Source organism: Nyctibius grandis, chromosome 1, assembly GCF_013368605.1.
Source record: "Nyctibius grandis isolate bNycGra1 chromosome 1, bNycGra1.pri, whole genome shotgun sequence".
Lineage (NCBI taxonomy): Eukaryota > Metazoa > Chordata > Aves > Nyctibiiformes > Nyctibiidae > Nyctibius > Nyctibius grandis.
The window spans coordinates 9,094,490-9,166,578 of record NC_090658.1 but is presented as its reverse complement, the minus strand read 5'-3'; the positions used below and the strand labels follow the sequence as shown (position 1 = coordinate 9,166,578).

The 72,089-nt window shown below is 40.5% G+C and overlaps 1 protein-coding gene across 2 annotated transcripts; it reads right to left on the bottom strand.

The window, feature by feature from the left end:
• Positions 1–52,089: 52,089 nt before the first annotated feature.
• Positions 52,090–66,775, bottom strand: C1D (C1D nuclear receptor corepressor). 2 transcript variants are annotated; one of them, XM_068407420.1, is made up of 5 exons: positions 66,608–66,775; positions 57,432–57,578; positions 56,027–56,093; positions 55,504–55,559; positions 52,090–52,647 (listed from the first exon to the last, which is right to left on the bottom strand). In XM_068407420.1, exons 2-5 carry the CDS (start codon positions 57,576–57,578, stop codon positions 52,471–52,473), a joined length of 447 nt encoding a protein of 148 aa, XP_068263521.1. In that variant the 5' UTR covers positions 66,608–66,775; the 3' UTR covers positions 52,090–52,470. The 2 variants fall into 2 exon arrangements, with proteins under 2 accessions (XP_068263521.1, XP_068263517.1); XM_068407416.1 differs by lacking the exon at positions 66,608–66,775 and adding an exon at positions 59,426–59,580.
• Between the last annotated feature and the right edge of the window lie 5,314 nt (positions 66,776–72,089).

The following is a 72,089-nucleotide window of genomic DNA, read 5'->3' as shown; positions in this document are numbered from 1 at the left end:
TTTCTAGTTGGATTCCTCAGAACAGCTCAAACTGATTTCATGAAAATCTCTGCATTTGTTTTCTCCATTTGCTTTTGCAGTGAGATTTGACTCAACAGAAGATCCACTCAGAAAAATACCTGGCGACAGTGGTCCACAAATCTTGTGCCCATGAGAAGCCTCTGATATGTTTAAAATCCCAAAGTCGGTGCTTCCTCTTCTTTTGTGCATAGTGTTGCTCTGCATTAGTGAATGTGTATACCACACAGACAAAGGAGTACTTATCACCTGCCTAGTGACCCAGAACAACACAGTCTCTGCAAAGCAAAGGGGAAGAGGGCTAGGGCAGGGGAAAAAGCCAGAAAGCAATCTTTGTCCCTCACTGCTACCCATTTTACAATCATCTATACCCAAATTCGGGTAGATCCGCTTAACCATAAGTCCTCCTATGCTTCCAACAAGTCCAAAGTCTCCAACAGCTACCTAATTCTCCTCAACTCCTTACTGTGTGCTCATAATGCTTGTATTCCTCACTGGAGGAGCAGTTTACTTGGTCATTCCTCAGCACAAGAATGATCACACCAAGTCAGAGCAAATAACCATCTCCAGTAGTGGTCAACAGAGAAAGCCTACCGAAGAATATAAAAATGCGGCCAGTGCACAAACAGTTCCCTACTGCATTCTCCCAGCCTACAGAAATTTTGGCTTACAGAGGTCCCAGATCTTTCCTGCTTCCCACAGTTTGCTGGAGCAGCAGTGATTAATGAAGCCAGCTGGGTAAGCTTCTCCCCAGCACTGCAACTGAACATGACAGATGAACCTGAGGAGACTGTCTGATGCCACACAGCATGGCTGACAGCAGCATGGCAACATCAGCCATGCACCATGCCCAGCTGTCTCCTAGCTCCTCTTACTACCTCTCAGACACATGAAGAAATGCCACTTGAATAGACTAAGGCTAGGGAAACTTGCATTCAAACCCCTGTTCTGCAGCTGGTTTCCTGTGTGAACATCAGCAAGGCAATTTGGGATCCTTTTTTGACAGTGTAAAGAGGCTCCTACGCAGGCTGAGTCAGAGCAGTTTGGCTCCCACTTAAACCTCTCTAGAACAGCATGTTTCTCTCCACTGAATTACAGCTGAAATCCCCTTTGAGTCCTCAACCTGTAAAAGGGGATAATGCACTGTGCTGACCCTCCAGAGCTGCTGGAAAGGAAAGACATTAAAGCCTTCTAGTGTTCAAGTACAGTGGTGAAAGGGTCTGTATATAGGTAGCATGTGTTGCCCTTAAAGAAGACGGTGTCACATGCAGCAGGCAAAGTGGGTGGCATCCTTACTCTGTGAAAACAGCTGGTTCTTTGCCACGCTCCCTCTTTGCCACATCGTGAGCAAATGGGCTCTCCCCCTATACACTTGGGACAAGAAATTTGTTATTGAACTAGCACCCATACCTGATTGCACCTCAAGTGGACTCATGCACAGACTCTTCACACAACGCAAAGCCCCCATTTTGTCATGTTTCCACCCGCGTGTTTGCTCTTTCCTAGCTACATACAAAGTTGCAAAAGATAAGACATTTGCCACACTGGGGTGAGAGTAGGGAGGGAGGGGGCTGAGCGAAGAGGGGAGAAGGTACTTGCTTTAAGCTCATTTCTCCTCATCCCTAGCCCTGATGGAATTGTATTCTGCACACATGCTGAAACATTAGCATCGGCTGATTTGGAAGGAATATTGGAAATGAAGTGATAGCAGAGTAAATGTCAATGCATTCAGTGTGACACAGTGAGCACCAGATCTTAAACAGCTTCATCATTGTGGCATTTACTGTATCCTGAAATAATATTAATCCCACTGTTGTCCTTCTTGATGGAATCATCCATGAATATGGTTTATGGGACTGGCCAAAGTGCTAATAGGTTAAAAGAACAACCTATCCAGTGCTCCACTAAATTAAGGTCGCTTCATGGGATTTAATGAAACAAGTACTGTGTGGGGTTTCAAAGGACGTTCCTGTAATTCATGTCTATTTAGGGCTCCTGCTAACCAGAAACCTAATTTCTTTGAGTAAAATAGGTTTTTGTGAAGCCTGGCCATGTGAAAAAAGCTTTAAAGGGCAATAATCAGAAGACCTCATCTGTAACACTTTGTTATTTCAGATCAGTGTTTTGAAAGTTTGGGGGATGGAGTTATTTTTAAAAAAAAAAAAAAAAAAAAAAAAAAAAGAAAAAGCCAGTCTGCAACCTAATCAGAACAAATGTATTACTGCTATTTGTCTCTCAAAAATGCCTAGATGGTTAAAGTGAGCCCAGGACACCATTAAGTTTCAAACAGCATAAAGGCTTAATAAGAACAGACCCTGCCTCACAGACTAAATAACCAAATTGGCTCCCGCTTGCCCAATGAGGAGCTGATGTTCAAAACTTGTGGGCACATGGCATCACCTAAGGCCACCGCCTCAGAAACAGAACTGTATTTCCTTCCCCAGTTGTATACGTATAATATAAAATACTGGAATTATCAGTACAGATGTCCACTATGGAACAACATAATACTAATTTCCTATTAATTTCTCTAATTTAAGGTCCACCTTCCACCATTTTTTTCTTGTCTCCTTGATTCAGAGAGGCACCTACAGTATCTTCCACAAAATACTTTTGGAAGCCATCTTAAACATGCATGGGGCCTGCACCCAGCAGTTAACATGACTGAGCATCAAAAGACAGAATTTTATCTGAGCAATTTCTAGGCCTTTAGAGAGAAATACTATACACTGCAATTACTGCAGCTTGCATCCATGCTTTCTGTGTTCCGAACTGAGGCTTGTAGAAATTAAATAAGAGCAGCCACAGCCCCTAAGGATCTTAGAGTCTGAACAGTGTTTAGTCATATCTTGACGTTTTACTCTGAAGCAAATACATCATCAGGATTAAATATATGTGACTACCTGTGCATGAATGTTAATCCATGAGAAGGCTTCACTGGGAAGCGAAATGAAGAACAACTGTGCCACTGGAAACTGCAAAGGGAATAAGAGACTGGTGAGCTGTGTTTACCAGAACTAGAATTAGGTCAAGACACCAGAGGTGTTATCTGCTACTGTTAAAAAGTGGACCTATAATGACCACCACAGACCAAAAATTTGATCAAAGACACAAGACAGTCATCTCAGAAAAAAAATAAGCCTTTCCATACTTTGGAATGCTACAATCAGCTTAGGACTCCCCAGAAGTTTAAAACAAGCTGAATATCAATAGCCACACTAAATCTATGTCTCTTAGATTCAGATCTTCCGTCTTTTTATAGATTCTGGAAATAGACTGCTGATATCTGTACTCAAGCCAAGGACTAATCCTGACAGGTATTTGACATTAACATGTGTTGTCAGAAAAAGATAAGCAGGCACACTGCTTACATTTCCTACCTTGGTGACTCCTCTCAAAGGCTTGAAAACATCTACTGCTAGTGCAGGCTCTTTGCAAAGGCAAAATTGGCAACTTTGACTAGGACATCAGACTTCTGCAAGCTGCAAAATAGCCATAGCTCAGCAGTCAAGTGTGCCCATGACGGAACTCCGGGGCCCATGCTGGACTCTACTGATGCTGTCAGAGTCGTTGCAGGGATGGCAGCTATTTCTCGGAAGAAATGCCACCCCTCTGCTTCTCAACCTCCCACCTGCAGCAGCGGGGAGGTGGCTTCTCTTTGACTTTCCAAAGATTTTATTGTGATTCACCCCGCTCCAGCAGTCCTTCAGTCTTGATCAAGCAAAATCCTCACACTGCCAAGAAAACATGTCCCTGCCTTGCCCACGGCATGTAAGGAACACCTACCACAAATTCCTGAAACTTTTAATTCCAGCATTTCAGTGCTTATCAAAAGCAAAAGGCACCTGTAATACCTTGGTAAAAGAAATCGGTGACCCCGTCTGAAAGAAGTCTCTAGATTAGCTACAGATACAGTATGCTCTGCCTGCCACCCATCCCTGTCTGTCCACACACCTGCCTTGGAGGCAGGCTCTGTACTGACCCATCAGGTGTACTCAGCATGGCACATGCAGATTTGAGGCAGCTGCCTGCTTCTTGCAGGAAGGAAACTTTTCTGTGTGTACCAAAGGGACAGTCTGCACACTTATGCTTTATTTGGTTTTCTCACCTTTGGAAGGAATATGGTTTCCCCAGCCTGTCACCTTCACATGGACTCAACTGTAACAGTACACAGGCTTAAGGGGTTAAGGAAAATAAATTCAGAGACAGGACAGACTGCAATGAAGGTTGTAACTTGAAAGAAGGTTGCAAAAAAAAAAAAAATGTAATTCCAAATTATACTTTGCCATAGGTTATCTTCTTAGTAGCTCTAGTATCCACTAGGCAAAATCCTTAAGACATGCCTTAACCTTCGTAGACATGATCCAGACCTTGGAGTCACATCCTATGAGGCAGAGATTGACTGGAAATGAGACCAACATATATCACGGCTGCATGACAGACTGAAACACACACCCACCACAAGAAGAATAAAACCCTCTCTTGAATGTGTCTGCATTGTAAAAGAGAGAGGGGGAAGACTGATTTATTTAAACAGTACTTAACTAACAATAAACACTATCAAACCAAAGCAAACTAATGCTCAGCCATTAAAGTATCCATTCAATGGCCCATCTGTCATATTGTTAAGACCTTTAGAAGTTGTTTAACAAAATGTTAAATAAGATGACATTCAGCAGCACAAAATGCTTGACTGGCTAATGCAACAAAAAGGGGTTGGCCTGCTGATGTTTGATATACTGCTCTGTGCTACAGGCTGAAAGCTCTGGAGCACACGAGGGGGCTCCCAGGCTGTCGCTTTTTTTCTCAGTGAGCAGTGCCAGAAAAGCCCAGAATCACCACAGGCCAGTGTCAGCAGCATCATGTAGCAGAGAGGAAAAACATCCCAATGCAGACAGGAAAAGATGTACTATATAAGGAGAGAAAAAGGAAGCAGAAGCAACAAACTGGCCTATGAAAGGGAAAAGGAAGTAAGCCCCAAATTATCATATTCTTGGTGACCCACGCTGGCTCCAAATCCAGATTTTTTTTCTTCACACCCACCTCATCTCTTTTATTTTACATTTGACAATAAGGTTTGATGGATGTGCTACAAAAATACTTCAGATTGGCCGTGACAAACTATTTAGTCAATATCTAACAACTTCAAAGCTGGATGCAGTCAGTTCAGCAAAGAAGCATGTAAGTTTTGTTTGTTTGCTTTTTTACATGAGAACAGATTGTTCCCATTTCCTTTTGAGAACAGGGACCCTCATACAATATGACTTTTTAGGAACTGACTGCCTTGATGCCAGTGGCTTGTACAGCTTCAAATCTTATCATCAGAATTAAGGCAGTATAACTAGGCAAGGTAGACAATTAGTAGGCTTCCTGCAGTAACTGAAGAATAGATAAAATGTTGCCCTGAAAAAGCCCATTTCCTAAGACAAAAAAAAAAAAAAAAAAACAAACTTTTTTTTAGATCTGCAGAAGGAAGAAAAACATATTGTAAGTTTAGACATGTAAGAGTTTTCACAAGACACTACTGGACAGCTGTATTGTCATAGATGATGCTCCCCAGCCCCAAATGCCACTAACAAAAATAAGAATCTGGGAAAAGCAAATAGCAACATGCAAATGACTGTTAAAAATAATAGTACAATTTTCTTTTACAATTTAAATCCTTCCCCTGGCATTACAAGACCTTTTTTAAGACTCAAGGCTTCACAGTACTGTGAAATGTAACCCTTTATCTACCAGCATCCTTCAGTATACAAGGTTTTTGTTTCCCATATTCCCTGCCAGCACATTTCCCTTACCAGTGCTTAGAAGAGAGAACCCCGGAAGCCAAGCTGGCAGGTTCAAATTTCCCAGCAACTCAGCACTGACAGTAAGTACAGACGTCCTTGGAAAATCTGGCCTCAAGCACCACAGGCAGAGGTAACCGGTACCACAAATGTCTGGGTTTTGTTTCAGCATGGTGACAGCTAATAAAAGTATACTATTAGCAGGCAGTATGGAGCTCATGTGCTAGTGCTAGACTAGTGTCCACATAAAGACACCCCTGCTAGTCACATTAGTAGATCAGCACTGTGTTAACTTTTAGGGTAGAAGGATACAACCTAGAGAGCTTCCTGATGTTTTTACTGTCTTTCAGTGGTCGCCAAACACACATAAGGACGAACTACACTTAAAACTAACCAATATTTCCAGTAACTTATTGATTTAGAAATATTCTCTCTGAAAAAATTCTTTTAATCAAGCGTTATTTAATACATCAAAACTGAGACACAATAAAACCCTAGAAAACAGGAATTCAATACATGTTAGCAAGTCTAGATAAACACCGACTGACAAATGCAGAGAGTTTACCTTGGCTGCTAACAGATATTAAAATTGCAAGCCTTGTTCATGCTGTGATTGATAAACAGATTTCTTATCCACTATGAATACACAGCTAAAAATAAAAACCAAAACAAAACACTGTTCTCCTAACCTGAAGTATATTCTTAGGAAAAAAAAAAAAAAAAGACAAAAGCTCCTTGCCAAGCTGGCTCTAGAACCCAAATCGTCTGCCATAAAGGTGCCACTATCAACACGGTGGTAGTGGCACATTAAGTACAAGCCAGATGCAGACACAGCTTCAGCTTAATAGCAAGAGTGATGGGGAAAACACACAACCCTTTCTCCTCTCAAACGTCCTCCCACAGCCTGTTTCTGCCTCAGCAAGATCTATTCCAGATGAATAAGGGACCTGGGAAAAGCAAGCAAGATCACAACAGTGTTCGGTTGATGACGTTAGTAAATAACCAAGTATATATATTCACTCCTTTCTCACTGAAATTCTCTCAGCTGTCAGTAAAGAATACTTACAGGAACATCCCAGAATGGTCATTTTCCAAACTAAAAGCTCTAAAGGTCAGTCTTCAGCTATACCAAATTCAACATTACCGTGACTGTGTCACCTCTTGGGAAAGGGGGAGGGATTCTTCAGCAAAACATATGGCAACAGCAGTTTATTTTATCACACTGCTGTATTGTTTTGAAGTGGAAGAAGTCTTGTAGGGAGAGACAGTATCTTTTATTAGACCATCTATTATTGTTTCTTCCCCATCCTTTTAAAAGTAGTTTATTTTATGGGTTACGGGTGACTAGAGCAGAGAAAAGAGCTCTGCTGTAGTACTTACAGACAAGAGAAGAGAAATAAAGATAAAAGGAAAAAGAAAGAAATAAAGTAAGACAGGCTGATCTATTCAAAAACTGGCATGAGGGTTTTATTAGCGACATATACTGGCAGAGTGAGGGGAAAGGAAATACAGGAAAATAAAAGACATCCTATACAATGAGTATCTGACTACAGACTGATTCAAAGAGCCAACCCAAAACTCCAACCAGGTCAGCAGAAAGATTCCACAGATGCCAGTCCAGCCTCTCCTATATGCAGTTTTCAGTTACATAAACATTGCTGTGAATATTCAAGTGAGAAAATGCCCAATTTTGGACTTTATAAGCCTCCGAGTGCCAATTATGTAGAGGAAGACCAGCTAGCTGCCTTCTGCATGGCAAATATGTCAGCTTTTGACACAAAGGAGAAAAGAGCATTGCACTGGCCTTTCTGTTTTTTTCCACCATTTGGAAAATATCTTTGCACACTGGCCTGCCCCTCCAGATATGTATGGCAATGAAAGCTTTCTACCTCCAAGCTCACCTGAAGAACACCATGTAAAATATAACAGGAGAGCGCCAGCATGTGGAAGCTGTGTTGCTAGAACACGAGGGAGATCCTGGCTCCCACTGCAGATTCTTTGCTTGCATGATCATTAGTTAACTTCAAAGAAGCGGCTGACAACCTTCTACAGCACATGAAGAAAGCTGAAAAGATCAATTACAAAAATGATTAGTATGCAAACTATACCCAGCTTCCGCAGGTAGCTATTCCTCAATAAGTATATATCAGAGACCAAACGAAAGGATAAATCCTAGCCTGTGTTTACAGCAGAAACAGCAGTCAAAAAGAAACCTGTAAGGATTTTAATTCTATTGGAAACACATTCCTCTTTTTTTCTATCAAATACATTGTGCTGAAACTTAAATGAAGCTTTTAAAACTCGAAACTAAGAAAACTCATTATCCCATAAAAGGACAGATTTGCTTCCTCAGTGAATTCATCATCCAGCTAATCTACCTAATTCCTTCTCTTTAAAGTAATCTTGCTCTCAAAAGTTGTCATTAACAGTACCTGTGCTTTTTGTTCAGGGACAAGGTAACACTTTGCTACAATATGTGTGCTTGTATAGCATTAATATGATGGTTTTGCAGTTGTGGAACCAGGTATGTACCCAGCACCTTTACTGTAAATACTATTTTCAAGGACCTACAAAGTGGATGTCAAAAAAGCATAAAAAAAACAAAACACCAACTTCTCTATAATTGCTGGTTTCCTGAGCCTCCCTCAACCTGTTCAGTGGTTTATTGATAGGATTGTGCCCTTCATAGCAATGGGTGGTTTTTAATCTTTAGAGAGAGACTAAGAGTTTCTCAGGTTTAGCTCCTCTTTAGATATAGGAAGAAATCTGGTTTGTAACTGCATCAGGCAACTATATTCCTTACTAATATGAACTAGTGCAGCTGCACTGACATCTGTAGAGCTGCACCTATTAATAACAGCAAAGGATCTGGGCTATTAAGGGCCATGCTATTAAGGGCCGGTAGGTCTCATCAGTCCTCCCCTAAGTAGGAAAAAAAGAGAGAGAGAGAGACACCGAAATATAAAAGCTGCAAACCAGCTACTATGACTATATCATCAGGTTCATCTTTCAGGCAATTTATGTGTGATTGTTTAACCTGAAGTGGCCTTGGATTAGCATGAGAGACTTACAAAACCTGCAAACCGCATAACGGGTCATTCATCCATGAGTCTGTTTGATTCACGCTTTTTCAGAATTAGCAGAACACATGCTGACTTGGTACACTGCCCCACCATAAAGACATTAAACCAGATGTGCAGCAACTGACCAAGAACGCCTTTTCCCAAGCACGTTCTTTCTGCTGAATTATTTGTTATATTGATAGGACTGCTGAAAAGTTCCTGAATCACACAGCTAACGAAAACGCACAGAGATAGGAGCTTCATCTTTGACTGCAGCAGAATTCCTCGGATCCATGTTGAGCCACAGAGAAGCTGTGCTGCTGTTAAACGGCTGATTAGTTTATTCTGCCAAACATCTGAGAGCATCATTAGTTACACAAATGGCTTGAATTATGATCAAATGAGCTGAGTAACCTTCTGCCATGAAAATCCATGTGAGTCCTGTTTTATCAGATCTCAACATGTGTTACTCAGTGCGAAGCCATGTCTCCTGGCTCTGTCTTGAAGACTCATGCAGGCCAGGGCTTAAGAGTCCCCTCTCATCCTCAGCACCACTTTTCCTACAGAAATTGTTTTACCTGAAGATTATCTCAGTATATATTTCCACCAGATAAGAAGGAATAACATAACATTTTCAGACATCTTTTGCCACTGCACTTTCACACACCCTGTTTGATAGTAGGTATATGGATGTGTTGCTCTCTACTTGTAGAAAAAAAAACCCACACATTTCCCTGTCATTTGAAAGCCTAGTAGTGATGGAAAGGAATTAGATCAGTTTGTCATTTTGCTAAGACAGGACCAGGCTATCTCTCTTAGACCACAGAAAGGGTACTCTGCCCAATACCACCCATAACATTTACCTCCCTCCTTTACTTTTTGCTGCTACTCCAGCAACCCAACCATTTATAGCAAAGAGGCTCTGCCATAGATCAAGATCAGCTCAACCTAATTCCAACAGAAAAAAAACTAAATGCCCAGTATTTCAAAGCATCAGTCCTCCAGTCTGCTCTCTCTTTGGAAGGCTGACATCTGCTGTGCTAAGTCCCAAGGTGGAGTAAATCCTTGTATTCCAGCAAATGAGAGATTCTTGTATAAGGAAAACCATCAGTTCCAAATCATATTTCCTCTACCATCTGTTTAAACTCTTTGCTCAGAAAGTAAAGGTACAACTAGTATCAATCACAAAATGTGAGAATCTCCCATGTATTTACTTTTGATCTGTGAGATACTTTACTGAACAGGAGATAGTCTGTACAGAATCAACACTGAAAAAAACCCCAAACCCTGCTGTTCTCAATCCAGAGACACCAAAACATTTTATCCTGCAATAAAGAGCAGTGCTCCGGTGCACAATTTACCCCAAAATTATTGCATGGAAAGGACCAAGAAATACACAGAGGTATTGAGGAAAGCTTTGTAAGGATAGCCATAAATCACTGTGTTCTTTCTTAGCTTTACAAGTCTCAAAACTATCATCAGTTTCATTCTCATCTCTCAGAATAAATGCTTTCTAAAATCTGAAGGGGAGAAATGCATCACACAAAATCCACCACTGACACCAAGAATGGTTACACTCATTTAGCCACGACAGATAAATCAAGAAGCTCCACAGACATTGCCATGCCAGCACTGTCAGAAAAGTAATAAGCAGTCAGGTTCTGTCCTGAGATCAGCAGAGAGAACCAGGCTTCGCACATGCATGAAACTCTGTCCAAAGATGAGCGGTTCGAGGAGGTAAAGCTCCCTTCCAATCCAAACTATTCTATGATTCTATGATTCCCTGCACACCCTGGGACACATGCACTGAGTGCATTGCTTTATGACTGAGCTGCAACATGCCCGTTTCCAGCATACACACAGCGTACAGGGTGGCTTGGTGGCTTGCTTTGGAGGATGACAGAAAGGACTTGGAAGGATATGTTTGTTTTGCTAATGCAGAGCCATGCTGTCTCACTCAGACACACACACAGAGAAGGGATGGTCAGCACAGTTCCAGCTGTAAGGGTCCTCCCTCTTGTTTTACCATCTCCTCCTCCTTGCTCTGAAGCGGCTCTGCAGCAGTTTAGGAATGTGGGAGAAAGGATAGCATTTCCCCTACATCCAGAAGTACTTGACCAATGGACATCATTTTGTATCGACCAGGTGGTTTTTACACACACGTGTACAAAACCCTGCAAGTGCACTGACAGAATTAGTGACCTGCCTCGTACTTATTTTTTTTCCTTCCTGTTTTCAAGCACTTCATGCAGACAGCACCCAAACCAGAGTACAGCTGAGCAGAACTACAGCAAGCACCTGGTGAAATGCCATATGATATGTTGGATCACGAGATAAACTAAAATCACAGCAAACACTATTAGCTTTAATAACAAAGAGTCCAAGATTTAATCATATTGTACTCATGTGGCTGGAAATTTTCTAACAAGAGCTTCAAGTGAAACAAGCAGTTTCTGTAAAAATAAACTTTCCATTCAAGAAATTCCCATCTATTTATTTTAGGATAATCAGAACAAAACTATCCAGTTTCAAGGCAGATAGATATACTTATTTGAGTTTACCTGACCTACTGCAGTGCCTCATGACATTTCAGTTTTCAACTACTACACCACCGACAGATCAGACATACAATGGTAACATATATTAGTCTGTAAAATATATTAATTAGTATACTAATAATAATTAACATGATACCAAAATACCACTTTTCTTCTGCCAGGCATACTTTTGTTCAAAAATATGCTCACAGACCATGTTTAATTGCAACAGCTTTACATAGTGTACAGGGGAAAAATGTACACCACAAATAAATGGTGTATTTTTAAACTCCAACAACTCCAACAATGATTACTGTATGAAGACAAGAGAGGGAACCTCAGAGTGGGATTTTCATGCCTAACACCTCTAGGCTCCCAGCCTGTAGCAGCAAACTTGCACCAGCCACTAAAATCAGTTGACTCATTTTCTGCCACAATACCTTTTCCTATTGTTGATGAGGAGACACTTCATAAAAATAAACACATGGATTTTCATATTCCAAATCACCATAGATACAAAAATAATGTTTTTCCCCACTGGGAGACAGAACTAACAGGTAGAGTTCGTCAATAGTTCTCTTTTGCACAAACTCGCCCTCTCAGATTTGTAAGAACGCTTTCATTACCCCGCTCATACAGTGCATTACTATTGGGATACGATTGTTCTCATTAATTAGAAAAGATTAGCAATGCTGTAGTCCTATCTCCTCTCCTGACAAAGAAAAAGTGTGATCAATAGAATTATGCTCATGTAGGGGTGGATTAAAAGAGCAACCATACCTTGCAAATTTGCTGCTAATATACTTACTGCTGTTTTGTGTTATTTATGGATTTACTATGACTTCTAAGGCAATAGCTGCAAATCCTTTTTTTTTTTTTTAAACGAAAGGACAATCTGGATCACGCACATATCCAGAATTAGTATTCTTTTTGCAGCAGAACTCCAGCATCTGTTCCATATGCTATTGTATCTTGTATACTGACTAATTTCCAATAGCACTGGATTTTGCAGGGTTTACTACAGTGCTAGTAGAGGGCTCATCAATACGTTCCTCCACTTAGAATTCAAAAACCTACTCAGCATTATGAAATATAAGCTTACGGCTTTTTTTCTCCCATGAAGCCTCTCACTATTGCAGTTCTGTGTACCGTCACTCCTGTCTGCCTTTGCATCCCTGCCCTTACAGAGAGAGCAGACATCAGTTCTTTTTCCACAATGGTCTTAAAGAAGTCTTTGTTCCAAAGCTTCTTAATGGAGACCGAAGATAGGGAGGCATTTTACCATCAATAATCTGTTACTGCTTAAGGGCATATTTTTCCTGCACAGCATTCCTTCGTGTTTTCTTTCTGATACCTCTGAATGACCTGGAGTAGGCGGCCAGTTCTAAGTAGCCTCTGATAAATTATCAGCGCCTGGATAGAGAATACAACGCTGGGAAGAGGTTTGCCAACAGAATCACAAAGCACGTCATTTTTATGATTTCCTTTAAATTTTTTCTGACCTTATAAGAAAGTCTCATTAGATTTCCCAAACAAGTGTTCTTTTCCAAGTATCGCCTTTTAATTTGGCAAATGACCAGAGTACCGCTTGCTTTTTATCTTCCACTTTCTTCAGCCTTTCTGGTTTGCCAGCATAATTTCTTTCACACAAGAAGTCTGAAGGAGTACACCTGAAAGTTTTATATCGAAATCACTTTTCAAGACACAGTAGTTCTACAATATAAGCTGCTCTGCAGACAGGTAAATGTACTCATGCTCTTCGTACCATCTTCTCCTTCAGATATTCCCTGCCCAGCAAAGTTACTTCTCAGTTTCTTTTCTGTCTTGTGTGTAAAAAAGTTGATTTAGGCTTTTTGGGACTTCAGGATGTTATTTTCCTCTAAGACTTTATGTTTTCCACACAACATCCATTATTCCACCACATATCTACACTCATCTGACGCCCACCAGTATGTCCCACATGTGATCTGAAACACTTTGCTCTATGAAGGGTTCATCAGCTAAACTCCTTGTCTTGATCTCACACTCTGTTGCACAAAAATTACAAGTATTTGTGGGCGTATTGAGGAATTCAACCTAATCGCTATCGCACCTACGTCCTGTCTCTCCTGCTTGAAGTCAAATGTTTCACTTACCCTCCTTTTTCTTTCCTTTTTTTTTGTTCCCTAGAAAGGCATGATACTGAAGGCATTTTTCAAAGGAATTTTCATCTCCACCAGGGATTTTGCCGAGCAGTGAATCACAAGCGACATTTACTTTCTCACCCACATAACGCAACCAAAGTGCAGCTTGTTGTTTTGGTCACCAGTTTCAAAATGCTGCTAAAAGTTTTCTGAACCAGCTTGTCCACTGCTGCACCACTGTCAACCTGAGCTTCCCCCACCCCTCCAAGCATGCTGTGTTGTGCCCATACACAAGGAGAACACTGTACCCCATTTGGGTTTTCAATCAGTTTCTCCCACATGCCACTTTTATGTATTTTTTTTCTTACTAGATCTTACTCAAATTTATTTCCATTTGCCTCCCCCAACTGTTTTATGTAGCCTGCCTACTACATGCTTTATGACTTCCTCCTGTTTTCACTGCAGACTTCTTTGTCCTCTCAACAGATAGCCTACGTGAGTGGAGCTTGTATTAAAACCTGACCACTGGTTTTTTGCTAGTTTATTTTGCCCTCAGTAAAAGACAAGCACTACACATTCCATACACTGATTCCTCTCACATGAAAACCTCCTAGTAAGTCTGGGAATATCATTACAACTCCACCTTAGGCTCTACAGATAGAGACACTATCCATAGCCAAAAAAAAAACCTGTTGAAAATGTGCACACACATACACACACACACACACTACCTTAACATCTGTGGAGACCAGTCAAAATTGCCAAACTAGCAATTAACTTCAGATGTCTCTACTAAAACTCCCAAAATGTTGCCCTCCAGGAGCTGAAGGAAGGATGCCACCCATCCTCAAGCCTTCACAGACACACCACCTCACCTAGCAAAGGGATAGGGCACGTGACAGAGATACCTGCCAGCAGCAGCCACCTGTGTTTCACTCTTACCATTGCCAGGAGAAGCTGAGGGTGCCCGATGCGTCTCACCAGCTTGGAGAACCACATCCAATCATGTTTTGCCCTCCGGTTTTGCTAAGGTTTGTGGCTCCACTTTCTTTAATGTCTTTTTCCAACACCTTGATCTTTGACTTGACATTCATTTTCTGGGTTATTATGATTATTACTACTACAGGAAGAGTAACGTGGTTCACTGAAACCTAGAGGTCTTTCAGTTGCCCACTCCATTGCCCTCCAATGCACATTCAAAAAGCTGATGTTTAAATTCTGCTTGTCAAGGCATGGGATGGTTTTGTGGAGTTACCAGGGATTTTTTTTATTATTATTATTGTTTTGACTCTGCACCTGCTGAGGCAAAAAAGACCAGCAATTGAAGGGTTTTCACCTCAATACGGTGGGTGGAAGGATTATGTAAACAACTTGTCTGTCTGGAAAGAGGGGCTTTGACAGGTCCCATGTTGTCAAATGACAATTGTGACTTCTTGCATTTCAAAAGTCACGCTCAGATGGTTTCATCTGAAACCCTCTGGGTAATAGTAGCCTTTTGAGGTTATGATATCTCTGGATGGAATTCAATAAAAGAAATTCGCTTTCAATTGAAGCACTGGCACACCGCCAGACAGCCCCAACAATGCAATACGTCTCCAAAGAAAATTGGACAGATCCCCCTCCTCCTTTTTTCTCTTCCCCTTTCTATTTCTCTCTCCGTCTTTATTTGTGCTTTTAACCTTGTTTGTGGGTTGCTTTTTTGATATATTTCCTCTCCCAATAAGCTTGGGATGCTGAAGCTTTAAAAAAAAAATAAACACTTGGGACTGAAAGAGTAGTAGCTAGTAATAGAGAGACACAGACGCTCACAGCAGCAACGACAAGTCGCTCTCAATAGCTGACCTTTGCCATATACGTGAAAGGAAATAGAATAGAACCTCTGCTCTAGGTGAAGGGGGGATATTATTACAACCACCAGCTTCCTAGTCCTTGTTAATAAGGCTGGTTGATGTACTTATTTAGTTAGTTTAAGGCCAAGGGAAGGGGAAAAGCTCACAAAACCTGCCTGACTGCCAGCAGCAAAAGTGTTGTTTTTTTACTTGTGTTGTCTTTCACTCTGCCTTGGGATTTTTTCTGCCTTCCCCCGACACACACCTTTTTCTCTGGGTTTGGCAAGAGCTGCAATTGTCCGTCTTCTCTTATTTTTGATCCTCTAAGCAGATTAACGTGTGTGCATAGTGGGGAGGCAGAAGATGGAGAAGATGCATCAGTCTTGTGAAAGCATTTATTTTCTTCAGTATTTGCTTAGTCAATGATCTACCTCTTTTATGTTGTTACTATTATATGTGATTTTCTTTTGATTTCCCATCAGGTCAAATGGGCATAGGAACTGCATAATAAAAAAAATAAAAACCCCACACCTTGGAAACAGACTGTAGATCTGTTTGGCAGATTTTGTGCTGAAGTTCCTTGTGGTTTGCATTTGATTCACCTTGGGTTGTAAATCCCTTCTTTTGTCTCGGTTCTACAATGATTTACTCTTCTTTCATTAGGTTAAGATTTCAAAACCAGTAAAGTAACAGTAATGTTAAGAGTAAAAAAAAATCTGACCTGGTTCCTCTCCCTACAGCGTTATTTGTCCTTTTATCCCTCCAAAGCTCACAAGCTACATAAGTTCAGGTCTGGTCAAGTGTCAGCTGAGAAAACAGGCATGGGGGGGGGGGGGGGGCAGGCAGGGGGGAAGGATCATTTGTTCTGTACATGGTGCCCTCTTCTGATCAGCCGCATCAAAAGAATGGTAGGGGATGCACAGCTACCGTCTTTGACTAGAGACGTCAAACTAAATTCCTGCTTCCCAAGGATCCTTGGGATCCACTTGCACTTTCAAGAGGGTTGCCTCATTGCTGGCATCAAAGCCAAATCTAGAACGCAAGCTTCTGAGATACAAGTTTAAATTCCACTCTTTTCAGATTACTAAATTTTTAACCATTTTCCCTGAACTGTTCTGTACATACTATTAAATATCTGTGATAGGACTCACTTATTTCGTAAGAGCAGTTGCAGCTAGAGTTTCTTGCAAAGACTTTGCTTACACAAATTCAGAGTGTCAGCAACAGCATTAAACATACCCGATCCCAGCTACCTGGAGAAAACTATTTAGGTACTGCAGAACCAAGCAGATGGCAGCTCTGGATAAATTTGCATGCACAAATATTAAAGAGGGATTACAAGTCTCTAACACACAAGATTTTCCCCTAAAATTCTCAGAAGCACAAGAAAATTAAACAACTGCTCCAAGCTCACCAAACAGCTCAGTTACAGAGCGAGGAACAGAAAGCAGGTCTGCTCACTTCCCCTTTTACACCCAGTCCTGAAAATACATCACCTCCTTAGAGTGCAGGCTTGGTGTAACAGACCTTCCCAGGGGCTAAGGTATTAACAAGGTACTAAAATATTTAGGTGCATTTACTGCATCTCATGATGTTGGATTAAAAAAAAATCCTTCTAGTTAGCAGTCTTTATGCTCTCATTGCCTCAAGTTAATACGTAAATAAAATACACGCATGTGCATCTGAGTGCAACAAAAGTTCATGGAAGTATATTCTGCTACTCACACATTTGCCCCGTCTTCATTCTCCTGAGTGCTACGCTTGGATACAGAGTCTATTTGAACTGGGTTTTCTTTTTGTCATTATATGTAAGTTAAAGAAGAACTTCAGTTCTCTCCTCAAAAGATTTACAAAAAAACACTCATTTGTTTGTCCTTTATGGACAAACTGTCACTCTCCAGAACATTTTTACCCTCTTTCCTCTTTGCAGGAAATACAATTTACTCACACATAAAAATATCTTCTAACTACTTGTATAATGCATAGGGGTGTTCAAAGGGCAGTATTAGAAAACGGTAAAAAAAGAAAAAAATACAGCAAGTTTAAATCACTGCAGAGCTACTTTCATAGCCTTTTTAGTATTTGAAAGATTTTAACTTTGTTATGGAGTAGTAAGTCAAAGCTCTTCAGGCAGAGTAGTTCATGAATCTCTCATCAACATTCTCCCTGTTCTTTACCCCCCTGTATTCGAATTTTTTTAAAGTAAAAAAAAGCAAAACAGTTGTAACAGACTTAAACATATAAGTCAACAGATTTGTGCTTTTGAAGCAATTCAGATATCTGCAGTCTAATAATCTGTTTTCCTGTAGCAATAATAGAAAAATATGCCCTGCAGAGTACAACATAAGGTCTAATATGAAAAAAAATTACAGACATTCTTCACTTTATTCTTGAAAAAGAACCTTTGTCTACAGAAACAACAAGAATTTTCCACTGCTTCCTGCAGTGCCAAGCACAAGTAAGCACCCATCAGGGTGGTAGATGGTCTTACAGACTTTAACAGGATTACCCACGTTCATGCCCATAGTTGCCATGCTGCAATCACTGATGTGGTGATCAGCTACATGTGTGCTAGCACAGACCTGGTCAGGTCAGATACTACTAAGTTTAAAAAACATATTGCTGTTCTTTGCCCTATCAAGTGAAAAACAGAATCCTGGCCTGGCTTACATAGACAAACAGACCATCTTCACAGCTAGCAAAATTTAGCTACTGCTGTCTACACACACTGTTATTGCTTGGATATAGGCACAGGATAAATACTGAAGTTTGGCATCAAGTAATAAATAGGTGCAGTCCTACTTACCAAGATGAGCATATTCTCTTCTCTTGCCAGCATGGATTTTATTTGATTGGTTAATCACAGTATGCTACTAAGAGCTCTAACACGGATACTGCTATGTGAAGATCAAGATACTTTCCTCCAGTACAACATATTTTTTAATCCTAGTACAGCTTGTTCCAGTTGTCAACCCAGAGTGCATTATAAATCAAAATAAACACCCACTTATTTATATAAAATAGCATCCACATTGCCAACAGTTAAAATCACGATACCCTGTAAAGTTATAAACAAAGACCTTGAAGTCCAGACCAAGAATCTCATTTTCACCTTCTTCCTTCCATACTTCAGGCTGTTAACAAACAGGTTATTCCCATAGCTGGGAAGAACATAAAGCCTTGCTTAGAACATACAACGTGTACTTTACTCCCACGGACAAAGACAAATTCCTTAAGAAAACACAGCTATGAGTTCTAAGCTGTTCAGAAGCAGAGGGATCTAGAAGAAAAACACTTTCCTCTAGTGAAGAGTCCAGACCCAGAATCCTGGACACCAGTGTAATTTACTTACAGCATAAAATACCACTCCTAAAATTTAAGCATCTGGGAATTTTGCAGTGAACAGAACTCAACGTGATATTGAGCTGGGTGTGTTAGCTGTGGTCATAAGTCATTTCATGAGAAGAATTCAGATCCATCCCCCAGATTTCATGATTTTCTTTTAGGCAATTTTGTTCTAATAGACTGGATTATCACTTTGTGATCCACTAAGTTTTCTCATTCTTTTAAGATGGTCATGGCAGCATAGCACTAAGAAAGTAATTTATTATTTTAAGCTAGTGCAGAGAGTGCCCCAGGTGACCAGTATTGGCACCAGAATAACAGGTCTGACTCCCATCAGCCTGAGGCGTGGGAGTTCCTGGGACCATTTCCAACCCAGACCTCCTTCTCACAGTGTGAAGGTTAGGGCTGACACTGTTCCAGAGTATAACCCAAAAAGGAGTTTTTAAAAGCCTATAATTATGCTTGTTCAGCCTTGCAAAGTCATTGTGAATATTAACCAGGATAGGCAAAAAGCCTGCTCATACCGCGTTCATGGTAAAGAATAGTGATAATAAAAGGTTAGACGAGGAAAAGATGCCTACCCCTCAAAAAAAAAAACGAAACCACCCCAAACAAAACTGCCCATGTACCATAAGCAAGAAAGACTTCTGTGAGAATGTTCATTTTTCCCTCAGACTCTGACAATTTTGACAATTTAATTTTCACTTCTTGAGTCACGTTGAAGTCTGCCTCCCTTTCCACACATGAAAACACTGCTGCTCTAGCAATACTCAACTGTACTCTGAAGGGTTTTCCTTCCTATACTGAAGGTTTTACCCATTCCTTTTTAAATTAATTTGTCCCTCCCTCTCATTATATATCAGGCCTCCAGTACTGCAGGGTAGAAGAGACTGCAGCTACACTTGCCAACATGCCCTGCTGTGCTCTGCAGCCAGAGACAAACATCTCTTACCCAGCTTTGCCAAGGAAGGAGTCTCTGTCTCCAGACCCTCTTTTTTTCCCCTGTGCTCCCACTGCCATCCCCTGTTCAGTATACAGAGCGACTAGACACCAAACAGCAATTCTGTGAGGTCCCATTATCACATCCAATGCAAAAGCTAGGCAGACAACAGCTCACAGGAATCACTCAGAGACTCGTGAAAGCATTGATCTCTTCTACCATCTTCTGCTTCTGGAAAAAGATCTCTCCACAGCCTCGAGTCCTCTAGGGCCAGACAAGTCAAATGACAGCTTAGAAATTCTCATAAGAAAGAAGTACAGCAACTTTCATTGGAAATGGAGCTCCAAAATCCCTTGGCACTTTTTAATCTCTCTCCCATACGATGATTCATCTCACCACCTATACAAAACTCCATCTTCATTTTAAAATTTATTAATCAGTCCTCCCACTAAAAGCTAGAATAAAGCTTCCCACAAAGAAGTCTTTTTTTGTAATAATATTCTCTGCACAAAAGTGTTTTCATTTTTTTTGAAAATTACAAGGATGCAGGCAAAAGCACAACCCACCAGGATGAAATCCCAGTGAATCAGAAAACAAAAACCAACTAGCTAACAGTAACATTACATATCATAGCCACTCCACTGTTGACCTCTCAGCCCTGATCCTCTAGGATCCTCAGTCTACAAGTGACCTTCAAAATATCAGTCTGAAAACTAAAATATCCCAACACAGTGGTTGCTAAAGATGTAAAAGATGTTCTTATGTCTCTAAATTTCCCATTATGCCTCATACAGCCAAGCCGCGTAGCTACTTCCCCTTTCCCCAACAAGTCTAATAACCTCACCATTTCTCCTATTTCACAGTCACTACATAAACCATCTTTCTCTCAGATTCACTAACTGATTAAAAAAAGGTGAACAGAAATTCACTCAGAACTATGCAAACAGTTGCAAGGACTAGTTACTAACCCCATTCTTGGGACGGTCACCTACTCTGCTTCTCAGCATCTATCCACTAGGTAAAGAGTTCAAAACTAGAGGAGATGAGAGCTGCTGCTACTCTCCCTGACAAGCATTCACCTTAAGCAGCAGCACTTCATGCTCTCAGCTCTAGGCATCTGTGGCTTAAATACTTATGTCAGAAATAGTTCTGCTGGTCACCTTGCTAATACTGCAACTTCCACATTCTCTCTTCCATGCACCAGGGCAGCTAGCTAAATAAGTCAAGCTGAAGTAATTTCTGTCTCCATGAACAATTATTATTTCACTATTTGCCTTCAATACTTAGTATGGAGCTCCCAACGTACCTCGTACACAAAGAACAGTCTTCCCTTGCCTTATTTATTGAGGGTATGTTAGGCAATCACAAAGGAACTAAGCAGGAAAACTGTTTTCCAACACTACTGATTTTTGCTTTGTTTTCCTCTGTCTTCCCCCACATCCCTCCCACCTCAAAATCTGAACCACAGGCATGGCGCATCTGGAAGGGCAACTGTGGTCTGCAGTTCATATGGATGACTTCAAACCAGGGCTCATGTGGATGTATGAGGGGGAAGGAGGAGGGGATTTAGAGGAAAAAAAATAAAAATCATATGGACTAGAAATGTAAGCTGCAGATGAAAGGTTATCCTTTCCTATTTGTTAGCGTGTTCCTTCAAGAGACCCTGGCTTTTAGCTCTAGTTTTTGGCTGGAAAATTCCCCAAGCTTGATTTTAGTGAACTCATAAAACAGGGCCCTAGGGATGATACAATACTCTGTGCAACCTCTAAACAGCATGAATGACTAACACAAAATGACAAATGAAAGGAAATTCCACCTAAACTGTCTACTTGTGACCAAATATTCCAGCTTGGAGGTTAAGTAATATCCCAAGTGGACCTGAGCTCTGGGCAAATGATGTCACGAAGACATCCTTTTCTTTCTGATTTTACTTCACTTGTTTTTAATCAGCTTCCTTTATAACAGAAGTTGGGTCAAGAAAGCGATCTGTATTTAATTTCACTGAGGTAGCTCATTGGTCTCAATTCAGATACAAACTGAAAAGTATCACTTGGATCCAAACTCATTTTTTGTTTGCTTTAAAATCAACCCAGTCTGAAAGAGAGCCCTGAAACTCTTCAAGATACTCTTGTAATAACTCTGATTTAAAAAAAGAAGGCCCCAAAATAACGTTTAAAGGTATAGCTCTTTTTACAAGCAAACTCAGCCATCAATACTGTACTTGAACCAAGAACCAAAAGCAGAGATCTTCTGAACTTCTGCCATGAATCATTACAGAGCAGAAAGCGGGCACAGCCTGCCACACATCCCTGGGATATGCTGGGGAAGCTGTAAAAGGAGCAAGTTTCAGAGGGTCCTAGGATTAGTGTTCTGATTTTCCAGTTCAAAACACAAGAAGCCAGCAAAAGCTTGCCTTCCTATCCTCTCCTCCCCACTACACTAAAACAGACTTCACCTATGGCAAATTACTCCTGCCCACAAACTTCAAGATTATCTGCACCTTGTCTGCCTTTTCCCCCATCTGCAACAGGCCAATGGAAAAGAGAAAAAAATCTGAAGTGGCAGCCAACATAGTTGAGGGTTCATCAAGAGTTATGTGCTGCTGGGGATGGACAACTACAGAAGTTCTCCTAAATGGCGGGGCAAGGAATGGCAAGGAAGGCTGTGTATAGTTTTGGTAACAAACATCAAAATGGCACAAAGCCACCCAGTGTGCGCCCATGGCTACAGTGATATCAACATTGCCCAAGAGATCTGGGCAATCTGGAATGCATTTACTGTACGCACACACACATAGGTCCCTACAACACAACCTGACCAGTGGGACAGAGGCAAACATTGACCAACATATATTCATCCACCAGCCACTGAGCTGCACCTCACTTCTCCTATGGATCTGAGACTTAATGACTTAAACAGCTTTAATGTCCTCAAACCATTTAAACTTTGTTCAGCTGAAACCACCTCCAGCAAACCTACAGTTCTTCGTATTTCCTACCCACAAACAGGTCAAAAGCATAATCCTGCTTTAAAAGAAGATTTATTGGGTTTTACTGAGATTTCAGTAGAAACTTTTCTTTTTGAATGGATGTTTATACACACATTTTTTAGAAGTATATCTGTCTGTAAATACACATACATATGAAATATATAAATATTGAAGTGGAATATGACCAGACCTATCTATTGCTTTAGCTACCAGAGCAAAGTGAGACTGAAGTCAGCTGAACAGTGACCAGAAGGAAAAAGCTTTCTGCTAGACAGGAACTGGTGAGGAAGCAGTTTCACAAGCATTCAGGGTGCTTCTGATACAAACAGAGTTAACAACAAAAGTAGCAGATCTTGTCACAATCATTTTGCAATATTTCAAAATACTTACCATAGTCTAATGACCTGTCTGGCAAGGATTCTATTTGCTGAAGAACCTCAAATACATAAGCTTTTAAGTGGAAAATTACCTACAAACACTCCAGGTCTACAGAAACAATGAAGAGAAAACTGCTACACAAGTTACACCAGTGCTACCATAAGTGCATCATTACAACAGGAAGTGGGGAAAAGCACCTGTGTTGTCACGGAAGAGCATGCTCCTGGGAACCCTCTCTGATACACTGTGTGGGGTGCGAGAAGGCAACCGTTCAGGCTGAGGTATTGGTGCTCTCCACATGTTTTCTCATTGTACAGTGCTATTCCAGAAGGGCAGGAATATCACACTCAAATCTGTAAGTTAATAAGAGTGAAGATTCAAAGGAATGAAAACCTCACCTTCCTCTGGGAGTACAAAACAAGTCTAAATGCACCGACACTCCCCATGAGAGGGGAACATTCACTGAGGCTTCCCTGTACTCTGGGAAAAGCCAAACAGAAGCCGCAGCTGTGCCCTGCATGGATTTGCTAAATCCACTGGCACATGATATTCCATGGAAAGTCACGGGCCCTGTTCCCTCACTGTCAGACCCATAGGGAATGTGGGTGTACCAGGACTTTCCATCCAAGGGCCTGCAGAGCATGCTGTAGAGTTTCCTGCTTTTCCCTCTGGGTGTTTCCAGGATGACAGCCAGCACAGAGACGCCCTGTGCTACAGCATCATGCTGTGCCTCTGTGTTAGACGTTACTACTGTCATTCCAGGGAAGCTGAAGCAGTGAGAGTCACTTGCAATTGTTCCGATCAGTTGAGAAGGATTTTACCTTTTTTGACCTGTCACTTGTACAGAGCAGGTATAAGGACCTAGCTACCTCTTCAACAGAAAAGGAAGCAGGGCAGTATTTTCTGAAGAATGCTCCTGTTTAGGTACCTCAGCAAAAGAGCAAAACCTCCACAACTTTCAGCTTCCAACAAATCTGATTCTGATTCTATTCTAGCTGATAATGGCTTTTTGAGCAAGGAAGTCCTTCATCTTTGCCTGCTTGAAAAATACTGCTGCAAACAACACAGCAAACGTACACAGCCAACAATGCCATGGGAACTGCTGCCTGTTGAACACTGACGAAAATCCAGCTGCCTGTGTCCAGTATGGCCCCGCTGGCTCCTTGTTCAATCCTGACCAAACAGTCCTCATTTAGCCAGAGAATGTGAAAGGTGTGAAGGATGTCCTTCCTTCCAGGCCTTTCTGTACATGCTTGGCCAAATCATAAGTAGACTTATTTAAAAAGAACTAATGGAAGCTATGCATCAACCGCAGCTCACACAGGCTAACAGCCAAATGACTCTGTTTACTGTAACCTTTATGCCCAGAGAAGTTTCTTTCATTCTTAAAATAGCATCAGTCACTGCAGAGTGGAGACACAAGGAAACTGAAGACTATATATACACACATAGTTACAAATCCTGGGGCTTGTACATAATATTCATTTTAATTACAGTTTTAATTGATTTGCATCTTACAGTACTGCAGCTTCTGTAGATCAATGAATATATCAATATTAGGTGTTAAATAAGAATATTAAAAGGCTCCTGTAATGCATAATTTACTTCATGGCAAACAATCTCTTCCTCTCAGATCATTACTACTGCAAATTTGGAACCTTATCTGAAAGGGTTTCCCTAATGCATTTCCTAGAAATTAAATTATTCATACAAATATGATTTACATTATGATTTTTTAATTTGAGTTGAGTAGCACTGTGGGAATGTGCTATTTTCTTAACTGAATGAGAATGAAAACTTAAGGGGAACATAGCAAGCTCTGAGTTGGAACGTATTTATTTTGTTATTTGTATCCCAGTAACTGTGTCAAAGTCCCAGCCCAGGTCAAGATCTCATGGGCCACGAACTCTGCAAAGCCATCACAAGGAAAAGGTGCCTGGCATAAAACAGCTTGCAAAATAAACACATGACAGAAAAAGGGGAGGCAAGACCCTGAGCATCATTATCTCCACCTTGAAAAGTAGGGATGGAGATGTAGACTGCTGGAAGTCACGAGTTAAGCCAAGCGGTCTGAACTACGGCAAGAAAATGGAACTGGACTCTATTAAATGTATCATGAGATATGATCATTGCTTACAAAGGGAATATTTCTGGTACTAAAGGTCTTGTTAGTCTAGTGGAAAAGGCATGACAAGACCTAATGGCCAGGAGCCAAAGCCAGGCAAATTCAGAGATATGAAGGGTGACCATTTCTAAAAAGGGAAAGTAGGCCATTAGAGTTGCGACATTGGAACATCGGGACACAGTGACTTCTCCAACTCCTCAAGGCACCGAAATAGAGCTGAATGTCTGCCTAAAAAGGCAGAGATGCTGTATCCCAGAAGTCACAGGCCTCATGCAAGAATCACTACTCATATTGCACAGTCTGTGGTCATATTCAATGTCAAACTCTTCTGGCTTTAACTGAGTCAAGAGCAAGCTCTCAAATTCCAACCTTTTATCTCAGCTACTTCCTCTCAGATATCACATAACCACTGAAAACACACCAGAAGCTAGACAACAGAAAGGTGTCATCAACAGCTGTGAAACCTTGCAGTGGAAGAAGCAGAAGGGAGTGGCAAAGAATGCAGGGGTCTATCTGTCAAAAATATCACACCAATAGAACTTGACGTTTCTAATATTGACAGCAGCCGATAAAACAAAACACGGGTACCCCACATTCCCTTCCTATCAGCTGGGAAGGGAAGAATTCCCTACGCCATTCCTTGAATTTACACTGTGAAGAAGAAGAGGGTCAACAATACCATCACCTTTGAGAAGCAGCACAGCAGAGATCTTGCAAATTCATCACTGAGGTACAAATGAGGAATTAGCAGATGCAATCCATACATGTGGAGAATGATTTACACCTGCCTTACACAGGGAACGGGAAAGCGCTCAGCAGGTCCCCAAACTAAGCTCAGGCAGTTTAATAAGCAAAACAATCTCTAGGTCTAGAGGAAAAATCCTGGCTTCAAGAAATTCAACAGGGAAGCTGCCATAGCAGTACAGTTTCCCCTCCAAATTCTACTCCCAGCTGAACCACTAACCTGCTGTACGACCTTGAACAGCCCTTCACTTCCCCAAGACTCTCCATCAGCCCTTGCACGCCTTGGGGAACATCGCGTGACTCTTGCTCTACATACGTGCAGTGCCTAGCATAGCAGGGCAAGAGGTCCTTGGCATTTCCACAGTACAAATGCTATTATTAATACCATTCACAGACCAATCCTACTCCAGCAATCACTGTGTGGCTGGCTGTCACCTCGCTGGGCTACACGAGTCCTGCTTTTGGGACCAAAAGTCACAACCTTGCTGTACCGGGAAGGACTGCACACATGCTGGGGACAGGTGCTGATCTCTTCTTTGTACCAAACATGGAACAACATTACACCCCATATACTGTTCCATAATGCCATCAAAATCACAGGCTTTGCATTCACACAGTTTGGCCTCAAAAGCGACCAGTTTCATGTCTTATACATGGCCCTTTTTTGAAGTAGCTGGATGGACACTAAGGGGAGGAAGGAAAAAAATATTATTGTAATAAGCAAGAAAACAATGCTGGAGATCGATCTGAGATCCAGCTGCACATCCTATTATGGTACAAGACAAAGCTTAAATACTTCTATTGCAATAATTCCACCAGCTCGAAGAAAGTTAAAAAGGATAAGTTTTGGGTTTTGGTGGGGGTTTTTTTGTTTGGTTGGTTTTGGGACTTTTTTGTTTGTTTTGGATTTTTTGTTTGTTTGTTTTTTAAAAATGTCTGTCTTATAACTGAGCTTATGGGCAGAGAGAAATTACCTGCAAATGGCTTCATGATCTGCCATTCATGCAGCCCACAAGAAAAAGGGTATGCGGTTTCTTTCAATACAAGGTTTTGGACAGGGCTGGTCTTAAAATATTGAGAGCTAACTTTCCGCTCCAGTGCCTTGCAGCTCAGTTCTAAATAATGGCCACCAAACAGGAACAGGCAGAGAAGAAACAAGTTTTAATTAGCTGCACAGTGAGGGTCTTTGTCCCACAGATAGATTTGATTATATCGCTGATAACCTTCACAAGGCTTGTTATTACATTGCACTACACCATTCTTCTGAGCTGAAGAAATTTTCCACACACCCCAAGTAGACTTAGCAGCAGTGAAAGAATAATGTCAGAAGTCCTTTCCAGATATTTTGGTGGGATTCTTCTGTTTGACTGAGTTTGCTCAACTGGGTTGGAGCCAGGAGAGCTTATTGGTGGAGCTGCCGAGTGGTGAGTGATATCAACACAGATCTCTGACAACTCCTTGTTTATGGGGCTTGTTTGTAAACCTGTTTATGGGGTTTTTACAGGGTACATGAAGTGCCTTACATGAGCTCCTGAGAATAGGATCTGGTAGCTACAGACCAATGTACTCTGCATAAACTCAGACAAGAAATACCACCACTGGTATTACCTGACAGGCTGTGACCTTCAGGCATCACCTCCTATGATTACATACCACAAGCTTTCACAGAATTGAGAAAGTCATAGAAAAAAATGCCTCAAAAATAAAGTAAGCTGTTTTCTCCACAACTTCAGCCCCTCCACTGCATTGCTGTGCACTTGTGAGAACTACAGCTAGCACTGTGCTTCACTCCCCGTTGCTAACGGCCCACATATGGCACCAGGCAAGGAGAAAATCAGAACCTCTGTTCTACAGCGGTATCAGGAAAAGAAAGGTTTTTGGATCCGGCAGAAGGCTTGTATGAAGGTAAGTGATCCCACAAATAAGCATATGCAACTTAGGTCATTCCTTTCCAGTTATTGCACCAGCCAAGAACGAAGCCTTCTGCTGTACTTAATTAAGTAGCTCTAATTTAGTAGGGCTCAGACAGCAGTCATTAACAGCAGGATTCCTTCTCCCCTTCCAAAGCAGGGAAACCAGAAACTCCTTCACAAACTGTCTCCCTATAGGATACAAGAGATCTGATCCTCATAGCCCCTGCGCAGCTTATACTGCAGGTGTAACTTCACTAGCGGATTAGCTCTAGCTCACAGCAAGACAGCTGAGAGTAGGTTCAAGCATTGCCATGTCTTCCTTTCACTACTACTGGGGTAGATGGAGCCCTCAGTGTGCTTGCAAGGAGGTTGGCTCCAGCAGTTATGTCTTATCTGCTATAAAACTGATGGCAGACTGCAAAATTTGGCAGCTTTGGTGATGAGCAGAGAATGAGCTCATATATAATAATTAAGAAAAAATAAATTGGTAATAGTATAAACATATCCTGAAGCAGTTTATACCTGTGGCTTTATCACTCCATTGGCCTTGTGGCGTCCCTGAGGGAGGAAGAAACCAAGAGCCAGTAACATCTCTGGACAAATCACGAGTTGCCTGCACTGACAGGTGCATATTCATGAGTAGGGCTCAGGGAAAAAGGTTTTCTGTCCTGTTCCCTGTATGTCCAGATAGGGACATATAAAACAAGAAAGAAAAAAATTACACCTTTGACTTTTTTTCTTCAGAGTCTGTCGTGAATTCTGGCTGCTGTTTACCCTCACGGCAAGAGATGCTATTATTGTTGCCCTTCTTCATACACCCTTCACAAGGCCAGATTATTGCTGGTTCGCATAACTTGGCGTGAAGGCCGGGCAGGAGTTTCCTCTCCTTGTCTCACCTCACTGCTGGGCCTACCCATGTCTGCAGGTTTCCCACCTGAGACTGTCCAAATGCCTTTTTGCTGGAATTCAATGGGGCACAAGCTCACACAAGGGAGGGCCCAGGGCTGCTGAACCATTGGGGGTAGCACATGCCCCTCTCTTCTAAGAGGCAGCCAGGACAGTTCTTCTGAGGACAAGGACAACACCATGCTCCTCTCAGCCAGTCTCGCTCTCTTTCTCAGAGAATGCAACACCACAGCATCTCTAACGCATGCCTGCTAGGCACACACATACTCCTGCCTGAACTCTGCTATTGTAGATAGTACAGGGTGGTCTAACCTCAACAGCTGTGGGGGACGGATTTGGGTTTACAATTCCCCTTCCTGCCTTCCTCACCATGGGCTGCATCCTGCCTCTCGCTCCCCAGCAGTGGCCAGCCCTCTCCCTCCCTTGCCACAGCAGTGACTGCCAAGCACACCCTCGAGACCATTCACACAATGCCAGCAACAAGGCACTGCCACAGACTGTGACCTGATGGAGCCCACGATGCTGGGTAAAAACCGCTGGCCATTTGCCCCTCGGTAGCAATTGATTCCCCATCTACCCCCCAAAATATACACACCTCTTGTCAACAGCAGCAGCGTTTTGGCTTTGTGTTGGAGGACAAGCTCAGCTGCTGGAGGGTGCAGTCGTAGCTCAAAACAGCTGTTCCCCATCTCCTCCAGGAAAGAAGCCGGTGGGCCGGATGGATCAGTGCAGAAGCCTGGAGCTGGCCTGCAGGCCACCAGTCGGACCACACGTTAACGCTCCCAGCAGTTGCGGCAGGCTGCTAGCGTCTCCAGTGGTTCCAAGGCAATGCAGTGCTACCCCTTCGACCAGGGGGCTTGTAACGATGTATTCACATCTGTAACACACATATAACATCTAGTCATCCTTTATAAATTAAGCTTTTATTACTAAGTCCTGTTTACAAAGATATTCTTAAGTATGATACCTTTCTCTAGGAAGAGGTTTTAAAGTCTTGCCTTTTCACACAGTGAAGAAAGGTGAAGAAATTGAAGAAATTTTCCCTCTCCCCCTTCTTCCTGACACTGCCTTTCCATTAACTCTTCTGCACAGCTCTGTTTGCATTAATTATTCCCTCAATCTTTCTCTCTTCCTGAAGAATTAAAAAAGTGTTTTGGAGAAAACCATGGGTTTGAGCAGAAGTCAACAGAAAAGCACTAGTCTGGGATCATTCAGCTCCTTAAGCATCAGTTTGAAGTTGTTTGTCTAAGACTGATTTTAACTCCTTTAGAGCAGACCTTGTGATGGCAAGCCCAAACATTAATTTTCATCCCAGTGCTGCACACAGTTTGTTTTTTTTTACTACAGATTACTGTGATGAAAAAGCAAAGCATACAGCTAAGATCAGAATTACAGCAAATAATTAACCACTCAGGATTTAATATACCCCTCTGCAAATGCTTCTCTCACATCAAGGCCTTTGGCAAATTGAGAAGTATGGTAAATCACATAGCAAAATGAGCTTGGTCATCGCAAGGTGGGGAAAAGAGTATTCAGCTGAGATGTAAATTCCTGCTTCAAACTGAAGAACACTTTCTCTCAGCCTTGTAACATTGCATAGCACTTTTTTAATCAACTGAAACCCCCCAGAAGACATCATTTTGCAACATCATCTGCTGAGCGGATCTTCAGGTACTAACAAAAACAAGATACCTTCAGGGAGTCTGACTTTGCCAGTAAGAGTCATTGCACGCTTTAGTCATTCTCACAACATTTATTCAAATCCCGAAAAACCTTTTTGTTCCAATACCAGAATTCTTACTATTACAAGAAATATTTTTCTGAAAAAAAATAGGCAGAACCACAAACTGCTGTATCACAATTCAGCTCAAGGTGTGAGCCCTCACTTACAGGAAAAGTTATCAGTAATTTTCAGACTTTTAGCAAGGTGATATTCAAACTCTTTCCAGCTTTAGCCCACTTGCATTCTTGCAGAAGAGTTCATCATCTGATATATTTTTAGTTAAAGTAAGAGAGAGAACACTTAAAAACTACTTCTGAACTATATAAAGAAGTTTTTAAGATCTCTTCCTCGCCTTTTTGCCTCAGTCCCAGCGGTTTTGCCATTGCTTGTGTTGCTGATTGAGCCCTTCTAAGCAGCACTTTGTCCACACATTTGGCTCTTCACCTTCTCCTTACTTGATCTCTCCCACATCAGAACATACTGCTTTGGCCTTCAAAAGCAGTTTGCTAGAAACTAAAACAACTTAAAAATATAAGTGGCTGTAAAGCATTAGATTAATACTGGAGTACAGGAAATCAGAATGTTGTATTCTAATTAGTTGGCAGGTGGTTCACGACCATGATAAATTTCATACTCTAGTTGACACATTTTCAAATGTTAATGTCTTCTAGAGGAATAACCTGTGTTGTAACGACTGGAATAATGGCTTCTAAGGTGAGCATTCAGCTTATTATGGTTTCAAGTCCTGGCACTCAATGTACATAGGTGTTAGGCTATGCACTCTATAAAAAGGAAATAATTATGATCATATAATGAAAAAAGAAGAGGTTTATAGAGAAGGGGTTGTGAAGAGGATCTGAATCATGGCAAGAACAACCTGCTTCATCAGTGTGAAACAATAGTTAATCAAGTACTGTATATAACATAGTAGACAAGCACTCGCAAGCAACCCAAGAGCCACAATGTTCTGGGTAACTGCAGCAAGTTTCTTGGTGGTTGTATGGTTTCAGCAGAAGTAAAACTGCAGTATCTTGCTTCCTTCTCTCCCACCCTTTCCCCCCAACATTCACTGGGAGCTGGTTTCCTCAGGGGAAAGAACTGAGGCAGATCGCACAGAACAGGCAACAGGCAAGAGGAAAGCTGTACTGTTAAGTTCAGCCTCACGGCAGACAGTAACCAATGCAAGAAAGGGATCCATTGAGAAGCAACAAGGGCAATTTTAAGGATTACCGTTTTTGGACTGTAACAAAGGATCTGGATCTTTTGTCTTGTGAATGATTAGCTCCTTATAGGCAAGTGCTTTAACTCCACACTTTCCTTCTCCCTTAATGCTCCCAATTCTCCACCCACAAACATGCACAAACACAAATACTAAAGCCTAAGCCAGCCTAAATATTTACACAACATGAACAACATCATAGCTCCTGCAGAACCAGCATCATTCCCTAGACTTCTTTTCTTTGGCTATGCAGTTCCCCCCCAACTTCTTTCTCAATACCCAAAAGTTCCCATGCGCAACCATGCAGCAGCAGCATTCTCCTCTAACAATCTACTTGTCATCACAAGTGGAATTAACCCAGTTTGCATCCACTGATGATCCCATGGTCATGGATATATCCCACTGTCCTCTTAACAATGACTTGTGTTTCAATGTCAAGGATACTGTAATGATTTATGCCTTCTCAAGACAAGCAGAATCATCTGTTGAGCACCAGTCATGGCCTTATTTGCTGAAGTATTGCATAATCCTACCTTTGCCCCCATAACATTGCTTTAAAAGTGTCCTCTGTCAAGCGCCACTCTGAAATCAACATTGCTGACCATGTGTTATTAATTAAGTAATTTTACAAAATTAGAAGTACAAATCACATTGTTTTCAACCAAAATAACAATCAACCAATTATTCTGCCAACAGAAATGACTTGTAGCTTTTGGCAGGTCTTTTCCCTTTGGCCATTGTTTTCTTAGTTATTAACAAGGTTACAGTTGGTCCTTTTGATTAAAAAGCTTTTTGGCCAGAATCACTGCTATGGGAAAACAAAACCTGAAATTCAATATCCTTCTAGAATTCTTTTGAAATTTGATCTCAGCACCAATGAGGGAGGAGGTGAGGGGCCACAGGGGACATATTGTGTAACTTTTTCATTTTCTTTCCAGCCTAGGAGTCTTAAAGATGAGAAATATAGGACTGGAAAGAAAAAAAGAAAAAAAAAAAAAAAAGAGAGTTTTAGTTCACTTGTCTCCCTGTAAGGTACACATCATATTACCTAAGAGCTGACTGTAACATTAAACTTTAAAAAAAATATGAATTAAGCTTATGGAGTATACAAGCTAGAACAAGGCTACACCATGAGGCGTACCTCCATGACTCTTTCAAAGCAGGGCATCCACATAGCCCTACAAGATCCTTCCAGCCTCTGTAAAGGAAAATAAAATTCAGAACAACAGAATCCATGGCCTTCTTGAACTAGAAAAGAATCTTTAAAGGTGTATTTATTGGTGAACATGTACAAAGAAATATCAGGAAAAAATGATGATTTTTAGTGTGACCAAAACAACAACGTAACTGACTAACAACTAGATTTCAACACAAGACCCAACCCTGCTAAACATACCTCCAAAATTAATCCTTGTCCTTCAGCACTTAGCACCAAGGGTGTTATGGAAGTAGTTTCGTCTTAAAAAAATTACTTAGAAGGTAAAGTGTGTGCAACACGGCACTGCTGTACTCCCACTGGGGGAAAGCTTAGTGCTTAGGCCTTCAGCAAAATTAAAGTTCCATGCATTTACAGTTGTACGAAAGCCTACAGAAATATGGACTGGCTTCATCCCCTGCCTAACACTGCAATAAATAATACCAAAAAAGAGGGAGGGAGACCTGTACTTAGCTTGTCCCTTCAAAAGAGGTTATTAAAGCAAGATGGTGAACTGTTCTTGTCATATTTGTGAAAGTCAACATCATACAAAGGGACACAAATCTGCAGTAGCAGAAACAAGCAGAAGAGTAGCGAGCACGTCCAGGTTTCTCAATGAACCGGCTTGTGCCATGTACCTCAGATTGGATGTTTAAACAAGTATGTCAAGTAGTCCAAGCTTGGAAGATTTTAAGACTTGGGTATAATTGACTAAACAATTCAGAAAATGGCACACAGGGGTGTCAACCCTGCATACCAGCAACAGCAAAAATATCAAGCCTACCCTTCTCCATTGTTTTGCTTTCTTGCTCTGTCAAAGAGGCCAAGTACAGATAACAAGTCCAAACAGTAACCATGTGAAAACATTATTTTCAAGAAATAACAGACTAGATCTTTCACAAGACAAACTGAAGAGGGTTGGAAAATTTTTTTCCCTTTTGCATCTCTCTGATATTTACGGTCAGTGATTTACACCAACTAAACATCTGGCCCCTAAAAGGAACATACCACTATTTGTTGTAATCAGAGCTCTGGCAAACAACACATTGCTGTATGCAAGTTACTTCAGCAGCTTTCGTATCTCAATCTTTGCAGTATCCCAACAAAAATCCTGGTACAGCTACTGTTGGCCATCTGGAAATTTCTCCCTTCCCCAGTCATGCAGCTAGAATAAATGTCACCTCCTCCGCTCTGACATAGTGCTTTGCCTTGGAGCGAACCCAAAAATTTCTTCCTCAGGAAACCCTTTTCCAGAGCCAGTTCACCCTATTCTTGGGGAAGGGCGGGGGGGGGGAACCAAGGAAAAAAGATGGGGGGAAAAAAAAAAAATCAAGCCCTTCAAAATTAACTCTTCAAAAGAGGACGCTGAAAAGCAAATGCTGAATGTTACCATTTTGACTGCAGAGATAGCAAGGCTAAAATTAAGTTGTGGAGTACTCTTGCTTGACCTTAGAAGAGAAAGATCAGGCATTTCAAGACTTCTCGCTATTAGTAAGATTTATGCAATGCTGCACCAGTGACACTCACAGAATGTGCATTACGCTTGGCAACAGGCCTGCAATCCAGCCACTTACTTCCATCGTGTATTATAATGTAGAAACAGAGTCACACCTGCAGGGCCTGTGACAAATGACATTTCATTAACTTTGAAGACTGCTGGATCATTTTCCCAGGTTACATGTGAGCTGGGCCATAACAGTCCTTTCAACAGCCTATCATGAAAAGAAAGTCACTATAATGTCCCAAATATTTCAGGGAGTAAATACTTCTCAATTTGTTAATGATACAGTTCTGTGTCAATTAGATATAATGGGATAAAAGCCCATCATTAGAGATCCTAGGCCACACAAATTTAGAATGGTATTTCCCACTGCTCGTTGTGTCACTTCTCCAACACCCTTTCTCTCTCTTTTATTTATTTTTTTTTTTTAACTGTTTCAAGTGACTAGCAGAGTGGTCCAGTACATTTCATACAATCTGCTTTCATGTCAAACAATCTTTCCAGGTATTTTATTTAATTCCCTTGATGATTTCATGGGATCAACAAATCAAACTGTGAGGTTTTACAAACATTAAAATGTCAACAGAAGAACATAGGATATAACACCTCAGCTACTTACTTTCCAAAGAGATTCTTTTCTCCCCAACCTGCCTTAGCTTCGTTACAACAACCAAAGCCTGTTTAAATCATACATATTACAGATGTATTAGGACACTAGTCTGTGCTGCTGATAGAGAAGGGCCTACAAAACAGCTCTTTGTACAACACGTCAGCGTTTTGCTCACTGTGATTTCTGTTGCTCCCAGTAATAGCACTTCTCTCTGCTCTCATGGAAGGGGAGGTGGGGATTACTCACATGTATAAAGCTAAGCACATTTTTAACAGCTTTGCTACACCAGGGCTCAGGACTGAACAACAAGGCTTCCATGTGAAACTTAATACAGTTTAGACTGAGGTCTGCAACTGGATCCCACAAGTGTGCAAGGTTCTGCAGGCAACAGATCCATGGCGTAATTCAGCTCCTGAGGGCATTAACTGCACCCCAGCAGCCTCACAAAAATCTAGGGAGCAAGACAGCGTTCACCCCAGCTCTACGGTTACTTCTCCAGGCTGTTTCAGAGGACGTGAGGATCACAGGGTGAAAGTCCTGTGGTATTCCTGGTGTGGGGAGAGAAACACTTGTAATGAACAGGCAGGTCCCCCTTCTGCCTGGCCAGAGGCAAGAGCCAAGAGTCTTGCCTCTTAATGTGCACACGCTAGTCCCTCAATCTCCACTCAAGCTTATCCTGAAGAAGTCATCAGGAACATCACAATCCTTCACAGTTAAACTGTCCCCTCTGAAGAATGTCGGGGTGCACACCAGATCACGGCTTATACAGATCACTGTCAGAAAACCCCTGCAGATCCTCCCTCAGAATGAGGGCTGGCCCACTATGCCATCTCATTACATGTTTAGATGTCAGGGCCTTCCTCTTGCTCTGAGCCTTGCTCAGCCATGGAGGAATTCAATCAGGATTAAGCAGCATGAATTGCAAAGTCCTAGAGCTGCCAGATCTCTGTTGGTGTTTGTTGGCTTCTCAAGGAATCGTGCTGGCAACATTTATAAGTGTACTGAAAAACTATCTGCAGCTTGAAAGCAAGAAGCACACAAACAAAATTTTAATATTTCGTAACTACAACCTATGGAGCCAACTGGGAACATATCTCTACTAGGAGAATTTTAATTGTGAAGATGAAAATGAACTTGACAAAATGTAAAGTACCCATGAAGAGAAATGAAGAAATTCAGGTGATAATGTGGCAACATCATGTCGCTATTCCATAAAGAAAGCGAACTCCATGGATAAAAGCACAGCTTTGCTGTTGTAAACATGCCTACAACCAAGGCTCGTGCTGCCTACACTGCTCTGTGAGCTGGAAGTCACATCTTGTAGTATTTGGTACAGGAAAAGCCATCTGAAAGAAGCCTGTCATGTACAGATGGCCCATAATAATTAGCCCTATCTATTGTGTCAATCTACTTAAAACAGGCCATACTGTTTTGGATCAACTCACAAGGCTCTGAATCAAACACCATCACAATGATCTAAACTAGGTATTGATTGATTTATGTCAACATCCTTTTACCTTAAAACATACTATGGCAGGCTTCATCCATTCATTTGTCCTGTTTAGGAGTTTAACTTTGTGTGTGTCTGTATCACTACTGTATTTCAGCTACATACCCTATAGTAAATAATCTTAATGATCAAATGACAGGCTTCATATCTCTCTGAGCAGAGTTCATCTGATTTATTAAAGTGACACCAGACATTTACTCAAGGAGTAAACAGAGCTGACATTATAGGATGATCTCTGAGGGGAACGCTCCAGGGTAAATACTGAGGAAAAGGAGTGGTTATGCATTTCATTCCTTTGTATTTCTTGCCTAACTCTTTACTTTCTTCTTTTTAATGTTGTTATTAGTATTACAACACCTTTTGTGATCTTTCAGCAATAATCTCCGAAAGGAAGCCCTTGTTATATGGTCAGTCTTTACAGAAAAAGAGCAATTGGTTGAATCTGGAGAAGCATCTGGAGAAGCCCAGTGACTCTTGGTCTGAAATACAGTCTCAGTGAAATTGTGACTACTTGCTCTGCAGTGGGGTCCTGCCTTGACAAGGAGTCATTGAGGAGCTCAGGATAAACCTCTTCATCTCATCTCTAGTGACTACTTAAGAACAGAATTGTTGTCCTTCATCCTCAGCCCCAGAAAACATCAACTGGATTTACCTTTTCTTGTTAGGATCATGGGTTTATGTTTGTTAATAAGAACAAAGGGAAACAAAAGGAAAAAGAGGAAGAATATAGATTAAAAAAGATAAATCTTCCAGTCTAACCACAAGGGCAGTGTTTTCTCTTATGACGTACAGACAAAATGACATATGAATTGGAATGACTTGACCCAGAAATCCATCCCTTGTGCGTATGACAGTAAGAAGCTGTGTGGCTCACTTTTGGTAGCCAATTCAATTAAAGCTTAAGACAGCTTTTCTGTTATTTGCATAGAAAATAAGCTTACCCTCCTTCAAATCTAGGGCAACACAATACCCTGTTTCAAGACACTGCTCTGGTGACCATCTATCCCCACCTGCATCAGTACAGAAAGTAAACGTCCTCAAAGTAAAAGGAGGAGGAGCTATTCAGACAATCAGTTATTCTTAAGTAGGGTACAAGGTTTCACACACAAAAATGCACAGAAAAAACCCTCAGGAGCCTTAAAATGACATTCATGGAACCAAAATGTTTTCCATGCTCACACTTATACCCATCAAAGCCAACAGAAAAGGAAATAGGTTACTGTTGTTTTTTAAATCACAACCAAGAGCCCAATACAGTAAGATGTATCTGAAGAGTGGAAACAAAATGTCAGAGCCAGAAGGGCCACAAAGGACTTCTTTACAGCTTTCAGTTTTACCGAGAAGTACTTTGATGGTCTGATGACTGCTCGTGAGAGGATATACCCTCAGACAATGAAACAATATCCACAAGCAGTACAAGAGGCCAGGTTAGGCATGCAGCACAGCACGAGGAGAAGCAATAGCACGGAGAAGGCAACTCTAGGTGGTCTAGCAGCATGTAAGCATTACCTTCTCTCACCTTTTTCTGACAGATGTTTTGACAGTCCTTGAGCAAAGCTGAAGCAAGGCCAAACAGCTCTCATTCCCTCAAAAAGAAAGTGCTTCAAACTTGTACACAGGGAAGGGGAGAAGCCTGTAATGTACACTGACCACATAGACATTAAGAAACACAATGTGAATGAGATGTACCACAAGCAAAAGCCTTGCCTTTGCTACGGTAACAAGGACAATGCTAAAGCCTGGATTACCTTGCTTGACATCTCTCACTAAAACCAAAGTTTAAAAGAGCTCCCCTGAAATCAGTATCAGCAAGGCCACCACAGCAAAAACACTACCTCTGACATGAACCATCCTTTCTCCTCCCCTCCCATGGGAGATCATCTAAACCCATTCCCTTTCATACTCCCCTCAGACAACTGTGTGGGTCCCATTACATACGTAGGACAGATATATGTAGGGAGATGTCCTGTCCTCTAGGCCAGAAGGTTCAGGCTTCTTAAGGCACTGTGTCTAAGTTGAAAGTGCTTTAGTTTTTCAGCTAAAACTTGGCTAAAACGCTGCTGAACAACTACTTTGCCATTCAAGATTGCTCCACCTGCAACATGGCCCCACACATGAAGGTCCACATCTGCAACTGGCCTAATTCAATATAATGCTCCTTCAGCTGGCAGTGATATGAGCAGAACTTACAGCTTCAAACTTAAAGGTCTTACGGCCATAAACAGTGAAGACAGCTGGAAAATTATATTTAGCTACAACCGGCAAATTAACCTGGTACTGTCACGAAAAATGTCTGTTTCCTTGACTCATCCATCGTCAAGTCATAATAAACTTATAATCAAAATGATATCACTTCAACTGTTGCTGCCAATCTTTCCTTAATGGATTTAATTTAATAAAATTTTAAAAAAAAAAGTTTCCATGTGTGTCTATAGTAGACAACAATAGTAACAATGGCCTCATAGGGACTGTGGGTAAAAAAACCAACCTCTTCCGTAGTGGCAAAGTGCTCTGCCTACTGGATGCTACTACTGGGGCACCGCAGGGCTGGAGGAACTTAGCCTCACAGGGCAGAATTGAGCTTAACTGCCCTTTCATGGAAATGAAGTGAAAAGAGTTAATCTTTTCTTCTCACAATTCTATTTTCTCTGCCACTGGCTGGAATCCAAGCCCAGGAGGGGTTTTTTTGCTGTTTCAGGAGGGTTTGGGGGGGTTTAGGAGGGTTAGGCCTCTGCACCTGCAGATAACATTGCAAAGTCTCACTTTCTAACACTCATGAGAGGGCAAACTGCTATTCCCCTTCGGCTAATTGCCTCATTCAAAAGTTTTGCTCTTTAATTTCCCCTTTCTTCCAATCACTCACGATGATGGGCCCAATCTATTGTTTACTAAAGTTTTGGGCCTTTCTGCTGAGTTTGAAGAGTCCAATGACTCCTTTCACTAGATGAAAATAGCACCCACTACAAAGCAGAAAGGTGAATTAAGTTCTGCATTCAAGGCAGGGGCTCACCTCCAGATCCAGGAGACTGAGGGAATTTGAAACTTGCTATGGCAAAACCTAAGCCAAAGTCACTGAGAACTTTGTTTGGGTCTTGAGATCAAAGGAGTGTTTTAGTATGGTATTTTCAGCACCTACAGACCAGTTTCTACCAGTTTTAGTCCTAGTCCCTCCATCACAAAGCAAATCCAAGATTAACAGAGATTGTAATCCATCAAAACCAGAGAAAATTCACTTCAGTTGGAGCAAAAGGGGGTTTTCTATTTAAACTAAAACAGTACTTTGACACACAAACAAATGGCTTTTAACTTGCTCATGGGCACATTTGACTTGAAATAAGAAAGATATTATTAAACACAGCTTAAATACAGGAATACAATTCTGCATCAACTTCCTTGGGGCCAACAAACCTAACTAGTTAATGATCTTGAGAGGATTTTTTAACAGGACTAGGCAACATAGTTGTCTAGCGGAGGACTTGATGTCCCTGTCCTATAATCCATCTTAATTGTTAACAATGGTGCCCTCCCTGTGTTACTCAGGAGTGTCACAGGAGGCAGCACAGGTATAGACACATTGTTTACAAAAAAAAGGGAAGGGTAGAAAGAGTAAAAATCCCTTTTTACTCAATGGATATACATAATAATCTGGTTTCTGTCAAAAAAAAAAAAATAAAGAACTAAAGGCTTTGGCAGCTAGTATTCATTCTCTACCAGGTTTCTTCCGGGAGCTGAGTATTTTGCACTCACACTGAGATACAAACAGGGAATTCATCTTGGGGCTTGGCTGGTGTAATGTTATACCAATGGGTTGATTCAGGAGCAAAATCTTCAAAGAGACTCATACTGCTGAAATTCTGGAGAGAAAAAAGGAACGGCCAATATGCAAGTAACTACATGCGTCAATGGGCTGTGACTTAAGCTAAAGGACTTGACTTTGCATTCCTCCCAAATTCAGTGGGGAAACTGGGGCAGGAGGGGTGAATCACCATAAGTTTTGCTCAAGGAATGTAAAACAGAACACAAGGTCTATTGCCCCCATCGGCAACTACATAATACTGGTGATTTCATTAGAGCCAGCCCTGATTTATTTCAAAGCAGAATCAAACCTCAGGTCCAAGGAAGCCCTTAAAACAAGTCTTTACTAATGCCTTATTTTTTTAATGGTGTAAATCCACAGGAATCAGGCTATCCAAGATTTACAGTGGTATAAGTGAGAGCAAGATTCAAGACTTAACATACAAGTTTCTCAGACCTGTGATGTACTCATTTGCTAGTAAGCACAGGCATGAAAATCATCAGTGACCAGGTGCTAAGCAGAGAATAAACAGTTCAAAAATTAGACCTTGCCTCAAAAAGCTTCCCAGATAAAGATATAAAAAAAGAGTAGGTATTTGGGGCTACCATGCTGTGCTGGTGAAAACCACCATCATTCCATTAATAGAAGAGTATCCACTTTTGCTGGACAAGGCTGCAGCCCTTGACCATCTTTTCCATCCCACTGGGAGGGACACTACTCTAATCCGAATGGGGCACTGCACAGATGTGCTCGCCTCAAACAACATGCCTAGCATGACACATCATGCCAGCAAGGACTGATACGGAGCAAGCAGGGAAGACAAGTCAACACCTGCTTAGCCCTTCTGGTAAATCTGCATCACTTCATTTCCAAAGAAGTGCAAAGCCTTTTAGAGTCCACAAAGTATGGCTCGTTGCACCAGCTGGGATCTTGTCCTCCAGTCTGCAGTTGAGAAATGCTGCCCTTTTCCACTCAATATTTGCAATCTATCAGGATCCTGAGCGGAAGAATAAAGGACCTGATCTGCTTCTTGCTTACACCACTGTAAATTAGAAACGAGCCCATCAGCATTAGCAGCCTTCCATGAGTATAAAACAGGTGTGAGAGTAGAAACAGGTCTATAAACTCAGCTGAATTTAGAAGTCAATGTATTACTTTCCAGTCATGCAGAGATTACATTACATTATGTATATACATACACACACACCACTTTTAAAACCTCTCCAAGAAATCAGACAGAAACTAAGCAGAGCATATGGGAATTTAACTGGTTGCTCATAAAAAGCTGCTAAAATGTGCCAAAGTTAAAAGACACGGTGCAGTCAACTACACAGCCTTGTTAAAAAGAAATAAGGTAAGAAAAGCAGCACTTTTAACTATGACTACCTGATGGGTGGAGCAGCAGTTTCACTTGTCTTAGAAATGCAATATTTCTGTATGTTTAAAGATTTTGAAAGCTTGGGTTCTTTTTCCGTTCGGTTTTTCTTCGGCCCCTGAACCTCAGGAGCAGATTCCTAGGGCTTTAGAAAAGGCCCTTCTCGCCGCTGCCTCCGGCCTGTTTGATGCTCCTTTGCTGCCACCATGTGGAAAAGAAACACAAAAGCTAAAATTTGCCGAAAGAGCCTGTCGCTAACACCATGTGTCTAAGGCCTCATCTACATTTGTTTTCCCGCTTTCCCCTCCCAATTTTTCCCTCAGCCTCGGCCTCCTCCGGGGTTGCCTGTGAGGAGAGGGAGGTGACTGCTGCCGCCACGTTAACCACAGGGAAGCCCGCAGCAAAGCCACCCTGAGCAGACTGCCACAGCACTCACACCCATGGCATATGCTAGGGAAACATAAAAAGAGGAGTAGGGAAGTAACAAATATGCAGTATCACCACACAAGACTTCTAAAAGAGGTTGTAAGGAAGGGGCTTCTCAAGCATTAAATGCATTTCCTCAGTAACATACCCCCACTTTGCTTCCACAGGTGTGCTTTATAGATGTAAGAAGTGCGAGGAAGAGTAAATCCTACCTTTTTCCTGTAGAGGGACTGAAGGACAGTTCAAAACACGCTAGGAAGCTAAAACAGCACCTCACTGCCCTGCTCACGCAGGGTAAGGGCCACCAGGCCGCGCCGCCATTTTAGCCCTGGGGCTGGGCGGCGACTGACCACAAAATGGCGCCCAGAGGGTGCAGCTAGTTTGGGCAAGGCAAAGGGGTGAGCCTTCACTCTCTGGTGAGTACAGAGAGGGGAAAAAAAATGCATATGTGCACAAACCACCAAATTCAGGACAAGCCTTGTATACTTTGGGGATTTATGTCTCACTCTACTGGGGGAGGAAGGGGCAGAAGTTAGGTGGTGGCCATGGTCTCTGGGTGGGTTTTTGTGAGGTACAGGAAAATGGCCTCCCTTAAGCTCCTGAGCCTAGAAGTGCAGTGGTGATTGAAGCAAGTAACAGCCCCATCAGGGGATGAGTTATGTTACACTCAAATTTTTTTTAAAAAAAAAAAAGCAAAGGGAAAAAAAAAGGCAAATAAATCTTTTGGTGTACCATGTAACCTGGCTGCTGTATTTGCTTAAACCATGCACGATCCACCTATATTTAAACAAGGTAACCCATGCCAAAGCAGATACCATCAGTAGTTATATTCCATGAAAGATAAAATCTAGCTATAGTATTACAACTTTGATGAGTCAACCACTTCTTGCTGAGATATATCAAGTGGTTAAAGGAACAAACATCTGGTTTATTGTGTTAAGTATGGATGGATGGTTTGGGGGCAGGAGTGCTGCCCACTCTGGAGGGGTGCAGAGGACCCTGTGGAGAGTGCTGAGAGAAACACTTCTGTGCAGATGCTGCAAAGGAATCCAACACTGCATATTGGATTCAAGGGATATATATGCTGTTCACCTTCTCTTTTAATTTAAACTAATTTAACCTACTATAAGATGTTCTCCCTGTTTTAATAGATCTTGTTTTTGTAGCAATTGCTGTCATTTAGGTAATATCACACAGATGTGCCCAAGGAGCACAAACTTGCGAGAAGCCCTGAAGAATTTCTGGTAGTATTTCTTTCATTCAATCTAATTTCAGAGGCAGAAGGAGAGCCACTCAGCTAAATTATGTTTAAGGTGGACATAGGAAAAGCAGATGAAACACTGAAAAAAGAGATTAAACGGCCTTTAAGCACAAAGGTAATTAAACATGAGGATTTACACACCTTCTCTGTTGTGCTGTAATCAATCTGAAAAATGTTTGCCTCTCAAGTTTATACAAGTAATCTAGCCTACTAAAATAAGAAAGTATCAGATACACTAAATAGGGAAAAATGGCAAAATTCTAAGCTTGTGGCTGTCTGGTTCATTTTCCAGATGCTTTTCAAAACCTAAGCATTAAGATGTGTTCTTCAGTTATGTCACAAAGGAATATTCAGATATCTTAACAACATGGGGGCCACAGATGTGTTAACACACACAGTGCCAGCAAAGTCACTCCAGTCAACACCAGCTGAGAATCAGCTTTTGGTTTTTTTATTTCCCTGCTGTTGGTGGGACTTTGGCTTAGATGCTTGAATAGAGTAAATGGTTACTAATCTTTGCCAGCTGAGGTAATGGCCACTGAAGTTCCTGAGGCCAGCAGGCTACCCAATACAGGCTTTGTCTTAAATGACTTTGAACCTCAAATTCTTTTTGGACACAGATGAGTTTACCACTGTGCATTAACTGAAGGCTTGGCTCAATTATATCTTGGCTTTTTGCTATGGGAATGGAAGTGCCACAGGGTCAGGAAACTCTCTGCAAGTCAGAAGTCACTGTAGCTAATGTCAGAATGTGGCCTCTTTGCCTTCTGAAAAACCTGTGCAAGCAAATCTGGGGGCAAAATCTAGCCCTTAGTTTTTCTGATAGTACAACCTCACCTGGGTGGCAGAAGACCAAAAAAAAAAAAAAGTTTGTCCAAGCTTATTTTGTTCCTGTTAAAATTTTTAAGTGGGCCAAGTCTCAGTCTGGGCAGTTTGCCTTGGTTTCAGGAAGGGAAAAAAAAAAAAAAAGTACTATAAGGTATAGGTACATCTAGAAATAGTAACTTATGCCCAGAAATGACTCATTTATCTACCAAAATTCTTCTCCGTAATTCTATATATAAGGGATGAGATCGAATTCTTAGTCTTTAATGATCTGAGTGTCTTCCAGAAAATAGGATACAGCCCAAGAACACCTATTAAAAAGCATACATTAAATGGACCAGACTTCATTTTACAGCTCAAACCTGGAGCAGCTTCACAACTTAAAAAAAAAAAAAAAAAAAAGGAAAAAACCCACAACCACCCAGTATAACAACTGTAACCCTTCTTTTCATTATGATTTGAGACAAAAATTTAAGTTTCAGATTTCTAATACATTCATCATACTTAAACAGTGAAAAGAGCTACACTGTCACTGGAGTTACCTCTTAGGAAGGTGACACGTGAATTAATTCCATTGTAGTTAAACTGGTATGAACTTGAACTCCAGTATGACCATAATGTCAATTAATATGAGAGCATCCTTTGTCTACATTAACTTTTTAAAAATCTGAAATCCAAATAAAGCTTCATCGAAACAATGCTGTTGAAAGTTGCAAAGTTGTGCTAGATCTGCAATTCTGCAAATATAGTATGTTACAGAGCCCTGTCATCATATAAGATAAATTGGACTTTAATTGCAGAGCCCATATTCCTCCCTAAGCTATTTGTGGCTTCAGAACCGCACTGGGAGCTCAATAATGCTGATGACCATGCATGGGAAAACTGGAACACAAGCAAATTAAGGGCCAGTATCTACCATGCAGTTCTCTGAGGTTTCTCTAGAGCCCTAAACAGGACGGATTTTCACTGGGATAACTTTTCTTTTTAACATCCTGATAATGCATTTCAAGTTTTTACCTCAGTGAAGGAGAGTTACAACTTCTAGAAAAACATGGTCAGAAGTTTTAGCTAAGATTGCCAATATGGCCTATACTTTACAAACCATGTCCTCAACAACTGAAGAATAACTGCTCAACCTTTCCAGGGGAAAAAAAAAATATTCAGCCATGGCAGAGACCAAACATGAATAAGTCCAATACCAGTAGTTAAAAGCTGGCAAATTATAAACACCTGGGAACAGAACATTACCATTAGAAGCTGAGGCACTGAGTGGAAGTATCAGTTACGAGCCCGGTATATAATAAAAGGTAAACAAAGCTTAACAAACACTGTCAAAGCATCGAGGAGGTGGACTTTAACTAACAGACAAGTAAATTTCACTGGAAGTCAGTGACTTAGAATCAGCTAGATTTTTAGTGCTGTTTTTGTTACATAAAGCCATTCATACCTACATAAAGCAAATTCTCGGTTCTTTTGTGCTGCATTTTTCCTACTGTGGCCCTAATGAAATCAAGAGTTAAACTGACTTAAAGCAATAGAGAATTAAGCTTGTGATGTTATACAGAGTCTTCAACAATAGCATTTCACTAATATGCACTTTGTATTCTGTTACACACTGAGATGAGAACTTACTGCCATTCAGGAGATACATAACATGCAGGTGGATGTATAATGTGTACATACACAGACAGCACCTCCTGAGATTAACTGCCTTGAGGAAACACTCCATGGAAACTTTGCAGGAGAAAACATGTTTTGTCTTGTGTGTGAGCTGGGGAGTAGATTTGTCAGCCCAGGGCAATAAATTAAAAGGATTGTTTATGCTATCCAACTTGACAGTGTTTGTTACTAGGCAATTCTCCTTCTCACCTTTTAATAATGGCGACAGTAACTTTGTGGCTTTCAACAATGACTAATTTGTTCCCGTGAGGCCAAAAAACACTCAAGTGACAAAAAATAAACATTCTAGGAAACAAAAACTACAACATATTCATGAAAATGAACATTCATATTGAATGAGAGATTATCAAAGACTACCTCTTTTTTTCAAACAACTTTTTCACTTGCATAACTCAGCAGCTGCTCATTAACAGACTCTGCTGGTAAACAGCAGCTAAGAAATTGCCCCCAGAATTACTACTTTAAGAGAGTTTATTTGCAAGCACAGCTGAGTTTTGTTTCTTTTCTGCCTATTCTGGATCATTGCTATGCAAGATCTATCACCATGAATTTGAGGTGATCCTTAGCTTGAAAATTGTTTTGTTCATGTACTCTTTGGATATCCCATCTACGTACCTTTGATATCACTATTGTCTTGATGTAAAGCAAACAATATAGCGTGGAATTAGACCCATTTTCTATCACTTAATATAGGCTTTAAATTTGTCCATGGAATGTGTCCACACTAGACTGAGAAGCCGCCTCTTGGCAATACTGAATTATCATACTGAATTGCTTCCATCCATTTTCTGGGGCTGCCAAATTGAAATGATGCATGTCAAGGCAACCCTACACTGAAAAGTAAAAGATAGCCTCTTAAATGTTCCATTTATAAAGCTTTTTATTCACAGTCAAATTTAGTATCCCCTCTGAAATATATCACTTTACAAAATTGATACCTTGCCATTACAAGATTTCCACGCCATATTCACTCAGCTTAGTAGTAAAAACAAGCTTTTGCTCTTTTCCCCCTTTGGTACAGCTGATGAAAACTGAGCAGTTCAAGGTCTGCTTCTTAGATCACCAGCACTAAGTATTCCATAGATCTGTAACCTTCTCCTACAGAGAAGGTTAAAAGTCAGCAAAAAGGCAAACTGTTACTTCTATCAGTAAAATATTACAAGTGCATCATATTGGAAAGCAGAAATCGAAGGAAAAAAAAAAACAAACTAGCACTAATGCTAAGGATGCTAAGAGTGATCTGTAAACCAAAAGCATTCATAGGGACTTTCTGGAACTCTCTGCAAGGAACATCACTCAAAGCAAATTAGCAAAAAGAAAAATTACACTGTCACACTGCAGAACTTTAATGCATTTTTTCCTAATATGTGTCACTTATGATTCTAAAATGACAAATTGCATTATTTACTTACTGTATTATTTCCCCTAAATTGCTGTGGTCTAACACTTTTTTTTTTTTAATCACTGGCAAGTAAACTTCTAACTAAGAAACATATATAGTCTTTTTAACTAATGCCCTGTTTTGGCATCCTTACATCTCAGTTTATGACAAAGGAATAACCTGCCCACATTTGGGATGCAACCAGTTTCAATAATTTTGGCTCTCTTAAGTTGGAAAGTTTCTTGGGCTTGAAGTTGGTCTTTTGGAAAAGCAGAACTTCTCTGCAAAGCCTCATGATCATTTCTCCAATTATATTCTGATTTCCATGTCACTGCTCAGCTGAATTTTTTTTCATCTTCTGATTTGCATCAAAAATAGTTTGCTATTGTTTCCTTACACTTTAACTCTCTAAAGCAGCTATACATTACTAGCCAGCCATGTCTTATGGAAGAAAGAAATGACATTCCAATCAAGTGGTTTCCTTTTTTTTATGGATAACTTGGCACATATCCCAGCTTGTAGCAACGTTAAACAGAGGAAAGTTTTTTTTTGAGGTGTAAGGGGTTTTTGCAGTTGCTTTCAGTAGAAAAGAATCTGCATGAACTGAGTCAAAAGTTCAGTGAGATCTTGCTAGGAGGAACCCTATGTCACAGAATGCCATTTACACCAATATGCCTCCACCTGTGTTTCCAGTTACAGACTGGAGTTTGCTGTTTACGATTCCCTAAAGCCTTCCTGTGGCCAACAGCTGATAGAAGCCTTAATCTAGGTAACCAAGGTCTCTTCTTCTGGGGCTGCAGAACCAGGCCTTCATCAATTCCTGGACAAAGTATGTCATTTACTACAGAAACCAGCATTTCCCTTTACATTTGTAATGGTCCCAGCCCCACAGTTAAAAACTGAATTTCTGTCTACCCTCTTAAACCCAAGAAAATTCTTAATTCTAAAAACATTGTTTGTTTAACTTTTATCATTCCAGATAACTATGTTTTGAGATTTCCAATGAAACTGCAACATTAATACTTTTTGACAAAGCTTCATGCTAGTATTGATTTTCAAGGCCAGAAAAAAATAGGATGACTTAATAAAACATCCACTCTTGAGGATGCAGTTCTCCAATAATAAAAATACTGAAGGGAGTAGAAATGAGCACCAGTGATGTGTTGACTTCCCAACTCATGGTTAGCATTTGTAAGGGTGGGAATTTAAGTTCTAGTAATATTCCTCCTTTGTTTGCAGCCACAGTAAACTGTCAGAGAAAGAGGTTTTGTAGGAACAGACCTGCAGAAACTTCACAGAGATGGGAGAAGACCTAGTTTCTCAGGTCAAAGATGCCCATTTTGTAAGGGTAAAAATCTCTTTACATGGCTGGGACAGTTAATGACATGGAGTTTTCTCCCTGAAATATTTTTTTGAGAAGCACAGGTGTGTGATGAGGAAATAGTTCGTAAGCCACTTAAAGATGCATCTAAGAAAAAGATCATTCACTGACTGAAAAAACACTGAGTAGCGGGGCAGACATCTCCTACAAAGTTCTGAGCCATTAATTTGATAACTAATTTACTTTTCTGTCTAACTGTAGCAGTTCAACGAAGCCACGCTAATTCAAGGACCAAAGTCTTTGAGGACCAAGTGGAAAGTGTCCCATTGACTTTAAAGTCAGTGAGTCAAGTTGATTCCCTACTATCCAATGATCTCCAAATTTTGCCAAGCACAGAGCTTCCCGGATGCCCCCAAGTGCTGTTGCTGTTTGCTATTTTAATGTAGCTATTTAACACTAACACTAGTGGGGCTTAAAGTCTTGACTTGCATTTTCATTTCTCTTCTGAAGTTTTTTTTTTTTTGTAAGCTTGGAAAATTCCCCATGCAACCTCATATCAAATTCTAGTCATAGTTGCTAACTTCACATGCTCTTACCACCCTCATCGCTTCCTTGGTGCAAAGATTGGAAAGAAAGAAAAGTTCCAAGAACAGGTAACACATTAAATGCCTGTATCAAAACAGAATCTTTAACAAAATAAATACTATTTTTACTTTTAACTTAAAAACCTGAACACAAAACACTCTTAATTTTGACATCAATTAGCCTCTAGTCAGTCCAACTACATGAATATTTCTACCATAACAGTTTTACATAATTTTGTCATTGCATTAGTTAAAAACATTCTCAGAAACAGCAATTTTGTTAGTCCTTCTCTTAGCTGGTATGTCTAACTAGTATTAATTAACCCATAATATATTTATAGCAAAATCAAGACAAAGCAGGAAGGCATCACGTATCTTAAGTTCCTTAATACTCACTGGTACTAATAACTTCTGCTATTATAATAGCAACTCTTTGCATTACATTGACATTAACTAATGCAGAATTGGTATTTCTGCACCATATTCAGCACATACAGCAAGGAGACTAGAAGTCTCCCAGATGTTTCCCTTCCCTTTCAGGCCCTGTAGAACCACTCTACAAACTATGGCTCACACAGCCACTGCAATAAAAGTTCTTCTTGCCAGCTTCCTATTCTGTGGCAGGAAAGTTGTTATTTTTTATTCCAATACTCATGTAGCTTTTTCAGGGAGGAACTTTCACAATGTTCGGTCATTTCATATTTGAGACCTCAGTAAAGTTAAATACCTGTCCTGAAGTATAGATGTTCCAAGAACACTTCAGTGATATAAAAAACACCTAGCATTCATGATCTTGCATTTTGAGCCTCTTTCTGATAGAGCTGTTAGTGAACAACAAGCACATGGTTAACGCTTCTTAGTCTGTGGGGCATTTGTCTGGGTTGTTTTCTGTGTGTTAGAAAAGGAAAGCTACAAATTCAGGCTGTGAACAGCCATACTAAATGATACAAGCCTTAAAAAAAAAAAAGTTGACAAAGTTGCACTTGTTACATCTATTTAAACTGCCCTATCACAAATGCCAAATACGTGTATATAATTAATGATACCAGCTGGACTCCTGCCTCGGTAAGTCTTAGCTAATAGCCTTGCATTATTCTTGTTTAAACATTTACCAATGAAACCTGTGTACTTTACTGGACAATGAATTATGATCCTTTTCAGAAATTACCCTTTTAAAACAAAAGCTATAATTGAAGCTTAAGAGGAAAATCATGTAATGGAAATGTCCTTCAATTCCCTTTTAATTAACAGCACCGTGCGTAAATACAAGCTGAGCTACTCATTTCCTCAAGACAATGCCTCTCAAAATATAAAATGTTATCTCCCAGAAAATCTCTATATTAAAGTGCCTCTGGCTTGTGCCGCTTCAGACCACTTCTATCCCATTGTCTTCCCAATTAGTTCATAGGACACCTGCCCTTTTTTCTTTTTTTTTTAATTGATGTCTTTGAGATTAACATTTTGAACCTCAATGCTTTCCACATGCAGACCTCTACATCCACACAAAGCCCAGAAGTCTGTTTGTAATAGTCTACAGCTATCATGTGCAGCATCAGGTTGAAAGAGGTACGACACAGGACACACAATTCCAAAGAAACTCTGTCCAAACCTACTGAGCACGCCAAGAGAAGAACTGCTTTACACGAGTATTGCTTTGGTCAAGATCATGCTTCGGGTCTTTTGCATTTTTAACCTTAATTGCACAAAAAAAGACTCCTGAGTCCAACAGATCTTTTGTTTGGCATAACCATGACATTAACCTGTAAAAATAAAGCATTCTCATTTTAGCTTTCAGCTGGCCAATGTTTGTGGGCCTTTGACATGCATACTCACAGGAGCAGTCCTGTAGGTTTGTGGCAGCAAAGTTAGGTTCCTACATGAACATATATATAAGGATGTTCTCTTGTTAGTTGGATTGAAGGAATTGCTATTTATTCAAAGAGTTTATCATAAACAAAAACGAGTAAATTCATACCAGTCACTGAAAAAGTTTCTAGAGACATGCAACAATTAAGTTTATTAAACTTGTCAATGTATTGTCCTTTTACTTTCAAATATATATTTTTAGATAGCCAATGACAAGAGAACCTTCATTTTAGCACCTAATTCAATTTAGTCCATATTCTGCATTGCATGATGCAGTACAACTCTGCGAGGACAGTTACCATCCACTGTATATCATTCAGCTTGCAGTACTATAGGTATACTGGATTCATTTGTTCTCATCATTTAGTATTTCACACTAACAACATTTCCCTACCAGTTTTGTAGACTGCTACCCAAACTGCATTTTCATGAACTAAATGGTTTATTTTTCCTTCATAAGTAGTTAGGTTGCTAATCATTAAAATAGCTTTTGGTCAGTTAAAATGGAGTTTTGCTTTGCAGTGTATTGAAAAATGAACTAGTGAGGTTCTTCTGAAAAAACTAACGCACCACCTCTCCTAAAAGACTAAGCTTCACATTTTTAGGAAAACAAATAGAATATTTGCAAAACAGAGCAGTAATTTTTACTGTACCAGAGAATGCTTTCCTTGGTGAAGATCTGAGAAATCAAAACAGATGACCACACTCCTACCACCTCAGAGCAAATTTCTCTCTCTCACAGTGTCAGCAGTAAGGGATGAGCACTGCAGCCAAAATTCCAATCAAGTTCCTCCATGTGCTGTTTCCTAATAGCTGTCCCCAGTCTGCTCCTTTTTTCGGGCCCTACAAATTGCCCTTTGGGGATATCCGTCTTTCCCATTGACTATACACAGTGGCTTAGAGTGGAATCCAGGCTATTTGCTTCTGGCCCTTGAAGCTCGGTTTTCTTGGAAGCAACAGAAGTAAGGGAATATGGCATACATTCAAGTTCAGAAGCTGAAAAGGAAACAGTTTAACACAGTGAGTAAAACTTACAAAACTCTACAAATACAGCATTTCACACAATGATGTAGTGAGAAAGTAAACATGGCTCTTGCATAAAGACCACAGACTGGATAGCATTGTTTGAGAGACTTTTTAATATTCAGGAGATTAAGTACATATAAAAAAGTGGCAATTGTTCAACAGTTAAAAAAAAAAACAATTCTTAGGCATTCTGAGCAAAACATCACTAGTATCTATTACCAGCAACCATATGTCAGGTCATTATTATTTGAGTAATCAAATGTTACTTCTCCCATCAAATGGCACTTTCAGATATACATATAACGTGATTACCTCAGCGACAAGTGTTCTTGACAAAATACAATCCTGTAAAATTCTTAAGTATAACTTAATCAAGATGTTGCTATACAGCACCTCTGCAAGATGCATACAATATGCAAAACAAATTTCAAAGTAAGTTCTAAGTGTCTCTAATTTATATAAGGGGAAAGAAAAATTTAGTCCATCTTTCTCTTTTTCCCTTTAGCAGGAGTTTTGGAGGTATGTTCATTTTCAGCGTTTGGTTCCCAGAGTGCATTTCTTACAAATCTAGAAGCAGCTCCTTTATCGAGTTTGGATGCTTTTTTCTTGTCTGCTATTTCTTTGACCTTGTTCATGTATGTTCTTATTCTCTCCTAGGGAAGGGGGAAAAAAAGGAAAAGTCTATTTCACACCATTCTCCCAAGATTGCTGTTAAAATAAAATCAATGAGTAGAAGCTCTCCACAATGTACATTTCTATAACTATAATACCTAGAAAAATAGCATCATTTAAATATAAATACCAGGCTGTTTGCAAACTTGAGGCTTCCCCTTTAGCAGATTTTCCATCACAGGTACCTACCATACTAATATTTGCATGACATCCACCATCATAGGCACATGAAGTCCTATGGAGATTAAGACTCTGCATCTCATTCACAGTGAGATGAGAATTGTTCTTGCAAGCAACGTTAGAAAACAAAATACTGAACTCAATTTGGAGTTTGGCCTACATAAGGATGGCAAAATAATATTTAAATATTTGACATATTTATAGATGAATTATACTGACTACTGTCTACAAAAAAAAAAAAATTCAACATGTCCAAGCAAAGCCAAAAAGCATCTTACACAAAATCAAAGATGTCACAAACATTACACATGCAACTGCACCGAAGTCTTGCGGTTAAGATCCTGAAATGGTCAAGGGGGCTTATCAATGAACCTATTCAAGGCAGCCTGATGAATTTCCAGCTGTACCAGAAATTCCTTTTATGACCATAAATAAAAAAAGCCTGTTTCAACTGCCATTCCATAAAGCAAGTGGATACTTTCTTGCCATCTTAGCCTAGCATAGTCATTTGGTGTCTAGAGCTTTTTTCGAAGAAGGTATGGCTTGGCTTCAGCCCCACCTAAGTATACCCTCCCAGCTTAACAATTTCATTTATGTGCCTACTCATCCTCATTTACTTCTGCAATCAACAAAGAAAACTGCTTTGAGAGGGTAACTAAACCCCTCTAAGATGGGAGTCACCCTCTTTTAAGTCTCTGCTTCTCTTCACTGACTAGAGAGGATACTTAGAGTAATTCTGTAAAATGCAAAGAAGTTGGATTGACAGATTTCATGTCTACATATTTAGCCTAATATGGCCTTCAACTCTAGGGCCTTTAGGTGTTACTGTAATACAAACAACAAACAGTAACATATATACATATAGTGCTCTACCTGATACCCGAATGATAAATGTGGATTAACAGAACATTTATGGATACTGCTAACCAAATAAACGTTGATATTATGTAACCCACATTACTCTCACAGCTATTGACAGCTTTTTGAATCTGGAACAAAAGTTACGAGACCTACACTACAGAACTGATTTTCAGTTCTTCAGTGACCATTATAAGCAACTGATTTGTCAAAAAGTTGGCCGCTCTTTCTGTATCAAAAACATAGCTTTAATGAGGAGAGCTTTACAGGGTCTGAAATCATGATAGACTGTAATATTTCTTTGGTGACTGAGACGGCTAATGAGAACAGATGGCAAACCTACATGTATCAACATGGGAAAAAGGAGCTGACAAATGTCAAAGTGACAAAAGAAATGAACTCCGATAGCCTGAATGTGAGTTTTATTAATAGTTTGAATCTACGTGTATTCCCAGTATGTACACAAGGAGAGCAATTCTAAAAACAAAACAATCGTGACAAAGTCTTTTTTTATTCCCTTTCCTCATGAATAAGAACATCACAATGCTCTTGGAAGGAATGTGCATTCATTCACCTTGATACTTGTAAAAGGAAAAGAGAACTGGATAAGAATCTACCCTATGATAATTCACTCATTCTTCAGAGTTAAAACGACTGGCAATTGTGAAGTAAAATACCAGCATAAAATATCCACAGCAGAAGAGATATCATTTATTTTTTAGTATCACTAAATTAACACCATATTCAGACACTATATAATATAGGACGAATAAGAAACTGACTGAAAGCTCATGAAATAGTAACTGATCCAATTTTTAATATGATACAGTCTAGACTACTGAAAACCTCACAAAATTAAAAATAGAAGTATTCTTGTTATTCAAGCTAGCTTTCCACATTTTTCAGTCCTATCTTCCGTTCCACTGGTTATGTAAGGATTATATTTAAGCTAAGTATTTTATGATTGCCCAGATTTAATATTTTCATTTAAACAGGAATTAAACTGGGTAGCTATAAGTTTTGATTTCTATTTTTTCTTCAGGCTAAATGATTTGATTTTTTAAGTCAGCAGAATTTTCAAGATAGCCAGCCTTCTATACTGTAGTCATGCATCTAAATGGAATATAAGGACGAACCTAAAAGATTTATTATAGGTTGTAAATATGTCACTAATGCAGAATTACTGGACAATACACATACAACTGGTGCCAAAAAAGCTTTTAGCTTTGTTGCTGAACTGGATTCTTTACTGCTGAGAAAATGAATTAATGGAGGACTTGGAAGGGGGAGGGGGGCTCTTTCCCGTCTTCACTAGTAAATCAACCACACTATACTTTTAGAGTCATACAAAAGTAAGAAAAGGCAGCCTCAGAGATTAACATGATTCCAAGTATTTATAAGAAAAAAATGCCATACTGGAAGTTATAAATTATCATCAGACATGTAACATTTTTCCATTTAGGAGATACAAGTGAAAAGCTGCTCTGTTCAGAATCCAATTCTCAAACAAAGGTGGAGAAAAGAAAAGATGACACCATTCATCATTTTGTTCTTTTCTAATTTCAGCAGGCTCTACAACTTTGCTTTAAACAGTACTGTTTGGAACTAAAAATACGACTTTCTTAATTTAGAGAGCCCAGCAGGGCATACGAACAGTTATATAACACCACATAGCATATGTGTGCTATTATGGCAACATATCAGTTTTAAATGTAGATATAAACATTTTTTTACTTCTATATGAGTTAACTGTCCTGGGCAAGTAAAATATTGCAATGCATCCAGTGTAAGAATCTTACCAGTTCTTGTTTCACTGGATGTTCCTTTGGATTGATTCCCTGAGTAGCCAAGTATACTACAAGAAAAAAAAACATGTTTTTTTTGAAACGGAAGGCTGTGATGACTGAGGACCCAGTCAATCAGTCACATAGGAAAACTGTGGTTTCCACATAAAAACCATTAATAAGAATTTGAGTTAACCATATTTTTAAGTATCTGACAAACTATTATCAAATATTGCAGTTTAAAAAAAAAACCTAACATGGTTAAACTTTCTGTCCTTAGAAGGACAGAAAAGGTTGCCAAGAAAAAAAGGAAAGAAACATCCTCATGCATATATAAAGTCAGCTTTCGTAATTATCAATTTTTGATTTGGAGTTTCAACATCATTTACCCTACAATAGCAATAATTTGGGTCCTAGGGGTGATTACAAGTTTCTAATTATTTGGCTATTAAATCTGATTATTTAATGTTTGCAGCTGTCTAGAAGGGGTTCAAATGGCAATCATAAATACTACTTTTTCCTCCTACCACATACTTACCCCAGAACATTGAATTTAACGTGTACAACGAAACCAAATCCAGCTTTGCTTGCTCAAGAGGCTCAACCTACAATGAAAAAAAAACACATTTGCACATTTTGAAGCAAGATGTGCACAGATTTTAGTAACATGCACATTTTATAATTGTGAATGTATTCATAGAAAAACCCACACTGAATGAACACATTTTTGCACCACAAGTTCACTGAGACCATGTCTATACCTATTTCTGTGCCAGCACAGAACCATTCTCTCCTGTGCAAGTATTCATGTCATTTTCCCAGTCTGATGTTAAATGCCCCAGTCCCATACAGCCAAAAGCACAAAAATCTCTTGACACGTAGCTGCTACTGTTCCCATAGTCAGAAATAAGTCCCTATTTTTCCACAGAAACTTAATTCAAAATAGTTGTTGCTGTCAATGTAAGGAAAAAAGAAGTCTTAAGATTGCAGAACCTCAAATGTTAATATTGTATGCTACAGACAATCAATGAACATTAACACTACACATGATAGACTGTGTGTTCAACGCGTGCTAGAATACTTAGGGCTGAAAGCAAAGGAAGAATAAAGGTAATGAAGGTTTTTTTTCCCTCAACTGTCAAAGTCAATTTATTATTTTAGTCCTATAGGATTTCCAGAGACCCTGATAACATCATTGTACTGCTCACTAGTTCTAACATGGATACTGTCAAAAGATCGGTGTTGTCAAGACTGTTTTCTTCATAATTTATTTCTGTTAGAAATCCTCAGAGGATAAAGAAGTTCCCTCATGCTGGCTTTTTCTTGCCCTAAAGAAAGAAATTACATATTAAGCTTTAAATGTTACAAGATAGAGAGGCTTGTATGAAGTCTTCAGGCAGTACCTTGCCCTGTCTTTACGCCCTGAAAAAAAAACATATTTTATAGACTTGTGCTTACAACATAGCTAGAGGAGACAGCTCCGTTTTTCAAGCATTAGGTTCTGCAAGTCTAGACTTCTAGAATCTGATCAATTCTCACTGCTGTCATTTCACCTTTATATCCTTCTGGGTATACCAAGTTCCATTAAGTTTGTTGTGAAAAGGTCTCAGACAAGAATGTGAATGACCTCTCCATTACGAAAGAGCACTCAGCATGCACTTTAAGGAAGGTCAGGAATAAGCTAGAATGTCCTCTGCCTAAGTGACTCACTGGTAGGATCATCATTTTTCAGCTTGGAAGAGCATATATTTCATTGTTTAGCTTGTAAGACTGACTGGATATCTTAGAAATGTAACAATTTCAAATATTAGGTATCAAGGGTAGGAAGTGTCATATTTGTTATTTGTGCAGTGGCTAGCCTAACAGCCCCTTTCATTTCAGTTTGGGTTCCCAGGTATTCTTATATTAATAACAAAAAGGTTGTCAAAAGGAAGATTATTTACCTTTTGGAGAAGCTCACTCCTGGAAACTGACATCATTGTCTTCAGCATCTCATCTACAGAACCAAGAGATTTTTCAAATGCTACAAGACAATCACGAATTTCAGTGGGGTATTCTTCCGTATTAATATCATCTTCTGACATTTCCATCTGGAAAGAGGAAACAAAACTAATAATCCTTTTCATTAAGTGCCTACAGAGTCAAAAGACTGTACTTTACAATACAAAGCATTAGCACTCATTCATTAAGCATTCTGAGAAATACCTACTTCTGAAGAGTTCTAGCAGGTAATGTCAATAGTGACACAGGTAAGGGTCCTATAATTTCAGGGATAGCTCCTAACTGCTGTGCAAAATGGCATGAAGGAGCATGACAAATGACATGTCTGTAGTACCTATTCTTCTAACAGTCCCAAACCAGTATTTAGCTTTTATGGTCTGTGATAGAAAGAAATTATTTGCTTGTTTAAAAGAAGTGCTCTATAAATCACAGTGTATAAAGAGCTACACTAAGCAACAGGCAGGACACTTAAAAAAAAAAAACAAAACAAAACAAAACACAGGGATATGGCTTCAGCCTATCTTAGGAATAGACATTACTTCAGCTTTAAAGCGGTTATGCAGCATCGGTTATGTCAGGGTCAGTTACATCCTCCAGTGCTGAATTTAGGAGTTGGTCCAAGAAATTCTTCTTGTGAACCCTGTATCCAGTTTTCTGAATTCTCTATGGGGTATGATAATCTGTGATATAACTCTTAACAAAGCTGAGCTGATTTGGGGATTTCAGAATACTCTGGAAATCTTGTAGACACATCTATGCACAGCAACTGTGAGATAAGCAAAGATGTGAAAAATCCCAAAGCATTCCTTTTTTGATCCCAGCATTCATGGTAACATGGCATGGCTACTGCCAAGCCACCTGGCTGCTGGCTTACAATCGATATCTTGAATTCCTCTCAAATCAGAAATCACATATTCTCTTGGGGAGTTAATGTTACTTAAAACTATGTTACTTTCTACAACTTCTACTGATTGAGCCACAATTTTTGGAATGTTATAAGCAAAGAGGAAGAAATATATAATTTTCCTGCCCATTTGGTGAGCTGCATCGAGAACAGTGGGAGCACCTGGATCACTGCAGTCCTTCCTACTTAGGATCAGTGTGATAATCCCACTACCCAGCCGCTGAGTACAGAGGGTGGGACCATAAATTGGAGAAACTGCACTTTGAAAATTTGATCTATGAACACCAAGCCACACAGGCAGTGCAAACAGCAAGGAAACAGCAAACAGCTGTCACATCGCTGCAGTTTGTTTTAGATAAAGATTTGATCTTTCCCTGGCAAGAGCATGGTATGTGTGAGAGAGGTTTCTTTTTATTTATATTATCTCCTGGAGGTCAAACAGGAGGAAGATTGGGAGGAAAAACAGTGTGGAGCTATCAGGCTTGTCTGCAACTCCAGTACTAACCACACCAGCATGATTCCAGAAATACGATAGGCCAGTTAACAAGCCCAGTTTCACTGCTGCTGTTTGCATAGTTTAGAATTATAATCCTACTCAGCTGCATGACTTTTCATTCTGGTCAGAGCTGTCTTTCAGACTGAGTACAGAATCACAATGCTAACCATGATATGTTGAAGGTCCCCTCCCTGCCCCAGCATGTAACTCACACATGTAAATACTGGTTCAGTCAGCTGCAGCAGACCTAAGCAAGGAAGCTGAGCTGTACCTAACAAGATGCTGCCCACAGAAAGGCAAAATATCAATACAATTATTTCTGCCATTTACAATAGTATTGTTTGTGTCTCATTCTGTCCTGGCCATCTGCATTATAATCACCCGTATTAGGCTGATTAAGAGTTGTTAACTTTTAGTCATATAATACAGCACAAAAAATACTCAAAGCTATAGAAGAAACTAGATTTTCCCAGCTGTTAATACAGTTAAGCCTGGTTAGAAGGTTAACTGATGTGTCAGTACGCATTTACTCATACAGGGAGAGAGGTGTAATCCAATCCAACAATCATCTACAGAGTTTTCCATCAGTACAATACTTAATCTGCTGTGGCCTTAATTTGATGGACACGCATGAACATATCAATAAATTCCAGCTTTTCTCTCTCTGTCTTTATCAGGGCACCCAGCATCAGTAACTGCAAGAAAAAAAAAAACCACCAACAAACTCCCATAGCAGGAATGTGTTACCAGTCAAAACTAACTCGAGTTGTTTTACAGCAATTGCAAGAATAGTCACTAGAGCATATATGATATTCCTTCCAATATCCCAAGCTAGACCTAAAGAACAAGACAGAGAAGGAATAGGAAGATAGAAGGAAAGATAAAAGGTACAGTCCAAAATGTATTTTTCTATGATTGCCTGTCTCATGAACCAGAAAAAATTAACTTTGCCCTCATATCCTGAAGTATTTACTTGACACTGTCAATTAGCAAGGAAAGGGAAAAAATGCATCAGCCTTCAATGGAACAAGGCTGCACATGAGCCCGTGTACAGCACCCTTCATTGGTAAGTCCACTCCTTCTGCCCAGGGAAGGGAAAGAATTTGTTGAACTTGTGTTTTCTCTTCATTTCAACAGGAACTAGCAAGTTCCTACTCCTGCTGCGTAGGGACCTCTCTCTTTTCATTAGACTGTTGTTTCAGCATTACTAATGTCTAAGCAGGATATGTTACAGTGTTGGCACATGCCAACAATGAGGCAGCAGTCAATAGCCTAAAATAGTTTTGATAACATTAAATCAACAAGAACAAACTTACACTACATTAGAAAACATGTACACTGGAAACTCCACAAAATTGTTTCTGCCAAAATCAACACAGAAACCGCACAGTCACACCTGCAGAATGACAAAGCCAAGGAGGGAAGGAACTAAGACCACCACATCAGTGACTCTCTAAACATACCTAAAGGCTATACTGCCCTCAATAGTTATGTTTCAGTTATTAAACCACAAACAAGATTTTCCTCAAGTTTTACAAGTGTTTCTCTATATATTTTGAGCAAGTAGAAATTTAATCCAGTTCCTGAAGCTGATGTTTACTACACAGGTTTTCTCTGTTGCATTTGCTGACTTTCAACCAAATTTTATTTGGCACAGAGATCCTGCTTAAAAAAAATGATAGTACAAATATTCAGATAAATTATGAAAATAGTTACTGGGTAAGCATGTGACTAATGGGGAAGTCAAAGGGAAATAAGGATAAGACACCATTTTCACTGTCAAATAATAACACTTATGATGCAGAACACATAATCTGTGGTTGTGTGCATGATATAATACTTTGTAAGATCTTTAATTTTGCGAATGCAAAGGAAAGTTCACAACCCATAAACATAAAATGGAAGAGAAAAGGCCTACTTTGATTAAGGACACTAAGGCAAACAAATAGTGATGAAAAATGCGGTATGACTTCATAACATCAATCTACCAGAAACAGCTTTCCCTTTTAACCCTCAGCTCAAAAACTGCCGTGTAGTTTTTGGGAAAACAGCATAAAAGAAAAATATATTTGAGGAAGAAAAGGACTTTAAATGACAAAAGTAAATCATTTGCGTGAGAAAACTTATTCATTGCATTGAAGTCTGATCAAAAATTGTCTTACAAAATTAGTTTCCACAGGTGGAAAATTTCTGAATATTCTGAAATTTCCTGAGTAAATTCTTATTTATTCAGAAACAGGACCACCTTCATGTCAACTTCTGCTTAGAAAACAAGGAACACCTTGTTTTCTCTCCAGCCAACATAGTATAAATCAGAGCAAGTAATACACTCAACCTGCAAAAAAGGAAGGGACATTATCAACCACAGAAAAGACACAAATATGAAAAGGAGAAAGCAAGCGAAAATACATCATCTTCTGCAGACTGTATAAAAAAGACTAAATGGGTGACAATCAGAAGCAGTTTGTCATAGTGCTAATGTGACTATTGATCTAAGATCCAACTGAGTTAAATGCTGTATTAAGGAAGTTTAAATAAAAACAAACAAAATACAGATGATTGTGTAGAATACAACTAGAAAAATCCTCCATCTTCACATTTATCTTTCAGGAGAATGAAGAGAAGACCTCTGCAGGCACCTTTCAAGAAAAGCACACCCATGACTGGCATACAAAGGTAAGAAAAGCAAAAAGGGGAACTGCAGACAATTTGCAGGTGGCTTTTATGAATAATCTTTGAATATATCTGGTGTTTTAACACAAGCCTTAGCAAGTAATTGCCAGCTGGCTTAAAAAGCAAAACCAAACCTCCCTTCCTGCCCACCCCCACAGCAAAACTGGATCTGTCATACTGAAAGATATAAACTCTAATTAGGCCCTGGGTACCTCTATTTGCTGAAGATGCACGGTGAAAGTAATGGAAGCTACACGCATATATCAACATAGCAATAAGAAACTCCCAAAGAATTAAAAAATGCTCAGTGGTAGTGTCATCCACAAGGTTTTCAACTGTAATTAAAACTGCCAAGTTCAGTATAAAAATGGTGTACTTGAAATATTTTGTAACATGGAAACAGAAGACACAAAAGTAATTTAGCATCCTTCACTCTGCTTTATATTGCAACTCACTTCACATTAATTCTTACCAATTTCTTAAGCCCCAGAAGGCCTTGCCTTCATACTGAGCTCAGATCTTTTATTTTTTCCAGATTATTCATCTAACAAAAATCAGATTTAACTTTCCTTCTTTTCACGGATATTTACAGATTATATAGAGAAAACCAAAACAAACCCAAAACCTTTTGGTTAGGGCATATAAAAACACTCCCAAGTTCAAAACAAATGCATTAGCACATCAATATGACAAACCATCTCTGTCAGCTCCTAAAAACTGACACTGTCCTCCCTCTCGCGAGTTCTGACTCACAACCTGCAGCGAATGCAGCTGATGTGCAAGTGCAGCAGAGCTGTCCCTCCTGCTCTAACACTGTAGTTCACTGCTGTGGCTATAGGACAACAGAGTAATAAGGAACAAGCATCTTAAACTTAAAGCTACCAGAGATCATGACTAAGTTATTAAGATCACGTACCTCTTTTGGGCAGAGAAATCCACTTTATTCCATGTTTGCAAAGCTCTAAGCATGATAGGCTCTAATCTGTGACAGAGACTCCTCACCATTATTGCTGCATAATAAATAATTAGTTGCCTGCTAGTCCTCACTGTGTCCACAGATCTGTTTTGCTACTAATACCTTTCAAGCCAGCCTGGGGCAGCTGGAGAGCACATCTAGTACAATTAGTCAGAGCGCTCTTGCAACGCCAGCTCACCATCTTGTTTGCAAGAAAGATTTCCACTGCAAAAGTAATTAAGCCCACCATGAAATACCAAGTATGCACCAACAGGCTTATCTTGATCCCCTTAAAAATATCCCAACTCAAGCCACGGTAGTTACTCAATGCACAGTTTGCACTATATTACAAATGGGCAACAGCCGAGCGATCGTTTTTAACCCTGCCTTCAAAGCTAGGCTTCAGTCAGCATCTCGATGTGCACAGGAGAACCCTACAAAACAGCTCACAGCCATCAATGCCACTGATAAAGTCTCTTCAGCCTCTAGAGGATTTGCAAGGTTTATGCTGATCTATCTTAAAAAAAAAAATTAAAATTTAAAAGGAGAAAATAATAATTTCGAGGCTCACTTAGACTTCAGCCCATGGGGGAAATCACATTAGAAAACAGGTATCTCATCTTGGCTTAAGCAACCCATATTCACTGCAGCCTCATCTATATCCACACAAACCTACTTTGATGTAAACCTTCCACTCGATCTGCATGATTCATAAAACATTTTTATCCTCTGTAATCAGCTGTCCTAGATCCCACATCTTTTGATGACACAGTCATTTCCTCTTCTCAACAAATCCAATATACCCCAGCTCTTGTTCAGCTCTGACCTGTCAGTACACCCATCAGTAAGTACAATGATAAAACCAGCTTTCTTTAGATATGTCCAGAACACTTCTTAGCAAGAGGTTTTCATAAAAGCTCTCACACTCATAGCATGCTATCACAGCTCAGTTCAAGACTGGGGCTTTAAAGTGATGCTAAATTTGTACATCTAAACTGGTCTTTAAAACATATACTTTTGGTTGCACTGAACCTAGCAAGAACTTCTTGTACAGCAAAATACTGTCTCCTTGCATAAAACAGTTTACACATCATCAGAGTGGATGAAACTCAGTATCTCTGTATTCCAGTGGGTTTTTGTTCATGACAGCAATCAAAACTGAATACCACTGTCCTACCAAATTTGCAGCAAACAGGAAATAACCTGCCTCCAGCCTATAGCTCCTGTATGCTCTAAACGATGCAGTTTACTACCTCTTCTAAAATTTCCTGCCACTCTCCACTGGTATCAACACCAAGAAACTCCAGAATTAAAGCCAAGGAGATTTTTAATCCTTTTAAACTGTTGATCTCCTTTGTTTCCTTTAGCCACTAGTTCCACAATGCGTGAAAAAGTACTTCCTTTTATAAGAATGCAATTTCCTGTGTTTGCACTTCATGCAGTACCTTTCTCTACTGTTTAGAACAGCAACCCCAATCTGGTTTTGGCTGTTCATTATTTGACTGTGCTAACAAGACTCTGTTCAACTATCAGAAGCATATTGACTCATTTTTTGGTTCAAAGTAATGCAGTAACTGTGGGCTGTTGTGTTCTAAGCACCAATCTTATTGATGCAGGAGAAAAATGAGGCAAATCTTTTCTACCTATCCCCTAAATACAATTTAAGAGCTGATAACCTGACAAAAAGGAGACCAACTACTATGAGCAAAGTAAAGGGATGTACAAAATCATAGAAGTGAGGGAGTAATAAGAAAAACTCATTTGGGGACATGGAGTTTTCACAGGGATTGAAACAGACGAAATAGAACATTATAGGATGGAGAACAGAGATGCACTCTGGCCTGGCACAGGAAGAAAGGACATGGCCGTAACCACAGCCTGACATGGAAGGGAGAACAAAGAACCAGGAGAATAGAGGAAAGTGGGAAGAAGGAACACGAGCAATTTCCCAGCACAGAAAAACTGAGCATATACAGAACAGCATGTGTGGGGAACACTGCCTCCGTGAAGACATAACTAAATGTGGTGTGTATCCCGAGGGCCAGCAGAATGCCTCAGAGCAAGCCTGCATGAAGAATGGAGAAAAGCAAATAGTTATAGTGAACAAAGAGAGCTCAGACAGAGGTAATAAAGTCTGCAACCTCAAAGCTTTCATAGTCTGTTATCACATCCCCTTGGCATCATCTCTAAAGTTAACAACATCAAGCTTCACTCTCATGGTTACCCCTCAATCAGTCACCTTTCTTTCTTCTTTCTGCCCTGCCTTTTCCAGCTCTGGTTCTGCAACCTCTGACTGGAGCTGTGGTGACCAGTACCATTCCAGTGCACTGTTTATTTCAAGGAATTGTTGTTTTCCTCAGTTCACTATTCCATTCCATATGCATCCTACAATTTTCTACTGCTGCCATTAAAATAAATAAAGAATTTTTACAAAATGCTGGCAGTTCGTATGAAAAGCAGACCAGCTGTGCACAAATTAAGAATTGATTTTAAATATTAAACCACTTCAAAGAGAAATGTGCTTATCAGAAAGGTTTGTGCGATTTCTGCACTGCATTTCTCATAAGAAGCCTACGAATCCTAACAAGCACTTCTGAGTTTCTTATGTTCTGGGGTATAAGCCTTGTGTTAAGTGCTTTCTGATTTCTTTAGCGAGGGTCATACTGCCACAGGATTCACAATATCCAAGTATTTTAGATTGGAAGTGTTCTTTTATATTTTTAAACCCAAGAAACATGCCAGACACCTTTCAGTTTTGATTTATTTTACAATCAAGTCTTTCCATTTTTATTTGTCTCAAAAATGAGGCCTTTTAATTAGCATAATCTAAAATCTAATTTGCAAGTCAAAGTCCCTTATTAAGTTGCTAGCAGCAACTAAGCTTGCAGTCAGAAACCTGTGACAATGCGTAAGGAAGGGGACATCTTCACCTTTGCAGCAACATGAGAGACATAACGAGATCTACTTTATTACAAAATACTTGAGCTTAGTAATTTTTAAGTATCACCTGCCTTTCTGTTAAGGGAAAAAGAGTGCTGCCGAACTATTTTAACCACGGCCTGTACGTGAAAATTGTATCCTGCCTTTGGAAAACACACTCTTCTTACAACAACTGCCAAGTTCTCGAGGCTCCTCGAGTTGCAACACTATTTGACTGACTTTTAATAGGAACGTAACCATTACAAGCCTACAGTACAGCCATCCTCAAGGCATGATGCCAGCTGAAAAGCCTATAGTCCATATTCTCTTTCCCATGGGTAATTAAACAAGTCACGCACTGAACTGTGTTTATGCTCACCAACAGAATCGGTACCGCACACAACTTGACCTGCAGTTCTGGGAAGTTACAGAGGAGTGTCCACGCGTTTGGGACAAGAGAACTTGGACTGTTTAACGTTGGCTTACAGCTCCCCTGGAAGCCTAGTTTAGCTCTTGGGTTCCTTGATCACATACGAGGTGAAGCAGACACACGTGCAAACCAAGGCTTTTCCAACTGCTCAGAACCAACCCCCCCTGCTCGAACAGCCCTTTGTGAAAGATCAAGCATCCTACCGAGCCTTTAGGGTCACGGTAAAACGGGATTTTAGCATCTGACCCGACTTCCCGCATGCGTCTGGTGACAAAGTTTCCTAAGGAGCTGGGTGTACCCTCGCAGACCCACGCAGGGCCGCTGCTCACAGCTCACCGCCGTGCTCTGACACCAACCCCTTCTGCCGCCCTCACCTCCGCCTCCCTTCTCAACGCACTGAAAACCCGCGGGGCCGAGGAAACCCACTTGTGAACAGCCACCGGAGGCCCCGACTCCCGACCGCGCACTCCCCTCTTTTGAAACGCTTCTCAAAACCCCCTAAAACCACACGCCGCCACCTGACTGCGTGGGAAGCCAAAGCCCTACCCCACCCCCCCACCGCCATGTCCCGGCCCCAGGCCCACCGCGGCCCCCGGCTGCGCCAACCCCGAGCCCTACCACCCAGCGGCGGGGAAGGGGGCAAGCGGGCGAGCCCATCTCGGGGCGGGGGGGGGGGGGAGTGCCTGTGCAGCCCCACGCGCGGGGTGCGGGCAAGGCAGAGGCGGGAGGAGCCGCTCTTACCTCCGGGCGGGCGGTCGCGCGTGGGGCGGGGGAGAGCGGCGAGGGGGCGGGGCCTCCTCCGGCGCGCAGCTGTGACGTCAGTGCCGGGGCCGTCGGCACACGCGTGTCCGCTGTGCGGCGGCTGCGGGTACCGGAGGCGGTGGGTGCCGGGTCCCGGCAGGTGGCCGCTTCTCGTACGCTCCCGCCGCCCACCCCGTGCTGTGGGTGCGCCCCGCCTGCAGCCGGAACACCGGTGACGTGCCGGTTCCAGCCATGACGGCGATTTCCGTCGCTAACAAAAAGAGGGGCCGCCCTTTTAGGGCAGAGAAGATGCTTTTCAGCAGCCAGTGCGTTTGGGTGGAGAATATAAACAGCCGGCGTGTTTCCGTCTGTTCCCAAACACTTCCAGTTGCTTCCTGGAAAAAGGGAGGCACAAACTGGTTTTAGCAGTGGCCCCTTAGTGCTAGAGATCCCTTGTCGAGGCATCTCAAGGGGAGGGCATCAGTTCCCAACTGAGGTTGCACACCTTCACCTCATCCTCGAATGAGGGTTAGTTTCTAACAGCATCATTGGTTGTAATTTCCACTGTGTTTCTCCTAAAGATTTCAGCAAATCTGGGTTGAAAATGCAGTGGATTAGTACTTCTCCACTGCGAGACCTTGCTGACGGGAAGATTGTACAAACACATCTGCGGCTCCCGGAGATAAGGTCTGCGTTACACAGATTTACATTCTGATAAATAGTAAAACAGAAGTCAATATCCGCATCAAAAGTATTGGCATTACGAGCCAGAGACCTCTTTCACCTCCTTTCTGTTCACAATCTCATCTGAAGCTTATTGTAACTAGAGTCTGCAGCGTATCCCCTGCAAGGCAGATTAAGATAGGATCACTGGAATCCTTCAGTGTGGTTGAAGAGGGCCTGTTCTCAACTATAGGTTACGCAGGAGAGTATGTGGCTGATTAAATCGTGGCTGGTTGCCTGAAGGGAATGTGCTGTGCTGGCTTACTCAGCATCAGGGTTTCTCAAGGAAAGGAAAAACAGGTCCGGTCTGGAGAAGGACAGGGTCAAGGCTGGGTAAGGTGGAAGAGTATATTCGTCAGGGAACAGGACTAGAAGCTTAGGGTCTTATCTGGCTTCAGTACACTTCTCTGTGCCTTCAATGCAATTTAAAATATTGCAAAAGTGAGCTTCCTTTTAAGAAGTTGGTTTACATCAAAGTGTCACAATGCGTCTTTTCTAATTAAATCAGTATGAACTGCAAATGAGTCTTTCTCCTTACCCCAGCTGGAAGCATATCTAAAGATCTTCAGATGGAGTAGTTACTTGTTTACATCTTGTCATCTTCTTTTCCTCCAGGAGATTTGAGGTTTAGGTTTTCAGTTTCAACCAAAAATGGCTGAAAAAGCAATACAAATATATATTTTTATAAGAGTATTTCTGAAAGCAGCAAACACAGGGATTCTTTAAGAGCCTTTCAGCTGTATGTGGGACACACATATGGATAGTAGATATATGGCGGCAGAGAATAGTACCCCCACTATCTGCTAATATTTTAGTGTAATACTATAAGGTTTCATTGACTTTTCATAACCATTTCGTATTTTTAAAAAAAAAGCAATCTTAATTATTTTATCTTGTTCATTTTTTAGTACAGCTACAAAATTATGCACTGTAGGTAAAAGGGAAATTAGGAGAGATTTTTTTTTTTATAAAGTTCAGAAATGCAACAGCCTGAAGGGTAGCAGGGAAATAGCAAGACCTGCACTCCTAAATAAAATAACACTTTGCACTTCCAATGTGCCAGGTGTCTACAAGGACGTCACAACACTTGACATATGTTTAGTTCATTCTTACCTCAGTATTCACATACCACAGGTTGGGAAATACAGAGAGGGAAGCTGATTGATAAGACTAATTGATTTACCAAACGTTAGGTAGGAAGTTTCTGCCAGAGTCTTACTTCCTAAACCCAATATTTTGTTTCAGTTATAAGATCAAAGGGAAATGCAACACATGCTGATCAATGTTCAGATTCAACGAACTCTGTTTGTAGATTGTAACTGCATATACCATTAATGCAGTACAGGTTGGGCTCAGAGTATGTCATGATCATGCAGTGTGGCTCTCTGTCTCCTTCTAGTGGTTTACATTTGTTAGAGATGTGTTACTGGCTCCAAATTACCACGTACTTATACTTTTGTTCTGTTAACTGGAGTTCCTCTACTGAGTGCCATAGGTCTGGGAATTTCTTGAGGCAGTTCACTGAGAGGATTACTAGGTATATAGGCATTCTTTTTCTGCTTAAAATGGCTGTGCTGCTTGTTTAGTTTTCAGGAGTGGAAAGTGAGGAGTTAAGGATTTGCATTATCCCAGCCAAAATCTGATTGAGATACAGCTCATGTAATTTAACTGGTTTATGTTGGTGCCACTCTGAAAGTATATTATGATTTTATATATGGATATCTATGCAAAAATCTATCCAAGAAAAGCTATACTGTCATCCAGTACTTAGTGGAAGCCATTTCATTTGAGAGGCCTATGAATGATTATTGATTTTTCTCTATCATTCCCAAAACAACAGAAAACAACCCTGAATATTTTCTCCAAAGTAGTCAAAGTGACAGACATCTTTACCATAATTACTCCTTTATTATGATGTATCTCGTTCATTGTACATACTATATATTGACTTCTGCAGAGTCACTGTTCTTTGCAGAGCAGACATGAAGGCCAAATCCTGTAGTCTTGATCTCAGTGGAAACATTATGCTTACAGCCCGGGTCATGCAAAGCACCACAGCCTGACGTACAAACCAGCTGTGACAACGCCAACTCCCAGAAACAATGCCAATGAAAAAGCTTTTGGAGATGCTCATACAGAAGACAAAAAAATTGCCTAGATTCTTCTGCTGTGAAGCTAGAAGCAACTTGTAACAAAAGGGTTAATGAATCATTAGCAGAATAAAAATACAGATGCTCAAATCAGACCAAAAGCAAAAGGTGGTTGTAATAAGCATCTACAGTCATCCTAAGGGAGAAAATAAAGCAATACTATTGCTTTGTCTGCAAGTCCAGCTTCTTCAGACACTTATTGCTCTTTTTGGCCTTTTAATGTGAGTCTTAATGAGAGCAGCAGAGATACTTCATTAAATAATTTAGCCTTTCTAAGTAGACACTTTTATCAGGTGTCCACCATAAGCCCTTTCTAGCAATTACTGGAAAGCCAGTACATCCAAACACAGAGAACATTCCCTTTTCTTCTGTCAGTCTCTGTCTCAAACCTCTAGAGATTCAGCAACCATGCTGAAAATGCTAAATCAATGCAGACTTAAATAAGATTAAGTCGGTGAGAGTACAGCTACGCTGTGTTGAAACTAAACTGAGAAATTTTGCGTTACCTCTGGTCAGTCTGTAGCTTGCGTTTAAAATCTGTTTGTCTAAACTTGGGCAACATCACATTTTAAACTATTTCAAGAGTGAGTTAGTCTGTACCTGCGTTACCTGAGCTGCAGACCATTTCATGACAGTTCCTGACCTAACATGTTTAAAGTCAAGTTACTGCCAAAATCATTAAAAAGCAGCGTATGAGACGGTACTTTTTAAAATCACAGGAGAGGGTGAGCAGACCAGTTTGGGAGATGTTGGTATGTGCAGTACACTTGGGTCTGAAGGACCTCAGCCACACTAGGCATTTCTAGGATAGGCGTTTTGTGATTGTGAGGCCTGTTTCTTTGCAGTATAATGTAATGAATTTGCAATCTGATTTATGGGCAGACCAGCAAGTTACCAGAAGAGGGTGTAGCAGGAGTAAGCAGAAGCATGAACATCCATCTGGTCTGCAGTACCTGCCTGCCTATGTGCACTTGCCACTCAGTGAAAGAGGGGTGAGTACCTGATGTTTCCTCTGACATATCAGAGGACAAATACTTGCAAAAGGACAGTTACAGGCAGCTGCCCGGCTCAATGGCATGTTTATGCTAATTTATGTGTCTGCCTGTATTCTACAGAGACCAGATATATGCAGGGAGCGGGGAGGCAGGGCAGGAACAGAGAGTTTACAGGGGTTTATTACAAGGCATATAGTGAGTCCAGGAAGAGAGCCCAAGATATCTGGCTGCCAGGTTTGTGCCCCAACTACTAGATAGCATAAGAAGGGGAATAGAGTCTTGAAGCTAACCCACAGGGATGTCTAACATCTTCAGGAACTAAAAAAACTCTAGCAGTGACACTTAGGACAGCAGAAAATAACTGTAACCTCCAACATTTTCCATGTTGTGATACCGTTTGCTGGAATTTGGGACAGCATATGTGGCAGCCTAAGCCCAGGTGAACTTAGACTCACCTTTCAGTTCAAATGCTCTGGAAATGTCTTTTTTCCTGCACTCAAATTAAATTAGAATGACTTTAAACCTACTGACTACAGACTCTTTTCCCTTTTGAAAACATAACATGTCTAATCAAAATACAGATGTAAAAGTACATGGAAAGAAGGAAACTGAGCTTGATGTAGCTTTGTTTTAGGGAGGAAAAATAATATAATTCAATAAGACTAGCTTAAACCCTCTGATTAAAGCTTTTTTAACAAAACAGATAAGGAGGATGAGATCTATGCTGAGATAAAGATAGTACAGATCAAAAGAGCTTGTGTTCATGCCAACTAGATTAAATGACAGGATGTGGTGAAGTTCTGGGTACCATATCTGGTTACTTTACATACAAAGCTTTATTTGCTGAATGTAGATATATCTATTAGGTTATATGCATTTATATATGGAAAAAGTAGAAATAAATTGAAAGCAATCTACCATGTGTAGAATATTTGTTCTGATACTGTTCTAAGATAGCATTTCTTCCAATTAGTAAGTAAAGCTGTAATTTTTTATAGCTGTCTCTCTCGCTAAGATTGTGGAAGTAAATTGCATTAGAAATTGAGGTTTATTTCTAAATGAATTAGCATTCCACCATTCTCACTTGTTAGCTTCTGTGCATAAATTTAATAGAACCACATATTTCATACTCCATTTTAGCAGGAAGCCTAGGACAACTTTAGGAGTAAATTAAACTTAGGACCCAAATTGCAGTTGTCGTTGTAAAGGTTTTTTTTATAATTATTTATCTGCACGTGGCCCCTGAAGAGGCAGGATAAGGGACTGGAAGGCTCTTTCGTCTAACCCAGTGTGGCTGCTCTTATGTTTCTCATACGCTCTGCAACAGCAGGATGTGGGAGGAAGGGAATGTGAATGTCAGGAAGGGAAAACACTGCCGGATATGAAGATGCCACAGGCCCGTGCCCCTGCACACTTCTGCAAGGCAGCGGGAAGGGTCTGTCTCCCACATCTGCTGAACAGGCCCAAAGTCCTGCCCAGTCGAGCTACGCCAGAAAGAAACACAAAGGAGAGATTTTGTCATCTCTGCAGGAAGATTGATGACTCAGCAAATGAAAGGTTTAGCATGGGATGCAAATGAACTGAACAGATTTCATTAGCTGCGCCTACATTTTC

Coding starts and splice junctions, on each gene's coding strand:
- C1D (XM_068407416.1), bottom strand. CDS start 59,458: ATGATTGTTGGATTGGATTACACCTCTCTCCCT. Junction 55,560..56,026: donor GTTAAATTCAATGTTCTGGG/GTAAGTATGTGG, acceptor TTTTTCTTGTAG/TATACTTGGCTACTCAGGGA. Junction 52,648..55,503: donor ATCCAGTGAAACAAGAACTG/GTAAGATTCTTA, acceptor CCCCTTCCCTAG/GAGAGAATAAGAACATACAT.